At 45.4% G+C, this 60,949-nt stretch overlaps 2 protein-coding genes across 6 annotated transcripts; both read left to right on the top strand.

The window, feature by feature from the left end:
* Positions 1–15,568: 15,568 nt before the first annotated feature.
* nudt19 (nudix (nucleoside diphosphate linked moiety X)-type motif 19) lies at positions 15,569–18,188 on the top strand. The gene is made up of 3 exons (XM_079730060.1): positions 15,569–16,389; positions 16,906–17,113; positions 17,616–18,188. The coding sequence occupies exons 1-3, from the start codon at positions 15,655–15,657 to the stop codon at positions 17,858–17,860; spliced, it is 1,188 nt and encodes a 395-aa protein (XP_079586186.1). The 5' UTR covers positions 15,569–15,654; the 3' UTR covers positions 17,861–18,188.
* A 4,785-nt stretch (positions 18,189–22,973) lies between these two features.
* On the top strand, positions 22,974–56,969 carry map7d1a (MAP7 domain containing 1a). 5 transcript variants are annotated; one of them, XM_079734756.1, is made up of 19 exons: positions 22,974–23,294; positions 36,240–36,419; positions 38,522–38,590; positions 39,230–39,250; positions 40,583–40,746; positions 41,328–41,439; positions 42,621–42,725; positions 43,627–43,749; positions 44,119–44,258; positions 45,033–45,196; positions 45,775–46,118; positions 46,791–47,055; positions 47,411–47,591; positions 49,934–50,038; positions 51,414–51,455; positions 51,713–51,770; positions 52,740–52,818; positions 54,500–54,735; positions 56,025–56,969. In XM_079734756.1, exons 1-19 carry the CDS (start codon positions 23,225–23,227, stop codon positions 56,033–56,035), a joined length of 2,469 nt encoding a protein of 822 aa, XP_079590882.1. In that variant the 5' UTR covers positions 22,974–23,224; the 3' UTR covers positions 56,036–56,969. The 5 variants fall into 5 exon arrangements, with proteins under 5 accessions (XP_079590882.1, XP_079590881.1, XP_079590883.1 ...); XM_079734755.1 differs by having other exon boundaries at positions 51,710–51,770; XM_079734759.1 differs by lacking the exon at positions 22,974–23,294 and adding an exon at positions 24,969–25,054 and having other exon boundaries at positions 51,710–51,770.
* Positions 56,970–60,949: the final 3,980 nt, after the last annotated feature.

Below are 60,949 nucleotides of genomic sequence, written 5' to 3'. Positions count from 1 at the left end.
CAGAGTGAAAACACGCTGCGTGTGTGTGTCTGTGTGTAGTCGAGGTTGGGGTTTCTTTTGGCCAACCACCAGCGTCTCTTCCTTGGGTTGTATGAGACCAACCTCTTCACAGAACCTCCAAACGATTTAGGAGAGGCGAGGACCCTAAAACTAATCAGACCGGACTGGACCAACTGGAATCCGGATTACCTTTTCATTACCCGTTAATGTAGTATTTGTCTGCAGGCTGTACCGTTTGAAGGTGATTCCTTGCACATGTTTTCTATTTGACCGTAAACTACGACTCCTCTGGGTTCCTTTGGTTCTGATTGGTTAATTGACGTGTCCGTGGTCCAGTACTGCCTTTTAGCCCTGCAAACGAGGTCAAGTTATCACTGACGTCGGCCTGTTCATCAGCAGTGACACTTCTTTTTTTCTTAAATTGTCCAAGGGCACCCGCTCGTTCAATTTATTTCCTGCGATCAAATGTTTTATCCGGTCCAACGTTGAAAGCACTTTTTGCTATAATCTCATAATGAGAAACACGGCAGACTTTAAACAAGCGGATTTTGTGCCAAGTATTTCAGATTTAATATATTTAAAAAGGCTATGGTATGGATGGCCTTGAATACCCCACCCCCAGATGTAGAATCCATCTGTCTGCTGACTGTTGCAGCATGTTGCAGCTGGTCGCTCACAGGCTCCAGGCTGGGGAAGCCCGGGCGAGTTCAGAGCTTTCTAAAGGAGCTATGCATTGTTCTCGCGTCAATATCAGTAGTGTTCTTATTTTAAACATTTCGGAGACTCTTCGTTTATGTTCTTCAAAGTAACTGAAATATCTCAAACTTCTCATCAGAACCTCATGGCGGCTTTTGGGAATGCTTTCCAGTGTCGAACATGTGTTTCTAACTAATTCTGAACACTTCTTTTCTCTCTAGACCTCCAGATCTCCTTCCTGCTGGGTCTCCACCCTCCGTGTCTCCTCCACCCTCCTCCGCTGCATCCACTCCACCACAGACATGATCATCCGGCTGGGAAGACTGACACCTGGCTACTTCAGACTGCTCCAGGTACAGACCACCTCTGAACCCCCATAACTCCCTTGACTAGAACCACCCAGAACCAGAACACCTTTCTGGTACTCCAGGAGTCTGGTCTGATGACTTTGAGAACACCTTTCTTCTCCATCTGGACTCTGGTATGATCAGCAGGTCATTTAGGTTGTTGGTTCAATCGCTCAGCTCTTGTGTAGAAGTGCCTCTGAGCAACACAACCCAAATCCCAAATGATCTTCAGAGACCTGCTGGTTTCCCTGCAGGTTCTGGTTTACATGATATGTAAAACATGCTGACGGGAAATCTATGTGCATGCCTTCCATTAACCCTCACTCAACGTCATGCTTGAAAATGAATAGAAGTTTTGATTGAATAAAAAGCTCCTTGTAGTGCAGATGAACCAGAACAATGGGCTGTTAATATTTAATGTGATTGGAGCCTAATGGTTGGAACTGGCAGATGTCTTTTTAATATCCGCTGAGCCGCTCAACTTGAAGCGAATTGACCACTCAGCACTTATGTGAGATAATCTCCTATTATCTATGACTATTTTTCTTAAAACTTTAAACGCTTTTATCCATACCTGAACTTTATGTGATGAAAGATATTTCTGCATTTAAACTTCAATACATATTTAAACCAAATGTTAATCTGTAGACTCAATGCTTTGTTCAGAATTGGTTGTGGCCATGTTTTTAATTGAGGTACTGGTTTTGGCGCATTTTTAAAGTATTGATCTAAAAGAGAATGAAACCATAGATTTTACAATAACATTCCCTCTTCACAATGATTTTGCTAATTTGGTGTCCCCTACAGTGGGGTTTACATACATTTGGATTAGCATGGCATCAAATGAACTCCTCCTAAACAATGCCCCCCCCAGTCCCACTGTCCCTCAATCTGCTTTCATCACCCACCACTGACATGATCACCCTTGACGCTAATCTTGGGGCTATCCTTTCCCCTCCAACTCCTTTTGTTCGGACTCCTGCTGTGATAATCTGCCCTGTACGGCCAGTGGTCTGGGCTACGTCATGTCCATTGTGCAGAGCTATTGTTCCCATATCATCTAAAATTTTGCAAACCACTGTCGCCCGGATGTGTTCGTTAGTGTTGACTTGGGTATTCAGCAGACCATGTGGAAACGTGCTCTTATGTAAGTGCGCCACACATAACACGCTTCAATAACTTCATCATTCTTCTTCAACTGATAAGGGTCCAGGACAAATATCTTTCACCCGTTAATATATCTGAAATGCATGTTCGCTATAATACGCTTCCATCGATTTGCTTGGTTGGGGTTTTTATTTTATATTGAATGTGCTTCATGTTAACTCCCCCAATGGGTTACTACAATGCTGTTCTAAGTAAAAGTCCCTTACATAATGAGGCAGCAAGCCAGCCCAATAGTTGTAGATGAACAAGAATCCCTGGAGGCCATTTTGCTCATGCAGTTGACTCAAAATGGATGCCTTGTTTTGGAGGGGGGAGGGGGAGGGGTGGTCGAGCCCTTAAAATACCTCCTCTGTCCAAGGAAACATTGGGTTCCTCTCCATGCTAGATGCTCTAAATTTTAGATGAGTGAGTTTGGGGGGGTAACACAGCGGCCCATTGAAAGCCTTTCTGCTTCCTGACATCAATATGCAAATGTTTGCTCGCTTTCCTGATGGTGCCGTCAGCCTTTATATTCTTAAGGGGTCTTTGTTGACATGATGGAATATCTGGAATGGTCTGTTGTCTCTGGTGAATGACCCTTGACCCCTTCTCCTCTTTGTGTCTCTGCTTCGATTGACCACAGAGGCAAGTGGCCGGAGAGGTCCAGACCAAGCCTCACGACCGGGCCGTGAACCAGATTGCCATGATGCTGGCCATCATGGGCCTGGGCCTGTCCTACTACAGTGCCAAGCAGATGACCGAGACGGCCCAGGACCAGCCGCCGCCCTGATCCGAGCCCCGCACCAGCCTGAAATATTCTGAAGCCATCCATACGACTACAAGATGAAGACGATTCAACCGGGTGGGCTTTCCCCATCCATCACCCTCTCCTGCTCTCACCAAGGATAATGTTGAGAGGGCTCTAGTCCTGCTGTAAGGACCTGTTGTGTTTTAGTTAGTCCTGCTGGATGTTGTTCATCATGACCTTTTTGGAGAAGCAGAATTGGAGGTCTATATTTGGGATGGGGGGGCGGTGTTCAGCTATAGTTGTTACTGAGGTTCAGATAATGCTGTTCTAAACTGTGAACCTTTCTGATGGTATAGCGAGGAGGAAGGCGGGTGGAATGATGTGAGAGTGTGAAGTCTGCTGAAGGGATGCGTGCTGCCTGTAATCATTTCCTCAAAAGTGGAGCTCTGGGCAGACAGATTGCTCTCTTCAGTGTTTTCTATATATTCTTTTTTTTTTTCAATCACTCTCCACTTTAGGAAATCCCTGTTGCGCAACCAGAATCTAAGCAGGGCCTTCTCTCTCGGTCCATATTCATGCTCGTTGGGTATCTGTAACAGTATTTGCACAGTATACGAGTGAAACGTTTTAGGAAGGACTTGGACCTTGTATTCATCACTACTTGTATATTACCCCTGTTTTGTCTGTCTAAATCTCAGCCCTGTGCTGCACACCAGGACTGTCATTGAAACGTCTTTCTTCATTGAACTGTGCATGTGTGCTCCCTAATTTTAACCTAGAATCTTCTAATATTGTGTTTTTATTGATGAATGTATATGACTTTGTTTATGAACTGATTTAATAAAGCTGTGACACTTTAATTGAAAGATTTCTATTCGATAATTTCAAGTATTGATGGTAATCCAGACAATGCTTGAGTAGTTTAACCACAAGCTGACAAAGTTCAAAACCCAGGCCTTAGATGTTACTTCTCTCTGTGACAACACTTCCTGTGGCATTTAGCAATGTCGTGCGAGTGGCATTTAGCAATGTCGTGCGAGTGATTCACCATCTGGCATAATCTACGGAGTGTCGTCGGCTGGGGCAGATATGTTAAACAAGTGTTTTTTTAACTCTAGTGTTTATTTAATTTACCAGAACGTTGCTCTGGTGGCTATCGGTATTTTGTTGGAGCCCTTTTTTGGCTCCTGGTGTTTGGCTTTTAAAAAATGGCGGCTAGTCTACAATGGTCTGGTTCTGTTGGCTTAGTTAAAAGAGTTTGGTTTTACCAACATAATGTTCTGGTGCACTTATAGACAAGCTGTTCAAGAGCTCTGTCATGTGTTGGTTGGGAGTCTGAGTGCATGTGTAACATGGCAATGACGAGCGCTATCAAATTTCTCACACTTCTAGGGAACGCTTTAATAGTGCTTTACGACTGGGAGCGAACGCTTGATGAGAGCGTTATCAGCGTTTAACATGTGCACGCATCACGTTTTGTAAACCTCTATATACAGAAGTTGTTTGCTTTGAAGAAGGGAACGTGTGTCTGCACGTTCAGACTGTGGGGTCGGTGGGCAGATGTGATGTCATGTGACAGGCTCTGACCTCGTTGGGCGCCACGTGTCGCCCCTCCGGCCGTAAGCCCCGCCCTTCGCCTTGTGCATCACTGGGCAGAAATAAAGCCCTTAACCACTGTTCATTGGCTGAGCAGTGGAGTGTCATGGCCCGACCCCACTTGGGAAAGGAGGATGGGCTGCTAGCGGTTGGGTCTTGTTGTTATCCTTTTAAAATGGTGGATATCGTCCAGACTCCCTGGCCTTAGATTCTTGGTATGATTCCTAACCTCCTGAGTCTACCTGTAAGCACTTTGCCAAAAAACATAACCCAACCTGCTCTTTAATAACCTGTCTCTGAATGCACTTGTCTAACCCCTAACATAAATATCATCATCTTTACAACCCTTATGCCTTGACTGGAACATTGAGGTCTTTATAAGGTTGAAGACCCTACGTATACTAATAATACATAGAATGTATTATATGAAATGAGTAAAGACCAGTTGGAGTATGTAGCCTTATAAATTGTGCTCTGAGATGTTTCCCGTGGATCAAAATTTTTGTTTTAACTTTTCCTTCCTTGAAGAAATGTTTTTGTTTCTATGTATTTTGTGCAATAAAGTCAAACCTCCAAAATAAAATGCCTTTTAACCAACAACTGCGGTCTGATGTGATCCATGTTGGTATATAAGCATACACGTCGTCCATCGCGTGATCCTGGTTGCTGGGATGGGTGACTGTCTTCATTGGGGGAAAGCTGCTTATCCCTGGACCAAACAGCTGTGTTGTTTTAGATGAGGGGATGAAAAGATTAGTTCTCCTCTGGTCATCATTCTGTTGAACATGAAGGAGAGAGCTGTAGTACTGTCAGACAACTATCCGTAGTCATATATGTAGCCATATATTTGTTGAGGATTGTATTAATTATTAGACAAATGGTTTCGCCTCATGCTGTTTTCCCCCTCCCTGCCAGAGCCTTGTCTCTGACCCACACTGTTAGTTGAAGACAGCGTTTCCCACATTTTTACCCCCAGTGTTTTTACCCCCCTATGTTTCCGATCAACCTGTTCTCATCCTCCTCCCGGCCAGATGTCTGCCTCTAACACCCTTTAGTTCTTCAAGCATTTGATCACCGGAGCAACTGAGGGGTTGGTGTTAGCATCAAATGACCCTTCCCTTATCTCACAGCCCAACAACAGATCCCCCAGAGACCAACAGGCCTGGCCCCCCCCCCACACTTTTAGTTGATGGCACCTACTCCCTGTCCTCACACCACTCCCTGCCAGCCCCCACCTCTGTCCCACACTTTTAGTTCATTTATATCTTCACCTGTTCTTCTCCTGTTCTCATCCTCTCCCCTGCCAGTTGTCTGTCTCCAACATCAAATGGCCCTTCTTTTGTCTTAACAGATCCCTGTCTCTGACCCCCACTTTGAGTTGAATTAATTACCCCCCCCCCCCCCCCCCCCCAAATCTTTAGCATAGAGATGGTGTAGTAGGTGATTGGTGATTGGCTGGATTTGAATGACAGTAACTCAACAGGATTCGGTGAGATACACCTTTTTGTATAACAACCTAAAGCATGGAACGATAATGGAAGAATAAGCAGAGAAGTTGTGTAACCACGGAAGCACTGTGGTATTTTTGGGGGGTATCTTGCGTGAGCCCAGGAATAAAGTGTTGACTCTGCAGACTTTTTGGAAGCTTCCGACTTGGAAACATGCCCTTTGATTTTGAAGGAACTTCTTCATAATCAACTGGAATCTGAAGTCCTATAGTCAAATGTACTTCTCTAGGGGCTGTAGTTAGTTAGACATCAGAGGCTTTTATTCAAAACAACTTGCAGAGAACTGAGATTCACATCATTTAGGAGAAGATAAGGGTTAGGCCAATCGGCTCTTAGATGCCTACATGTTGACCGTGGAAATGCTGGTTTGACTGCATTGGCTAGAGTGGTTTGTAATCAGCACAAGACTATCCTGTATCCCCTTATAATTGTACCATTGTTGGCAAGATTTGAACCTGCACTGGGGAGACCACAATGGGATTTTATATCATAGTTCATACCATGGAGCTGTGGTGGGACTGGTGCTGGGGTCCCCTGCCCGCAGCTCTGGTGTTTCTGGAGTCTGGGGTCTTGCCAGCAGCTCTAGTGTTACAGTACATAAAAACACCAGCTGAGGACCTGAAGGTGGGGTCTGCTGCTGGACAGAAAAAGGGGGCTTGACATCGGCTAAGAATCATTGATCCAAAGCTTCTGCACTTCAGGCCGGGAGGCCAACAACCTTACCATATATATATATATATACATAATATTATTATATTGTATTGATGCCAAAAGAGAAACAGGGAAAGTCTGCTTGCGTTTGGTTCATAAAGAAGGTGCGCTTGCTTCAGATCTGTGGAGGCCTGTGAAGGTGGTGAAGTCTGGCCGGAGTCCCATATCTGAACAGACCCCTCATTGTATCTGCTGACAAAGTTCTGCCCTTGAGAGATTCCATGTTCACCTACACTCCTTTAAGTAGCATTTTAAAGTATGTTCTCAACATGGCACAGTACTGTTGCCAAAATGTTGCCAAGTTAGCAAAACATTACCTGAGCCGTGGAACCCAATATTCTGCTGGAAATTCCATTCTCACTCCTCCATCTGGTTTCCTGTTGTCTCTTATCCCTTCATTTCCTCAGATGATCCCTTATATCTGCTTTCCTTTCTCACAGCACACACACCCTTCTCCCCCCCTCTCTCTGCTTAATACTTTAACAGCGCTTTTATTTTGAAAAGAGGCTGTGGCGCAATGACGCTGGAAAAAGGTTGAGGTAGAGTACCTTTCGTTCCTGATAGGCCATCTGTCGTTGTGAACTCTTTGACTTCTGTAACTGAAATATTTACAACCTGACCTAAGGGGCCTCACAGTTAGCACATTCGTCGGCCCCCACCCCCACCTGTAACCTTAGACCATGTCATTCCCCTGGCCTACAGAGCCTTGTTTTTCCACCATTGTTAGGAGTGGGAGGCTATGACACAGTGACCCTAGCATGATGACTCCTGCAAACTCTCAATGCTTGTATTGTGTTGGTGGTGTGGTCGTGACAGTGTGTTTGGGGATGGGTTGTTTGTGGTGTTTTTGGTAGTGTGTTTGGGTTCGTGTTTGTTGTTGGTGTGTTGAGGTGACCACCAAATATCACCCACACACCTCTAAACACCCCAAAGACCCGTATTTGACCCCAAACAAATGATCTATTGGGTTCTAAGAGCTCAAACATATCGTTACTTGTGGTACTATTGGTTATTGGACAAATATTTCTTATTAATCCACATAGGGAATATAATAATCTGCATCCAACCCAGTCTATCTATGCTAGGTGCTGGGAGCAGTGAGCAGCCTGCCTGGCAGGGCGGTGCCGGATAACCAACTCCAGGTGCCCTTCCCTTTGTTTTGGGCAGGGCAGGAGTGCTCATCGAGTTTTGGTGGTGTGGGAGGAACCGGAGCACCCTGGAACGAACCCGTGGAGCACACACATCCACCTCCACTCTTTAAATATGGCACAGAGAGAGAGAGAGAGAGAGAGAGAGAGAGAGAGAGAGAGAGAGACCTGCTTTAAACACACTTTTCCTGTCCTGCTGTGTGTTTAGAATGTATTTAGTGCCCAAATTGATACTTTCGTGTGTGTGTGTGTGTGTGTGTGTGTAAGTTAAGACCTATAAATGGTTAAGAAAGTTCATCATAAGACATTGACTTCTTAATAAAGTTTTTTTTGTTTTTAAAGCCTGAGCTGTAAAGTTTCTGACTGACAACTTACACTAGAACAAGCTAAAAAATAACAACAATAAATAACAAATAAAGACTAACGAAACAAATAGATTAATACATTAAAATAGATAAACAAACAAACAAACAAAAGCAATCCCTTTAATCCAACCAAAAACATGACCTTTGCTGTTCCTACTGGCGGATAGAATATCAGACATGCATATCTTTCACATACACACTGATGTAGTTAAGGGTATACATCTGTAACAGTGCCATGTAGGAAAGCATTAACTAAAGTTTAGCACACCGTGTGCGTTAAAGTATATATACTGGCATTTATACATTGAGTTCCAACATCTGTGCACGTGCCAGCCTGCCTGTACATTTGGAAGTGACTTTATTTGTGTACCTGGGTGAGCATATTTCCTAGCAGATATACAGCTAGTAAGTTAGCTGTGTCAGCCAGTTTAACAACTCTTCTCGTTAGGTTAGGTAGTTGTATGCTTGCTACTTAGCTGGTTGTATCTTTGCTAGTTAGCTAGCTGTGTTTCTGTAGAAGTTATAAAATCCTCCAACCAGCTTAAACAGCACACACAGCACACATACACACACACACAAACACGCACACATGCTATGGAAACCTGGAGCAGCCAGTTCGATACTCTGCAGCTCAACCTCCAGCAGAGACGCACGCACGCGCACACACAAGCGCGCGCACACACACACACACAACATAAGAAAACGGTTTGTGTGATCACTTTGATCTTCTCAGAAAATAACTTTTCTGAGAAGAGTTTTTAAATAGGCCTACCTCAGAAATATGACGACGTCATTGTTCACGTTGAGAAGATAATAAAGGGGAAAGACAACAATTAGTTCAAAACACATTTAGGGCTACTTTTTTTTAGATCTTGTAACCTTGTTGAAACGTTCCAGAGTGAAACGACATATGTTTGCTGGTCGACTGACGATTAGAGGGAGCGGCATTTACTACTTCACTTATCAGGTCTGATTAACTATAAGACAATAGGCAATTATTAGAATAATGACACGTTTTTTGCTACTTCTCTCATGAGAAACGCTGTGGCAGTTTCAAGCACAACAATGTCTTCCCATAATGACAAATAATTTCACGGTTATGCTGTTATGCTTCCAGAATGGAGGCAAGCATTGCGCTGTGACATCATGATGCACAACAGGACCATCGTAAAATGAGACATCACATTCGCGTGTGGGGGCTCACGTTGAGAATGCTGCCCATACTAATCAGACCGTAGGCTACCATCCATCTGATAAGAAGTGGCTGGACAACGTGATTCTTTTTAAATCTGGAATTATTTTTCTTAAAAAAAAAAAAAGGGAATACAAATTATGTTTTTATTATTTTATAATAATAAAATCGATCTTGACTTTATGAATTATGCATTATAAATTATTTATTTAGCAATAAGGAATAATTCCAGCAAGTGTATCTCGATGTGGAACACAAGTTGCGTGAGTGGCTTATTAGGCGTATTTGTGTTGGTGACAGCTTTACGAGTGCCCCAGAGTTTTAGGAGTTCCCTTTCTGGGGCGGGTGCAGCCGTTTCCTCTGCCACCTACCAGAACAAAGACAGACGTATCCAGAATACATACCTCATAATACTGCAGAATAGCACAGAACCGCAGAATACAGACTGCATCCATATCCACTCACATGATTGGATGGTATAAAAATACATGCTAGGGTTAGCCCTAACCGAGATGGGCGTTATCCAACTGCAGGCGTTAAACGAGGAAACACGTTATGATATATTCATAACGTGACATTCATCTTTATAAATATACAAGACTGATCCCAAGCAGCTTGCAGGAGTGGCCGTGTACAACATTGCTTTTGATTTGATTTAAGTTCTATTGTGATTGTCTTGGTGGTTAGCTTTGAGCAATAAACAAAACGACCCCTGCCCTCTGACCCACTACAGAAGCCTCGTTTGAATAGTTTGTTTTGGGGGTTATGAGGTGTTGGCTTTTGGCTGTGTGACTTTAAGAGGGGAGTCTATTAATGTCTGTCCAAGCACAAACAGGAACAGGGGTATATCAGATATTCTGCGACACTGTTTTCTTTTTGCAAAAACCTTTATCTCAAGTGTCTTGACAGTGATTCATCTTAGATGCATGTCATTAAAGGTTCAGTTCAGCTTTCTTTTCCAAAAAAGGCCTTTTCTTTGTCATTCATCCACATAGATAGTATACGGCTGAACAAAATGTCGTTCTGCATACCAAGGTTTGAACACAGGCAAAACAGTAACGAAACACCATAATAACCGGAAAGCTTACATTTACCAAACAAGAACAGAACTATAAAGGCAGGCCTGTGGTTAAAGGGGGTGTGCACACTGTTATGTTAACTTAGTGACCAGTGTAACCAGCTAGCCATGATTGGCAGAATAACGTAGTAGATAATAATGTAGTAGATAGTGGCATGGCAGCCGGTTGTTTGAAAAGTCAACTTGGGGGAAGAAGCTGAACCTTGAGAGCTGGTTCTGATGCTAGGAAACCTTCTGCCTGCTGGCCGAGGGGCAACCCTACCATCCCTGTGTGAGGGAAGGGGGTGTCCTTTAGGATGGAAGCAGGTCTGTGTGCACAATGCCTCTGAAAGACGTCCTGGATGGAGGGTAGAGAAACCCCTCCGATCTTCTCAGCTGTCCTCTCTATGCATCGCAGTGTCTTGTGTTGCGATGCTTTGCTCTTCTTAAACCCCTTCAGGTGGCTCTCCTCAGTGCCTCTGTAGAAGGTGGGAAGGACAGGTGGTAGACTGGCTCTCTACAGTCTCCACAGAAATGGTAGGGGTACTGTTCCTTTTGTCTGCAGAATTGGTGGTGAGATCATCGGAAAAGTGCAGACCAAGAAACGTTGGGCTCCTGACCCTCTCCCCTGTTGTGCCACTGATGAACAGTGCAGATCGGTATGTGTAATAAACTATGTTCCAATTGGGCCAGTCCAAAAAGCAAGCTCTTTACAAGCAGTTACTCCATCACAACTTTGTACTTTTGCACTTATGCAAGTTCAAGTCGAGCCTCCCAAACGAGCTTGGTAAGGCACAGATACTCTACATGTATACACCTGTTGCCATACGCTGACATAAGCCAGAATTGCACCACCAGGGTCCAGTGGCTCTGGCCGATGTTGCACCAAACCAGCTGCGGAGCCATTTCTTCATCACTCTTGATACGTTGCATTCCGAGCTGGATAAGTTCCTTCTCTGTAAATATGGGTTTGACCAAAAAAGGGTTTTGGTGAATAACAAACCAGACAACAAACACAGACAAATGCAAAATTGCTATCCTGCCAGCTTTTCGTCGAAGGTTGAACCAGTTGTGTTGTTACTGTGGGAACCTGTATCATTGCACACAGCCAGGAAGGACAACAAAAAAAATAGTAGTGTAGTAACTGTAAAAACATATACACACGTAAATAGAAGGTGTAATAAGAGAAGTGCAACTGGGCCCCAGGGAGTTTACTTCAGCGGGTACCTGTGAGCAGGACCGGCGCAGGCCGTTTCGGTGCCCTAGGCGACTCAACATTAAATTGAGCCCTGGACAGGACTTCCGGGGGGGCTGAGTGCTGGCCTTGAGTAATTGTATAACCCCTGGGTTATACAATTAAGAAAAAACAACGGTGGGCCTCTTCATAACTCATTTATATATTTTTGTAATTCAATAATGTAATATATATTTTTTTTTTTAGAAACCTTAACTTTGGTGCCCCCCCCAGGTACTTTACAAATGACAAATGCGATAAGGTAAAGGAGTCCACCACAAAAGTACAGTTCCGCCTAAACAATGGTATGTTTAAAGGACTATGTATCAGTGTTTCTTCAGGTAAATTACATTCTGACTATTTGGTGATGTAGGGTAGACACCTGGTTCATACCTCAGCAGTTCTGATGGAGATAAGAGTGGGCATTCTCATGTTATAGGCTTTTTTGTCAACTTTGTCCTATTCGGATTAGCCTTTTTCAGAGATTGGGGTAGGTCTAAAGAATAGCTCAAAACCACATTTTTCCCCCAAAAGAAAACTTCGCAACACTCCATTTCATTAATGGGGGACCCTAAAGATAAGAAAAAAGATGGCTGCGTTTAGTTCTAAGTCGGGTGGGGGTATCTCAAAACCTGAGGGCTTCTGCTGCTAGACCACTTGGCACCCTACGCACTCTGCGTACTCTGCGTATAGGGAGCGGCGGGCCTGCCTGTGAGATCACTGAACCAATATGGTTCAGCGATCCTCTGTATGGTTCAACAAAGGCAGACAAGGCCAAAGTGTGTTGCGGTGACTGCGACTGGATGCCTGGACTCTCCTCATGGTTAACCAGCCAGCACTGCATCATCAATTTGGTATGATTTTCATGTATTGTACCTGTATGTCAATTATGGCATCCATTGCACTCCTGACCATCCCTGGAAGGAGGAATCCCCCTACTATGCGTTTCTTCTCAAGATTTCTTCCTTGCTGATTAAAGGGAAAATTTTCTTGCCCTTGTGGGGACTTGGGTAAAGGGGGTGTCATAAATATTTGTCATGTTAAGCCCTTTGAGACTGTAATGGTGATTAAGGGCTATATCAATAAAATTGAACTTAATTGAATTGAAATCCTGAACCAACTCTATAAGCAACAGGTAGGGGTTGGGCACCATTGTCTAGGATGCCTTTAAGTACATTGGGGATGGAACCCAGAACCTTTCAGCTCGGAGTCTGACCCCTTCATTTGAACAATATCCAGAATGATCAGATATGCAGTGTATGTTAGAAGCCAGTAGAGCCCAGAAGTTATCAAGGAGCAACCAGTAGAGATCAAAATCTGTCAACAATAGGCATGGAGCTGAGACTAGGCGAAGCTCTTTAAAACGAATTACCATTATGCATTGGGGCAGATCATTGAGCAATGAATGCACTGGTGAAGATGTAGGTCCCTAGTGAGTTATAGCGTTACTCTGGTTCCAAGGGATGTCTATTTAAAGGAACATCAGATGGTCCACGGTCAGAGATACATCAGGTGACGGCGAAAGAAGCCGCTTCGTGGTCCAACACACAGCAGGGTGTTGGAGAGACGATAGGACGATTAAATGATCAGACAGAAATAGGTAGGAGGAGGTGGTGAGGGATTAGAGAGATAGAGTCGGGGGGACATCATAATACATGGTCATTCATATTGAAGCCTGCTAGGTCCCGGGGGATCCTTGGTTGTTGGGCAAATGTCAAAGAGCTGTGGTGTTGATCACCTTACCTAAAAGGACTCTGGTCCAGAATTACTCCTCAGGGGTCTGCTGGGTTCAGAGGTCAGGAAGGGTGGTCAACTGTGGGGTCAACCTCTGAAAACCACCATTTTGCTACTCCTATATTCTACACACCAGCTCCTCCGCTGGATGCAGTGTGCCAACGCATGTTTGTTTTATTATTACAGTGACTGTAGGGACAGGTCATTAAAGGGTATACTAAACACAAGAATTTCTTTCTGTAAAATAAGAAATCTGGAAGTTTTTTCCAGTCATGTTTTTCCATTGGCTGTACATTTTTGCATGTGACATGAGGTTTGACATGATTTGATGACGCCTAATGCACCTCCCCCCCACGAAACCAAATGTGTTAATTTTTTCTTTTATTCTTCCCATAATATTTTGAAACATAATATTTCCGTTTTGCTAAACCGGGGGTGAAGCAAAGTCCCATGGCACCTATGGGGCTGCCACACTCCACCTAGGTGACTACAGTTTGATGTATATTATACATGGCCTGGTCACATAATACATGTGGTCATCTAGGAGAACTCCCCGAGTGTGTGTGGCGATTGCTTGTTTGACCTGTGCTCACTGATTACTCAATGTGCACCAGGTGTGCAGCCTCACCCAGCCCCAGAGTCCAATCAGACGCGGCCAGGTGAGGCTGCTTAAACCAGCCATCATCCACACACACACTCCAACAGGGGGTTTACACATCGCTTAAGTAGCAGGTAGGGGTTGGACAGTGAATACAGAGAAATGTCATTAATGAACGGGTAGGGGTTAGAGAGTTAATGCCAGTACCTTAATAAAGGAGCAGGTAGGGGTAAAGGCATCTTAATCAGTAATGCCTATTAGACTGTGGACATTGGGGATCGTACCCTTGAGCTGGGAGTCCTATAACCTAGCCACCACACTGACAGAGCCTCCACTCTGTGTGTGTGTGTGTGTGTGTGTGTGTGTGAGAGAGAGCTCAATGGTGGCACCTACAGCTGTATGGCCATAGAACAGAGGACTGCAGAGAGTGCATGTATACGCACATGTGTGTGTTATCTCTAGCCCTGTGTGGTAACAGGAGGAGGAACTGGGGTGGGCAGCACATCATGTTCTGTACATTTTGTTCTAATCCTCTACCCTGGAGGACGATCCCCCTCCCCCTAGTGGCAAAAAATCAGAACCATGTCTTAGAATCATGAACCTAGAGAGGATTGCCTCGGCCTTTGTCTTCAGGGCTGTGGATTTTTAATGGCTGAATGTGTGGATGAAAGAGTTTATTTGTAAGACAGACCTCCCATACCTGTTAGTCAAATAAAAGTAAAGCTGTCAGTATGCCACAGGTCTCCAAGTCACCGGCGTAGAACACAGAGGCCGCCATCGTAGGTTTGTGTAGTACAGTTCTACACTGACAGAACACAAATTAAAACAACTGGTACCTTAATTCACACTTTATTATGATTGGCTGAACTAGATTGGGAGGGGAGGGCGCCCTCTAGTGGTGATGAGGCATTTAAACCTCTAGTATAGGTCAAAGGTTAACAAAGAAGCGGGTACACAGTTCACCTTATCAAATAAACAGAATTAAACACAAATTATGCTTAATTAACGTCTATAATTGGCCTCTATACTGTATTGTAGACTACAAGTGAAGCCTATTGCATAAATTGACTGTAGTGTTCCGAATGTCATTTTAAACACACTAAATTATGCGGAAGTAGAAAGAGCTTTTTACTTGATCTGAAATCATATTCTTATTTTGTACATTTTCTCTGCTTTGTGTTTCGCTCACGTTACATGCATCTGACTGATCATAACAGATACCTCTGTCATAGTATGGGCGTCAGGTAGATAATCGTAGCCTGATCACACGTCTCGTCATAGATCTCCGTCATTTGTTGATTAATTCCTCTGCCCTTCAACTGTGTGTCGAGTAATAGCCAGTTTATAAACTACATGATTAATCAATTTTATATTCATTTGTATTTTTTATTTTAGTTCGGTCTGCTGATATGTCAAGAGAATGCGTCATTGCGCGACTTGTGACGCGTTATCATTGCGTCCAGAACGCACAGGTCCTCTATGTATGGTACGAGTTGACAGCTGACTGCAAACAACAACAAACAACTTGTAACTGCAACAAAATCCTCCAGCCTCCACCCAATGCTCCAAACACCATGAACACCGTGCATAAACACTGGAAGGAGGCGGCGACCCTTATCCTCGCTGCCGGGACAAAGGGCTCCTCCAGCCCGAGTAGGTCATGGGGGGCTGCCTGGAACCACAAGGTTTTGCTACTTAAACGGAGCACCCAGAGCCGCTTTATGCCCGAAGCCTACGTGTTCCCGGGAGGGATGGCCGATCCGTCAGACTTCTGCAGCGAGTGGCTCGGTGTCTTCCACGCCTTCAGACACAAGCCCAACCTGGGGCTGGGGGTCGTGAAGCAGCCGGTGGAGACCAGACCCCCCATGTTCGCCATGGACCGGCGGGAGCTGGGCTCCCCTATCCCGGGGGACGTCGCCTTCCGGATCTGCGCCTTGAGGGAGACCTTCGAGGAGTGCGGGGTCCTCCTTGTCGTTCCCAAACGGGAGGAGATGAACGTGTTAAGGTCCGCGGAACACATAGGTGACCATCCGCCCGGTTTACCCGCAGGTCTGACGCAAGTAACCGACATCTGCGACCGGACTATTCTGACCCGATGGAGGGCTCTGGTGAATGAAAACCCCTCAAACTTTATTAAGATGTGTCAGGAACTGGAGCTGATGCCCAACATCTGGGCTCTGCATGAGTGGGGTAACTGGCTGACGCCTACGGCAAGGTCCGCCAATCGATACGACACCGCCTTCTACATCTGCTGTTTGTCGGATGTTCCGTTCACCGTTCAAGATGATAAGGAGATCGTACACATTAAGGTGATATTTATAGTTACTTTGCACCGTTGTTGGCGCAACAATGCAAATGAAAAAAATGGATATTAAAATACTAATAGCTAAAGAAATGATAGTAACTAACAATATATATGATCCTCAGCAGACGTTACACGTATACATATACTATAAATAAACTATACAAAGTAATTTAAGCTTTGAACATTAAAAGCATGCAATAATCATTTGAGCAGCTTAAATAATCCTTATGTAGCCGGCCTTTACATGAGCCAAGTTTCTAAATGCAATCAAAAACTGGATGGTGCAGACTAGCTCTAGGAATGAGAAATGTAAGGTTCTCGAGTGGTAGTGCATAACCTACTTGTAACTTAATTACATTGGAGATAAATCTCACTTCAGTTTGTGAGGTAGGTATTTATTCAATACAGGCCGAATTTCAGAAATAACTCATTATTGCATTGCTTTCATTGTTTTCAACTTATTGGTCACCTCAGCTAAAGTCTACGTTTATGAAGTCAATGATTGCTCTTGGTGTTTCAGTGGGCGACGCCCCCAGAGGTGCTCCACAGCTACAGGGCCAAGGAGTTGTGGATCGCCCCGCCGCAGTTCTACGAGCTGAGCCGCCTGTGTCACTACCCATCGCTGAGCGAGCTGCACACATTCGCCAGCCAGCGCTCTCAGGAGGGCTGTGAACACTGGCTCCCTGTAGTACTAAAGACAGACACAGAGCTACTCAGCCTGCTACCAGGTAGCTAATACTCATGCACCCCTATACTGCTCCTAAATAACCTGTCTATTTAGTCACTGTCTGACCCCTACCTGCTCCTTAATGACCTGTTCTTTATTCACTGTCTAACCCCTACCTGCTTCTTTATGACCTGTCTCTGTATTCACTGTTTAACCCCTACCTGCCTTCATGATTGGTCTCTGTATTCATTGTCTTACCCCTATCTCCGTCTTTATGACCTATATCTGTACTTGCTGTCGGTGCATGGTCAGACATTTTGTATATTTTTGTAGACATTATGTTGCCAATTAGTTAATCCATAAAGGGATCTTGAGTTTTGCGTGAGAATTGCGTCAAGTGACATGTTATGTATGTATGCACGGTACAAACTCAACTAAACAAATGATAGAGTAGAATGCCCGGTAGACTGGGGACGTCAAAAGAAGTGCCAATGAACTGGATGATGTGAGAGATCCAATTGTGGCCTACTTCATTGTTTATCTGATCTGTCCCTTGTGCTCAGGAGACAAGCTGTATCCAGAGACAGGGTTCTCCACACAGACCCTGGACTCCACAATACTGACAGACCCTGGGCTTGGGGGTGATGGGGTGTTGGAGACAGGCCTCCATCGCTTAGTCTTACAGGATGCCTACAGCACTTCGGTCCAGATCTCCATCACCCCCAAATACAAACACCTTCCTCCCCTCTCTGTTTCAGCCCCCCAGGACCCTAGTGAACTCAAAGACAACATCACGAGTAACCTTTAACCTGTGATCAATTTTATTTAATCTCTGGCTATATTATTTGAATTCTGATTAATGACCTCCATCACAATAAAGAACAGAGATCCTTTTTGTTTAAGTTCCAGATGCGTGACTGGATAACACTTTTGATGATCAGCTTTCTAATCAACAGATCAGTTGAAAAACGAGGCCTCAAATGCTATGAAGCTAAGCCAAACTAGCAGATCATTTTCTGCTTCTACTCCTGAATATTTATTTTACTCTGTTCTTAGTCTGTTTGAGGGACTGGAGTTTGAGTTGTTTTTAAATGTTCTAATCATGTTCATCAAAATAGTAAGGTATATATTTTTGTGTGTGTATATATATATATTTATATATATAGGCCTATATATATTGTATATGATTATATTTAATGTCATCGGGGTGGATGATTGTAAAATTATTGTTATAAAAAATATTAACATATATATATATATATATATATATATATATATATATATATATATATATATATATAGCACACCATTTACATGGTGTGCTGTAGCACTATCTGCTGGTCAGATATTATCAGTGCAGCTTGCGGACCGGCATTTGCACTGACGATAACCGACCAGCAGATAGTGCTGGACGCAGCAGTTTGCAGTATTCCAAACGCACACTTTTTTTGGAGATTGCATTAGTATTGGGTGTTTAACAAAATAGAAAAATGATTAATCATGTACTTCTGCAATGGCAAAAAAAAACCTCTCTCTCTATGGCTCTGCTCAAGTCTATTTGTATTGGTTGATTGATTCCAGCCTAACGAGATTAAAAGTAGCCCATTTGGGCGGGAAACCGCCCAATCTGGCAACGCTTTCCTGACGCACTTTCCAGACTCCTCGTAACGTTAGTCAATGAGACCAACTGAAAACATACGAAGCCGGTATGAAATTAAACTGTTCAACTGTGATTCTGAAAAAAGTATAAATTATATAAATTGATCAAGCTTATCTGAACATTTTAAAATTGTGGAAGGTGAAAAGAAAGAAAGAAAAAAGGAATGAAATAAATAAATAAAGAGGAAAACCTTAGAAGCTTAGGTGCAGCACTCACCTAATACTAGACTTGTAGTCAAGACCGCCTAAACTGAGACCAAGACCAGAGGGTATCAAGACCGAGACCAAGACGAGACCAAGGCCAAGACAGACTGAGTCAAGACCAAGACAAAGTCGAGACGAGCCCGAGACGAGACCAAGACCGAGACCAAAGAAACCAACAAAAAAAACAGCTAGTGAGCTAGTGTTACACCATAACTTCCCAGTTTAAATTCAATTTAAGAAGGTATTATTTCAACTACAGACAGAACAATGCAGAGACAGAACTTGTCATGAATATGTGTGATTGTGAGCTCACTCACTGTAAATGTTTTCGTAGACTGGGTGAGATAAACTATGCATAGCAATTGCATGACAGCTGTTACTGCACTATTAGAGGATTGAGACTCCTTTGTCTGCTGTTGAGGACTGATATTACTGACTGACTGGTACTAACTGGTCCAAAAGTCATCTGATAAAACAGCTAACACCTCCAACAGCTATGGGAAATATGTAACTAATTACAATTATACTTAATTTGTAGATGAAATTGAAGATACACAATTATAACCTTGCCAGAAATAGATTAAGCCTGTGAAGTCAAAACAATGTGATATGCAGATGTTATTTAAATGTCAATGGTCACATTTATTTAGTTAAACAACTCCATTTTAAATAAAATACAGTAAACAACAATGACATGCGCACGTCACATGAATCAAATGCAAACTACAAATTCTACATACCAATACAAACTGCACATCAAATGGTGCATTAACAGGAATAGAGACAAGATGCTGACATCTTGATGTCTGCAATAGCATGTGATTACAACACACTGCCAATAATATAAAGCCTGTTCTTCAGTAAGACAAGAACAACAGCTCACTGACACGGTTTTGATATACAGTATTTCTACTCAATGAATTCGCCAAAATATCTAACGTTGGTGAAAACTGTTAATGTTTAAGTAGCCGACAGACACTGATAAGTAAAATACCTGTACTTAGCATGTAGTTACACTCTTAGCCAAAAATGTTTCAGTAAGTCTTCAAAGAACTGAAGCTTGCAAAAAAATATCCGTCCCCTAAATAATTTATACCGCTAGCTTACCTCTCCGGGTGTCTCCGCTCCAGGTGTCTGGTGAACGTTGATGTCGTCCCGGCTGTTTCGGTTAGAGAGACTTCGCAAAACTTGCATTTTGCAGAATGCTTCTTTGTTGCCCCTGGACTGCAAATTTCTTTGTGTTCGGTGAATGCAAATTTAATGATGGCAGAATTCGCTGACATTATTATTACTACTGTAGGTCTGACTGAGACTGACAGCTACGACGTAAACCTAACGTTTCGCGCTGGCTACACTTGCGTCTTTTGATTGGATGAGCGCCAGTTTCTTAATCACAACAAAAATACATGTATGTCATTGATTGGTTGCATTTGAAAGGTTGCATTTGAAGGGCGTGAAAGGCGAAATAATTTAATGTTGCATTATCGAATATTATGTTTTGTATCATGGACATTATTTTTTGCAAATCTCCCGACCACTATGTCGACCTGAGACCGCAAGACCAAGACAATGAGAGCAAGACAAGACCGAGGGATCCGAGACTGTGACAAGACCAAGACCAAAGACGGTCGAAACTGTGACAAGACCGAGACCACGTAAAAGTGGTCTCGAGACCGGTCTCGAGACATCCAACTCTACCTAATACAACTTAAAAAGATAGTTGAGCACTACATGCAGCACTCACCTAATTACCCCTGATATATTTACCTGTCATTCTGATATTGTTGATAAAAAACAAGTACATATTGGGTCCACAGTGCGTCATTCAGGCAGCTGATCTTGAGCAGTAGTTCCCCCACCTTAACCCTCCCCCCTCTCATCTAAATTCTGGGATAATGCCTTCCGAAGAGAGATCTCAGAATCAGAAATCTTGTATTACTTTCCCTTCATCCTCAGAGTGAGAGAACTGCCTATGAATGAGAATAAATAAATAAAATACATGAAACTTGCAGCAACTTACAAATCGACTTTTGTCTCGTTTTAGTATTTAAGGGCGATTTTCGTGGGATTAATGGATATTTAAACTCTTGTGGTGAGCAGCTGTTGAAAGCCACAGGTAAGTGCTAGTGTGCTGAAACTAGATAAGCTTAAAGAAAACTTTTAGTTTGATGCTGTCACTGTTTTTTTTGTTAAGAGAAGCTTTCTTTGTTCAAAATGTTAATCTTTTTGATCATTTCCTCCCTCATCGCATCCTGTCATCGACTAGATTACATCACATCCTTTGTGTTGGTGATTAAGCAATTAGAGTTTGAACAGTCGGTGTGTGTGTGTGTTTGTGTGTGTGCGGAAACTTTTGCTGTTTCTAGAAACACAGAAAATCAAGCACGTCTACCACTTGTGAACAGTCAGTGTATGTGTGTGTGTGTGTGTGTGTGTGTGTGTGTGTGTGTGTGTGTGTGTGTGTGTGTGTGTGTTTGTGTGTGTGCGGAAACTTTTGCTGTTTCTAGAAACACAGAAAATCAGGCACGTCTACCACTTGCACACATATATTGTAAAGGTACAGAGTTGGCACAGTGCCTTGAAGGAAAACCTTAACTAAATTCGAGTGAGTGTGTGTATGTGTGTGCGTGCGAGAGCGAGAAGGAGAGTGTATTTGAGAATGGGAAAGGGGGGTGTCCTCTCTTTCTCTGTGCATCCAGGGTTTAAACATCTGTCCTCTACTCTCTCAACATGCACACGCACACACACAAACACACACTCATGCTCTCTCTCTCACACACACACACACAAACACACACACGCACACACAAACTCTCTTTCACACACACACACACACACACACACACACACACACACACACACACACACACAGTGACAGGTGGTTCGCAGCAGATCCACAGCTGCACAAAAGATCCACACTGAGGCCTTTCAGGAGGTGTGTGTGTGGGGGGGTGCTCCTCTCATTAAGCCGACCCCTGACCCCCAGGCCCCAACCGACCCCCGACGGCCCCCACTGGTCCACCACCCTAGCAGATGCTTTTGGATCCACAGGTGGGGAGGCAAGTGCTCCACATCTAGGTCAATGCATAGCAAGCTACATATAATAAAACAACGTTTCCATTGGCACGCACGCACACTTTAAATTATGGCTGTAATCCGCCATTGATTAAATATGTTTTGAACAGTTGTATTTCTTCTGTTGAGTGCCCCAACACATTCAGAAGATGCTCTTGAAAGACCTGAAAGTGAAAGAACTGGCGATACGACTCGTTCTGATTGGGGGATGTCCCGGATTCTGCTGATCCATATTCAGAAGACAGAATTTATTTCGGCTTCTGGTTTAAATTCTCAAACACACTTTAGTCAACACTTAACACTTAACTATTGAATCTTATATATGAATATATGAATCTTGTTTAAATATCTTCCAGCTCTCCACTGAGAGCTGGAATTTGCTTTTATTTATATTCATTTTAACGTTTGATAAATATATACCTGTATATATATATACCTGTATATATATATATATATATATATATACCTGTATATATATATATATATATATATATATATATATATATATATATATATATATATATATATATATATATATATATATATATATATATATATATATATATATATATTTCAATTAATATATTGTCTGGACTGGACGTATTTTGTGGACTGTAAAAAACACTTCCCATATCATACTTGCCAATATATATATATTTTTGGCTTTCCTGAACTATTATTTAATATTATTTAATATTCTGATGCAGAGCAGACCATTCCTTTGCTGGGGGTGGGGGGGTTTCGTAATTTATTTACTATAAGCTTATTTGTACAAAATTGCCGATAGATCACAACAAAGAGGGAAAATAATATAAATACGATTCATATTATTACAAAACTCTATCCAACGGGTGAGTGTAAACCGGTCGGGTCGCTGCACCATAAGCCACACCCCTCCCCGGTGGTTGGGTGGTCCCCTACGGAGCCCAGCGACACACCGTTCTCTGTAAGCCGCAGATCGACAGCTGGGTCCGGGAGTGGAACATCCGCACTCTCCCCTAGTATCTCACCCCAACTCCCCTTAACAACAAACCCCAGCCCTCCGCTTACTCTCAGCGGTAAACTAACTGCTTCTGGACGGGTTTGGGGAAAATCTGTGTGAAGGTGTTTTAGACCGCCTTGTGTGCCCCTGCAGTAGGGGAGGTCTGATCTGGTCCACAAGCAGGCAGGACTCAACAACTTTCCTCTCCTCTGATTCCCGAGGAATGTTCGGGGTGAAAAGACGCATGTTTGAATGAACACAATGGACAGCAACAAGGATATAGAGGTTGACATGGAAGGAAACGGGTTTCCACCTGCGACATGTGAGTGTTTGACCCTATTTCTTAATATTCCCAATAACATCCCTTCTTACGAATGTTATGCCATTTATTCAGACCCAATAGCGCAGTATCAAGTGTTGCCAAGTGCTTCAGGAAGACAATATCATGCACTTTGACGTAGAGAGACAGGCTCGAAAAGGCGCATAAAACATCTGGCGCAGATATGGTTATTTTAAATTATGGAATATGGATGTGTTGCACAACAAAGCAACATACAGATCACGAATAGACGTGCAACGCATGATAACAAAATCCCACCTTTTATTTAACACCTCGTCACGTCCCTAATACACTCTTTGGTTGTATATATTTTTGTTATTGTAAAGGATGATTACAGAAAGTTGTGTGTCCTGTAGCCTACTGGGTGCGGTGTGGTTGGCATACTAATGACGGGGCTTATTCCAGATACGAATTCAAACCATAATAGAATCACGTGGATACTCTGAATGATGTCATTCACATGCATGATGTCCCCTCCCCCCTCTCAACACACGTCCCGGTATCGAACCTGTGTCGGGTACAGGCTTATATAACCCACAGGTGCCCGAGGGGCTGTTGAAACGCTGCAGAGATGCGCAAAGTGAACCACACACACACACACACACACGCACACGCACATACACACTATCACACACACACACACACACACACACACACACACACACACACACACACACACACACTATCACACACATAGTCACACACACACATACGTATTCTGTGTGTGTGTGTGTGAGTGTGTGTTTATGACGTAAGTTTGTGTGTGACTAATGAAGTTGAAGACCTCGACTGTTAAGTGATTCGTAGCAGAAACATTTGCATTTGGAAAGAGGAAAGCCACCATGCATTGGGCTATGTCTAGGACTTCTCTGCCATTGCCAAATGTGTGTCTGTGTGGTATAGCCTGTGTGAATGGAACTAGACACCCATTGTCACCTCTTCCCGGGGACCATAGGAAGTGTTCCTCTGGACAGGGGCTTCAGGGGAGGGTTTGGTGAGGCTTGGCTCGGTACCAGATAGCTCCCCCCGGCCGTGGGAACGACCCACACTGTAGCCAAATATGATCTTTACAGAACATGATCTGTTCTCATGGCTAGGCTGTGTCAAGGTAAACTCCTAGAACTAGAAGCACTGTCAATGCGTATCTTGTGTTACTGTTCCAGAATATTCCAAATCCCGGTGTAAATAATTCCAATTCAGGTAATTAAAGGAGACCTGTGTGAATCAGAGTGAATAAAGATACACATCAAGGAGCAGGTAGGGCGTAGGGCATCTTGCTCAAGGATGCCCTACAGCTACATGACTTATGACAAGGGCTTTGAACCAAGAACCTTTCAGCTGGGAGGGGAACCCTCTAACTATCTCACTATCCTGTCCTCTTGTAGGATGTCAAACTCAGTGTTGTGATTATGTACAACCAGGACTACCTCCTCATCAACATTAACTGAGCCCAAAACACACAACTCTACAAAACAACCGGCCGAGCGCAGATCAGATAACGGCTGATGTTGAGCTTTCGTCATGGGATCGCCCCCGGTGTGTCGGGCTCCACCCCAATGATGATGATGATGAAGATTAGAGGTGTTTCCTGGGTCTGAGTCATGGTGCCGACCAGACGTTGTCCAAACACGCCGGGCAACCTTCCTTTGTCCCAGCGTGAGGCGAGAGAGAGAGGCGTGGTTGACTGGGTGAGGCTGAACCCAAACCACAGACTGGATGAGTCTGCCGCACAAGGACCAACGGTTTGGTTGCCGCTAGCGACGTCAATGTTCTGAATGTTACTTTGAACATGTGGATTCCATGATCTGTAACCTTTACTCAGTAGTGAATACTTGTTTGTTAAGAAGGTCATGACACGTTTATACCTGTTCATCAGGTAATCAGGGTAGTGTCGAAAAGTAGTTTATCTTTCATGTTGATGATTCATATCTGCTGTCAGTTGGATTCCTGTATGGAATGTGTCCATTAAAAGCCAGAAGAGTTCTGGTATCGATCAGATGTCTGTAAAGTATCGGGTCTAGACGAAGCATTGAGCCCTCAACTAATGGCTTGACTCTCTGCGGTCCGCATTATTCCCTGAAGTCCTTTAATGTGGAACAGGGTACAGAGTTTGGACCTGAAAGCCTGCTGCTTCAGTATTGTTAAGTTCTACTTTGTCAGGACTCTTAGTCAAACATCGTCTAATCCTTGAGGGAGTTTCCGATGCTTCTCGGAATTCTTTCTGCGTCTTTGTCCCTCGCGCTCCTGTTAGCTGAGACGCAGGTCTGAGAATGCTGTGTGTTGGTTTCCGTGTAGAGTTTCCTCTTGTAGCTCATGTGATTCAATCCAAGAGCGGTAGCTGCTTTTGTGTTTGAAGTGTTGGCAGTTGGCAAGTGTTTGTGTTCTGAATACCAGGACCAGATTGATTATTGGTAATGTGACAGGTAGTAAATTATATTACCAGGTGTAGATGATATTAATATGATTTAGATGCGTCACTGCCATGTTGCACAATGATTGCTTCTGGGTAAACCGCTCTGTGGCACCACTGCTTCACATTACTGTAAAAACAGGTTACCTGTTGATATTCACCCACATGTTCAGTGTAGCTGGCCATCTTTATTTTAAATGTTATTAAGAACAGGGCAGGCATAGGATGATAATCTAACCAAGATCAACCTTAGTCAGTATCTTTCCGAGAGCAGCCTGTTAAAGGAATAGATTTCTCTGTGTTCTCTCTCTCCTCCTGTTTAACTACTGAACACGTTTAATCCAGTTTATATTTACTCAGAGACAAGAACAAGTTATTGTTTGGCAACATCCCACCTAATCCACTTTTACATGGTTTATCACTCCAACCTAAGTTGATATTGTGTCCCCTGAGGTCTTTAATCCATTTAACTCTATATCTATAACTGTGGAATAGTGCACTCATTAATCAGGACCCAATAGGATCAGTCCAACCCTTCAGAATGTTCTTACAACCAGAATAAGGAGCAGTAGACGGTCAACAGTATTTGCTCATTAATTTGAGCAACTTCTGCGTGATGAATTTTCTGCTGGATTTCACAATTTGTTCTAAACCGTCTTCTCTTCCCTGATTGGCTCTTATGAGCTCGCTCTCTTCTTCTCTCATCTTGGCTCTGACTGTCTTGAGTTGTGACTGAGTTGCAGCTAGAACTGGGTAGTGTTAGTTATTAGTTGTGGTTACTGGTGGATAGAGATGGCTTTCTTAGGATGGGTTGTGGTAGTTTGTGCCCTTATTGGTTGGTTCGTGTTTTTGGTAGGGCTGGCACCACGAGGAGAGGGTGAAAGGCGTCCTAGGTCTCGCAAGCCTTGTGGAATGCAGTGGAGTGTATTCTTTATATAATCAGACAGTATAAACTGCTGCTCCTGCTGAGCCGGGGCCCTGCTGCTAACAAAGGCCCTGCAAGGGCCCGTCCCCCCACCATTGTTGTCGAGAGGCCCCTCATTGTGTGTGTGTGTGTGTGTGTGTGTGTGTGTGTATGTGTGTGTGTGTGTGTGTGTGTGTGTGTGTGTTTGTGTGTGCGCGCAGGAAGATGGCACATGTGCAGAAGCTAGGCCAGGCTATCATGCAACATGTTGAGACCCTGAAAGCCTTGACGTGATGCTGCCTTGGAGGTGCATGCGCTTTCCTGCATGGTTGCTGCGTGTCGGCATTTAACATTAACATTATAGGTGAGGAAAACAGGAACAAGGAAGCACCACTCAACACTTTCCTTTAAAATCAGGCGGTGCAGGTGCTGCGTCAAATCTCAGTATGCTTTGATTGTTCTCAGCCTCCCTTGCAAGTGCCTTTGATAAAAGTCTGCTCAATGACCACAAGTTAATATGTAAACCATCAGACAGTCTTGAAGCACTATTCTATGTTCTGTGAGTGGCCACACAAACAGGTTCTTGGAGTGGAAGGATCAATCGTGGTTCTCTCATCTTTGTTCTCATTCTTTGGGAGATGAAGCAAGGCTTAGTGGGTAGGATAGCCTAGTGGTTAGGGGGTTTGACCTGGAAACCAGAAGGCTCCGGGATAACCCCGATCTCAGTTTATCCGCAGGCTTCCTAGAGCAGGATGACGGCTAACCCCTTCATATGCTCAATGATGTATAGGAATTTACTGTTAGTCGGCTGAACGGTATTAAACTAAATAGAAGCAGTAGGAAGATCATTGAGAGCAACTGTGATGCCTGACCTCCTGTTCATCTGAACTCTGACTCACTGTAAACATGACCAAGAGGACACGGTGGTCTGTGATGTTGTTTCCTCAGCCTGATAGTTCCCAGCTGGTTCCACTGACATCATGTCACCTGGTCTGGAGTGCGAGGGTGCGCCGTTAGGTACCATAAGGCCACAGTTCTGGTCCCCGGCCAGCATTCCTCCGAAGCCTGGAGAAAAATGTTGTAATGTTCCCCCATTCCACCTCCCTGCTCCGTCATATCAGTACATCTGTAACCAGAGCAAACGTTTTCTCAGCTCCATGCTGTTATCACTGCTGGTTTCCATAAAGTTGAATCTAGGACTTTTTGAAAATAGATGTTTTTCAAACTGCCACTGAAGTGTTTGTTTATTTTAACGGTGCCTTTTTGTCCCTACTTATGAGCTTTGCTTTCATCAGAGGGGACTGTCTAGTCGTCACTTCTTCAAACCCTTTGTGGTTTCTGTGATGTTCAGTCTTTGCTTGTTCATGCCAAATCTACAACCTGATACTGAAATTATGACTCACTCTCGACTGACAAGGACCTGGCAGCTCAGATGAAGCCGTCTGATACCCAGGTCTTTAGGAACATCTCCCCGGCTAACGTATGATCTTATGTGATACTAGATGAATCCAGACCTTCTGGGGAGCACTTTGTTTTGATCTGAAGCTGGAAGTGGCAGAGGAAAAGTGAAATTGAGGCAGTGGGTTCACTCTGCTTTTGGTTTGCCTGCTTCTCGCCTCTGGTGCTTACACCCATGATGCATTGCTTACCCCCAGATCCTTTGTTAGCGTGTCCAAAACCAAATCGATAGATGGTTAGGTAAAGGTTAACCCAACCATCTGGGGGTTAACCCTGACCAACTTAAGAGAGCCATATTTACTCGTATTTCCATCCTAAATTATCCCTAATGCATCCAGATAAATAGCCACCGGAAAAGTGCATGTAGTGGCCCCTCCTGCTACTGTTCCTCCAGCGACTCCATCCCCACCTCCTCCTCCACGTCTGAAAATAACCAGGTCTGTAAAGCACAGTCACCGGACCAGAGCTATTATTAGAGCTGGTTATGTTCCGCTAAAGGCCACTGCACATTACTCCTTAGCACGTGGGTTGACATCGGCCTTACAAGGACTCGTCATCCTCTCCTTCTTCATCGATCTGTAAATCTGTCGCTGCAGGTGCAGCTCCTGAGCACTGGCAGCCTCATATGCTCCAGACCCCACGCCTTCTCCTCTTTCCCGCTCCCTCCCTTCCTCATCATTGACCTGTAAAGCAGAGGCCATGGCAGGCCATGCTGCAGCGGACTAAAGGTTCTGGGTTCGAGTCCCCGTTGTCTATAGTAGAGCACCTTATCCGACGTGGATGTAGTCCCTACGGATCAAAGTGTCTGCTTACTGACTCAATGTAAACCTTGAGACTGTAGCTGTCAGAGAAGAGGCTTCTGAGTGTAAAACTCAGTACAGTTTCTACTAGGGCATAGCAAATGTATTGGTGTGTTTTGGTTCTCTGCGAAGCTGTATTTAAGCCTCATGTCTGAAGAGCATCGCGGGACCCGATCCTGATGCCAGAAGGAAAGCAGCGTTTAATTGTATGTTGGGAGATGGAAGGATTACTGCTAGAATCTGTCTGCATGACTGGAACGCCTTGGAAAATGAGTGTGTTGGGCAGAATGAGGAACGCCGTGTTATGAGACGGACACCGTTTTTCAGAACACAGACAGTGGAAGGAGAGAGCAACGCACTGCAGCTTTAAGATGGAAAAGTAATATAGTTGGTGTTTATTGTGTTTAATTAACTGTGTTTATTGTGTTTAATCGTAGGTGTTCCATGTGTTTAACAGTCAATGTTCTAATGTGTTCAATAATCGGTGTTTAAAATGTTCAGTGCTCTGTGTTCATCGTATTTAATAGTCTGTATTTAACATTTGTAATAGTCCGGGTTTATCTTGATTATTCACGGGCTTTGAGGTCTTGTACATAGAGGTAGGCCGTTATTTGAGATGTGTGTGTAGGCCTGGATATTCTTTAAACTCTGTTTCATTAGTTGCTGTAGACAATTCTTCCAGGACCGACTCCGTTCCTCAGAGATATTTTGAACAATAGAATCAATAGAACCCATTGCAGTGATACATCTGCACCATGAACTAACTCTGCCAATCAACAAACATTGACCAGAATTATTAATAATATAGTGTTTGGAGAGATGAGAGATGAGGGAGACTAAATGGACTAATGGCCCTTTGGGGGAACAGTTGGTAGCTGCGTCAACATGCTTCTGATATGTTCTTATAGTGTGTACAGTTATAAACTGTATGTCCCCATTGAGCCTAACATAAATGACAGCCAGCGTGATGGATTAGGTGTCTTGATGTCTTGCTCAAAGACTTCTAAACACACTTGCCAGGATTGTCCTGCGACCTCTTGACAAACGATCTGCTTTATCTTCTTGTCTGCCTGAACAGACGTCACTAAGTATTGGTTATATATTGGTTATGGTATTGGTTAGTATCTCATGCTGAATGTCAGATTCCCATCACAGGGATTATCATCTAGAGCAGATTAGGGCTCTTCCCCACCCCCTTTATGGGATGTAGAGCAGGTTGCCGCGGAAACGGAGAACCCCCAGATGAAAGGGGCCCGATGTGGCCCAGATATTCTGATATCCCGCGTGTTTGTGTCTGTGTGTGTGTGTGTGTGTGTGTGTGTGTGTGTGTGTGTGAGTGTGTGTGTTGTGGGGACATGGACATTCAGAGCAGCATGTGTCCTAACAAATGTTCTATCTGTAATTTCAACACATACACACACGCACGCACGCACACAAACACACACACACACACACACACACACACACACACACACACACACACACACAGAGACACTCAGGAAGGTGGGGGTGGTGATTATTTGCTCTGTGTGACTGGGCCCATGTAGTTTCTTACCTCATCACCGCTCACCCCATCGACCCCACCCGGAGCAAGTGGAGAGTGTTTGGCGGCAGGGGGGTGGGGGTGGATTGTGTGTGTTTGGGGGGACACTGAATGAGGTAATTGGTGTTTTCTCGGTCCAAATGAGATGCAGCACAGCCATTCATGCTGCCCCCTCCCCCCCCCCCCCCCCCCCCCCGCTTCCTCTTCCTCTTCTTTAATTCCCCGCCTTCTGTTTACCCCCTCGTTCCCTCCAAAACCGCCTCTGTTCTGAACCCGCTCTGTTCTGACCCTGAACCGTTTAGACACTGGATGTGCACTTAACATTGTTTATTTTGGTTTATTTTCGGTTCAAAGTCCCGGAATCACTTCACCAGAGTACCTCCCGTCATACACACCAACACACTGCAGCGTTTTCTTCCCGCTTTGCCAGGGGTGGTGCCATGTCCATGGGCCTGCGCGGCTCCACCTTATGTGTTATTGCATGTCCCAATCTAGACTCACGAGTCCGCCTCTAAACGCTTCCCCCACCTAGGGACCGAGGACAATCACCCAGGTTTTGTTGCTGAAACTGGTTCGAAACCGATGAAGGGGTAATAAATCAAAAGTCTTCAGGGCGGCCCTTAATATTTGGGCGGGAAATTTAGAAGTTGTGTATGCTTATAAACACTGTCGTACCAACTTGTCCTGGGTTAAAAATATGTATACAGGAGTCACTGGAGTGGCAATCCTTTATTGCACCATTTTTTTTAAAAAATATTTTTAAAAGCTCTCCCTGTTGCCAAGGGATTCAGGGAGCCAATCAGCACCCTGCATTGCCTGGTGGTTTACTTTACAGACAGGCTTCAAGTCTGGTATTTTCAAATACCTTTTTACTGCTTCCTCAACCACAACCTGCCTGAGATCGATTGGAGTTCATCTGGTGCTGGAGTGTTTGCTCCAACATGTTGTCTGTGTGGTTCCTACCAGGGGTGTCGTGTCCCATACAGTAGCTCGGACATCAGGTTAAAGGTTAAGGTCTGGTGGCCTACTCCTGTAGCATCTCCTTCAGTACATGTAGGTAGTCATGGCAACAACAGCTCATCAGGAGTTAGTTGTTGTATTGCTTAACCCCTGAGTACACCTTTTATAGGGGGGCGGGGCATCGAACCAGCGACCTTACGGTTCCTCCACTGTAATCTGATGACCTACTGGTTTCAAGGCTGTCATACTGTCTCCCCGCTGTGCTCACGTGCACGTGCTCATGCATGCGTGTGCACATTGGGTCCTGCGTTTGCCTTCTTGCAGAAAGCCCCTGGTCGTTTGTTTGATGTGAAATCCATATCAAATACCATTTCCTAAAAAGTGTTTATTGGAGTTATTATTATGGTAAAGTGACAATCAATCTGAAACACAAACCTGGTCAATTTTGTGGCTGAGGAAAATTATAATATGCTGATGTATTATCAACCTAATCTTGGAGAATTTTACATGATCTTTGGACAATGGCATGATTTAGCCTAAACCGTTCTAAACCACTCAAGGGCTCTACTGGATGTTTATAGCACATAGTGTTCTCTATGTCGTCTTGAGCTCTGGTTGACCATTAAGCTGTGGCGGGGATGCCTGTAAACAGAAGCAGGACTTGGTACAAACAAAGCTTAAAAAATAAAAGCCCCTTGTTTGGGAGAGCAACCAGGAGTCCAAATATATTTTAAATCCAGATGAAAGGTTGTTCTACATGGTTGGCTTGTTAATGCATCATTGTGTATTTATAAATCCAAATATTTTGGATTAAATGAATGCATTCTAACATAATGTTGTCTATATTGTCATAAATAAAAGTCCACGTTGGAGATTTCTGTAGCCAAGATAGATTTTGCAATATTCTTATGATTTTGATACTGTTGTGGTTTGGATTGAACCAATACATTTTTTGCATTATGTCATTTTAATGAAAGACATTTCCCTGTATTAAGTATTAATGTGCTACATGGATCTCCAATAATTAACTTCTAGTCGCTTGCTTGAGGACAGTTCTGAAATTGTGTTTGCTCTGCTAGATATTGAAATATCACTAAACAAACTGTTTGTGTGTGTGTGTGTGTGTGTGTGTGTGTGTGTGTGGAGGTTCTTTCAGGTCAAAGGACATTAGGCTGATGATGGGGCCCTGGCTGCTTGCTATGTCTTGCTTCATAAGTTCCTTTTGAACCAATGCGATGACTTTGCACTAAAGTTTAGGAAACTCATTTGTATTCTGCTCCATCTCTCGGGGTTAAATGCTTTTACAGCAGAGGCTGTCAGAGACCTAAACGATATCTGTCCTCTCCACTCCTCTCGTCCTCTCTCCTCTCCTCTCAGCATTACGATTTTATCTTCTCCCCTCCTCTGAACACTTCTTTTTTATCCTCCTCCGCTCAACACTCTGATTTTATCCTCTCCTCCTCTCTTCTCCTCTCCCCTCAACACTCAGATTGTATCTTCTCCTCCTCTCCTCTCCTCTCAATACTTGCATGTTATCTTCTCCTATTCTCCTATCCAGCTATTCCATTCTGGTCCGGCTATTCCATTCATTGGTGGCTCAGTCTGCAGACAAGCCTCCCTCTCTATCTGCATCATGGATGTGATAGACCCATTGATCGTCTCGGCACCCGTTTGCTCACCTTAACACACACACACACACACACATGCACACACACACACACACACACACGCACATACACACACACACATGTACATACACACACTCACAAAGTTGAATATTATAACCTGAAGACAAACACAATCTTGTATCGCATGATTAGCAATGGCCACTCTGGGCCACCCCCATCCAGACTGTAAGTCACCCCACCTTGTACGGTTAGCCACACCCCCTCGGTCAGTGCGCCCGGCTGACCGACCTATCCGTCTGTTTGTACTCCTGATGTGTTCATAGTCCCGATGACGGGAAGTGTAGAGTAAATACAGTGGGATCTGATAGTGTACTCTTTTCACTCCAGACCACTTGTAGTCCTACAAATCACGCATCAGATTTCTTTATTGAATATCAGGATTCACAGACAACTGACTTTGCACCACCCCAGTAGAAAATAAGACACACAACTGATTGTTTTGTTGGTTATATCGATGTCAGTGCGAATGAAGGAGTTTTAATTATATAATTATAAGGGCACAGGTTTTTAATACAGCGACCTGGGCTATTTTCAGGGCAGCATCAACACCTGTTTTAAGTACATTGAGGCCTTTAGTCTTAGCTCTCAGGGTCATGGTTCCTCCCTGGACATGGTCAGGGTCTTTGTTTTGCATGATTCGGCTCTTGGTCTTGGTTCTGCAGGGTCTTAATTCTGCATGATCCTAATCTTGGTTCTGCAGGGTCATGGCTCTGCATGGACCTGGTCACGGTCCTGGTCTTGGTTATGCATGGACCTGGTCTTGATTCTGCAGGCTCTTGGCTCTGCATATTCCTGGTCTCGGTCATGGCCCTGGTCCTGGTCTTGGCTCTGCATGGCCCTGGTCCTGGTCTTGGCTCTACTTGGCCCTGGTCACGGTCCTGGTCTTGGTTATGCATGGACCTGGTCTTGATTCTGCAGGCTCTTGGCTCTGCATATTCCTGGTCTCGGTCATGGTCCTGGTCCTGGTCTTGGCTCTGCATGGCCCTGGACCTGGTCTTGGCTCTACTTGGCCCTGGTCACGGTCCTGGTCTTGGCTCTGCATGGCCCTGGTCCTGGTCTTGGTTCTGCATGGCCCTGGTCCTGGTCTTGGTTCTGCGGGGTCTTGGCTCAGCATGGTCCTGGACTCGGTCCTGGTCCTGGTCCTGGACTCGGTCCTGGTCCTGGTCTTGGTTCTGCAGGGTCTTGGCTGTCCTCCAGAGAGCAGAGACCTCCACAATAGCTGTCGTCTCTCACAGCAACACCAGAGGAATGCTGATCCAACCACAGACAGACCCTCTGTGTGTCGGAGCTGAGCTACCGAAAACAACTAGGCACATGCAGTCGTGCCTGTCTGGCTACCCTGGCTGTCTGTTCGTCTGTCTGTCTGTCTGTCTGTCTGTCTGTCTGTCTGTCTGTCTGTCTGTCTGTCTGTCTGTCTGTCTGTTCCCTTGTCTCAGAGACGACGATGCTAGCGTCTCTTGTCCCGGACGATGACTTGCGTTTGGGTGAGCAGAGCTGAAGTCAGCCACTTCTCTCTGGATGTAAACTATGAACCATAAAACACAGGGAGCAGCTTGATGATCTATACATCATCACGGTTGATCGATCAAGGACAGCCACTCAGCCAGCGTCCTCAAAGGTTCTTCTGATGCTGACGCCTCCAAAGGCCCTTTAACATTGTTTGTCGTCTGGCTTGAGGCTTATAACAGAGGTACAATGGTGGTTATTCCCATGATGCACTGCTTTCATCAATGTCTATACCTGAATCCAATGACTTAAAATAATGTTCTTATTGAATATCTATTTGTACCATTTCCCTAACCTAATACCTAAACTTAACCACCTATAACAACATCCGTAAACTTAATAATCTGTATATAACCAACTCTAGCCTTATACCTACGTTTAACCATCTCTAACCTAAAGATTTCCATCACTGGCCTCATACCAAAACTTTACTACCTATAACCTAGCTAATTGTAATAATATGTAACTGATTTAACCTAACCAACTCTAACAGGGGAACCTAATAGCTCCGCCTAATAGCTGAACTAAACTATCTCTAACCTAATCCTATCCCTAAACCCATCGGCCTCCACGGTCTAGGTACTGCATCTCCGGTGGTCTAACGCTCTTTCAGTAGCAGGGCTCCTGTGGAGCCCAGGACGTTGGTCGTAAATATTCACACCCCAGCCTCTGGGTTTCCGCCAAGCTTTCATAGAGTTTGAATAATTTAAAGTGCAAAGCAAGACGTTCCCAATATAACTCTTTATCTACAAGAAGCTCTGAGTTCTGTTAAGGAGGAGGTTCTTAATGTGGTTATGGGGTCATTTTGCTCCTTAGAACACCCGCCTGTTTGTCGGTCTCTTCCCCGTCATCTCTCTACCTCTACCTCTCTACCTCTCTAGCTCTAACATCTGTCTCAGGTCTGTCTGGAAGCATCTGTCAGAGAATGGTTTGAGGGCTTCAGCATGGATAAAAGAGGACTCAAGACTGTTATCTAGTATACAACATCAGAGTGTGGAATTAGATTTGTCACGGTACATAATGTGGCTAAAGAGCTGCATAAACCATGATCCTGCAGAACAATGACTGATTGTCCTGGGTCTTGATCAGCTATCGGGCTGTTGTTCTGGAATTACAGCTTTGGCTTCGTTTAGCCTCCAAGCCCGTGGGTCTTAGGTTTAGTAGTACCCAGTACCTCTGGTTGTGTTTAGTAGTACCCAGTACCTCTGGTTGTATTCGGTAGAACCCAGTACCTCTGGTTCTCTCTGTCTCTACAGCCTCTGCTTCCTTTGGCTCTGAGTGGTGGAGCCCAGTGTTTACATGTTCTGTTGTTGCAAGTTCTCACATATGACTGTTTCTCCTCCAGAAACCCCACCTGCTCATCTCCTCTGTGTGTCTCTGCGAAACAGCGGTGCCTGTGTTTTGTTCGCCCAACACCTTTTAGCCGGTGGCAAACATGAGAGACTGCCTGTCACATACATGGAAAAAAGCTATGCATGACGAAGAGTAAAGCACACAGAAACTCGTGTGTCGTCATGTCGTCTCGGAGGAGCCACTCAAGGCCCCCAGCTGGAATGAAGATGGACCAGATCGGTCGAGTCGCAGCTGCACATCGACAACTCTCTGCTGATACCTTCATCTCACACCCCCCTCTCTCTCTCTCTCTTTCTCTGAACCAGCACCTGTAGTGAACCTCGTTCGCCCCGATCCCGAGGGAGAGAGCTGCCCCGCCAAGTCCGAGACCCCGTCCCGGAGACGAGGGCCGTCCTCCAAGATGGAGGCGCTCCGGCGCTCGGGGACCCCGACCCCCAAGGCTGACCTCACCTCCCCCGCCTCCCCCCTCCCCCGGTCCAAGAGAGGTGAGGGCTGCTCTCCACGTTCACCTGGTGGCTTGCTGCGGTCCGTTGGATAGGGCAGTATCACCCAGCCCGGGAAACGATCCGCAAGCTCATGTTTGTGTGCTCTGGCAGATGTGTCGGGGCCCCCTCCTGGTCAGGCTGCTTTCCAGCAGACCTGGGCCCCCGGGTTGGGCCAATCACAACAGTTTATCTTATATGGGGCAGATTTTATGTTGTACAGAGGAGTGCCTTTGAGGCATTTTCATAAACACAGAAGATGACTTATATGCATTCATGAATTACTCATTGGCATTGTTAGGCTTAATAATAGTAAATGGTGTATTTTTAACAATGAAACTTAAGTGAATGACATTAACCCGGCTATGGTTATTGATATATTGTTACTGGTTACACCACTATAGTTATAGTAATTAATTGTGGTTTAATTAGACTTTATTCGTTTTTTACTTTACAAATGTAAGAATCGGCCTGCACAATCTAAAATAATGATTAACAAAGGTTTTGTGAGTGTGAATAGTACCAGACCAGACCTGTTTGGCACAGCCCACATTTTCATAGATTTAGATAAATGCAGCATGTTCAGCATCACAGGTTACGTTAAAGTTTGAGCTACGTGCAAGCCAACCAGAAATATCTTCCGTCAAATTCACCCTCGATGTTTCGCTATAGAGACAGGACCAACTCCAATCAGCTAGCAGCATTGCTCATAGTCACCAGCGTGGGGCCGCTCATGATGGGTCCCTCCAACAGAGCTCGTTCCCCCTCTCCTCCTCTCCTTGTCCCCTCCGCTTTTCCTCTCCTTGTCTTTAGTCTGCTTTTAAAAATGTCCCTCACTTCCGCTGGTCCTCTGGGCTTCCTGTTTAGCTGGCCTTTCCGAAGACTTCATGCAAGACTAGCATGAGGTAATGCTATGAGCCCCTCCCTCTCCCCTTCCCCCCTCTCTGCTGGGGGGCATCAGAAAGGGGGGGGTGAGGGGAGGGTGGGTTGCATGGCATTACCTCATCTGAGAAAGTTTGCAAAGCATTGAATAGGTTCAGGGTTTCGCGAGATAAAGTTGTGAAAAGACCAGCCTTGTCTGGTTCATGTTACTGTCCATCACTTAGTTCATATAGTAAACAATCTATCATCAATCCCTTATTTATCATCCATACATCCATCTAGCCAGCCTTCCTTGTATCACCTGCACATGTTTATCTATGGGTGGGTACGATTGTGAGTCAGTTTCAGGGATGTATTGGCGTAAGACCACACGCACACACATGTACACAGGCACACACACACACTACACAGGCACGCACACACACACACACACACACACACACGCACACACACACACTCATGTGGTCCTCTGCATGTGAGGTTGCCAGGGCTCTCTAGGTAGCACTGTGTGGTGCACGTGAGGTGTATTAATATCAAAGTGGGTCAGGCTTCTGCTATGAGTGCGAGGGGGTGATGTCTCGCCTCAGTAGACATAATGATGACTCCCTGTCTCTTCTGAAACATATGCTACGTAGGGGATGGATGTTGGCAGAGAGAGAGATGGAGGAGGGAGGGAGAGAAGGGAGGATGTAGTGATGTAATGCTCTCTAGGAACTGAACACACACGCACGCACGCACCGGCATGACGTCTGCCACATCACTAACCAGCCCTCTCCGTCGATCTGTTGGGAAAATGATGATTGAAGATTGAAGATGGGTCTACAATGGCTGAAACTAGACAGATGGTCATTTGAACACGCTTACAGGGTTGGGAAAGGTTGGGTTCAGCCATGGGTAAGAGGTGGTTAGGTACAGGTATTGGATACAGGACAGATACATGCAGGTGTCATTACCACCAAAGCATCAAAATCGGTGGATTTGAATATTACTCCGACCTGTCTTGTATTTGCGTGTAGCGTATTTGTGTGTACGCCTGAATGAACCACCCAACTGCAGATCATATTCTGAGGAGCTTTTTCTGTTTTTTACTGATGTATTGTTTAGTATCAGAAACCCCACACACCTGCTACTCCAAGCCTCCCCCCCCCCCACACACACTTCTCTCTCTCCTCTTTTAACTGATCTCTACGTCTCTGCTCTCCCTCCCCTGTCTCTCTCTCCAGATTTAGTAAAGTCTGATGAAAGGCAGTCGCTTGCCAGAGCGCGCCGGGAGGAGAAGGCCAAATATCTGGGTGAGTCAGAATGAAGGGACAGCTCCGCCTGGTGGTGGCTCGTGGAACAGGAGGAATTATTTCTCATGTGTACTCTATACGCAGGAGAACATTATAGGATATATGTCACTCTTATCAAACGCACAAATGCTCAACTGCTCACAAATACAGCTACTACTTGTTATAGCTACTGTAAAGGGTGTTGGCTCAGCCTCTAACGCCCTCCGCTCCCATCAGCTCTGTAAGGCTACCTCACTCACTGTTTAACCTGCATGACGGACGGGCCGCAAAACTTTATTGAAAACGTCCATCTTACTTTGTTAGTTGCGAACGAGGGCTTCACACAGTTTTACACTTGACACGTTTTTCTTAAGATATCCAGGTGGTTATTCCCATAATGCATTAAAAAAATGCGTATTATGTGTAGTTAAGTTTAAAGCTACAATTCTAAAATTTAAGTATTGAATTAAAGATTACATTTTGGTTTGAGGTTCAAGTTTAAGTTTGGCTATTGGGTATACCGGGTCAAATCAATGCATCATGGGAATAATGCAACACATCATGTTGATCTACACTGTGACTGGCACTGACCTGCCTGCTACACGCTGGCATGCTTTGCATGATTGACAGCTGCTCTTGTCTCCCCCCTCCCCCTTGCAGAAGAGCTGGGCCAGATACAAGGTAAGCCATGCCCACCTGTGTGCTTGTGGTGTCGGTGGAGGTATTGATGAATCATCAATCAATGATCAGCTTATATTATTCAGACCAGTTACGGTTCATCCAATGCAATCATCTGATCATTCTGTTGTCCCATCTTCATGTCGTGTTCATGCATGTAGTGTAGTCATGTTATTCATGCGTTGTGTTGTGGTCTTACTGGTGATCTACATTGTATTATTACAGCAGCAATAACATTTATTTTAGTTAGTTATTTACCACTCTATAGATTACTATCTGTTCATCTTCTAACACTTGGAATGCATCGATACAATACCATAATAATGTTGATATTGAGGTTGAAATCCTCAGAGGGAGAGTTGATATGTCAATATATTACCCATGTGGACACACACATTAACGTTCCATACGTTAAAGTGTAGTACTACGTGTCAAGGTGGTACGGTGCATCCCTCATTATAATTAATGCTGATCCATGTAGCTTTAGGTTCTCGGCCTCTCAACAAGAATCCAAACCAAACGGTTAGGGGATGTGGCCATGAGGCCACTAGGGTCAGACTTAGTAGTGAGTGTTTGACACAGGATTAGGGGTTAGCACCACTGAACTCTGTGCTGAGGGGGTTTTTAAGACACGCCTTCAATGGCTTAGTAAATCGTGTTATGGTTAGGCACCACAGTAAAACCCAGACTGTGTTTATGTTATGAAGGTAAGGGTGATTAAGCTAAGTGTCACAGTAATGCTGTGGTCTTCCGAAAAGTCCAGTAATTGAATTTGTTTGTTTTTCCCTGCAGAGGAAATGGTAGAGGAGATGGAATACAGCTATTAAACACAAACATCCCCTTTGGATAAAAGCATCTGTTAGAGACTATATGTAATACAGCAGAAAGCAAACCGTTTGCTCACAAGTTTGGAACCTTTCACAAACAATTTCATATCGTTTTTTAAAGTAATGATTCATTGTTCTAAACAAAACCAGCAAGTTAAAGGTTGTTCCATTAGAGGTTAGAGGTGGAGCTTCTGGGGTTAGCGGTTAGAAGTGGAGGTTCTGGGTTAGAGGTTAGAGGTGGAGGTTCTGGGTTAGAGGTTAGAGGTGGAGGTTCTGGGTTAGAGGTTAGAGGTGGAGGTTCTGGGTTAGAGGTTAGATGTGGAGGATAGAGGTTAGAGGTGGAGGTTCTGGGTTAGAGGTTAGAGGTGGAGGTTCTGGGTTAGAGGCTAGATGTGGAGGTAGTGGGGTTAGAGGCTAGATGTGGAAGCTCCGGGGTTAGAGGTCCATAGGGGTAAAGTGTTATGAAGCGTGTACTTCCTGACCTGGTGCTCCTCTGGTGCCTCCCCAGCGGTGAAGCAGAGCCACTGGCAGGAGAAGGAGGAGCGGGCCCGCCAGCTGAGGGACCAGCAGCTGGAGGAGAGGAGGAGGAGGCTGGAGGAGCAGCGGCTCCTGGCAGAGAAGAGGCGCTGTGCGCTGGAGGAGAGGCAGCAGCTGAAGCTGGAGAAGAACAAGGTACTGTGACTGCATAGCTACGACCTGTGGTGTCCTAACTGGGTACTGTGGTGTCATAGCCAGGTACGGCCAAGTCATAGCTATGTACTGCGACCTCATAATAAGGTACTGCGATGACATAGCCAGGTACTGTGGTGTCGTAGCTGTCCACTGCAACATCCTTACTTGGTAGAGTGATGTTATAGCCAGGTACTACGATGTCATAACCAGGTAAAGTGATGTCCTAGCTATGTACTGCGATGTCATAATTAGGTACTGTGATGTCATAACGAGGTGTAGTGACGTCATAGTTACGTACTGCGATGTAAAACTAGGTACTGGTGTGCCATAACTAGGCACAGGGACGTCAGAACACAGATTGTGAGGTCACAACACAACACACGACTGTGGCGTCATAGCACTGACTCAGGGTTCAATAATTATTGACGTCATCGCAACGTTTTAGCGGTTGTTTCTGTGACCTGTGACGGGCTGAGCCATTTGAAGTAATGATGTCATAACACAAGAGCCTTTCTTATGAGATGGCTGTGGGGGATTTTAAACAACGGCATTATGACACGCTGCACGCTCTGTTGCTGCAGGAGCGCTACGAGGCGGCCGTCCAGCGCTCGGTGAAGAAGAGCTGGGCAGAGATCCGGCAGCAGAGATGGTCGTGGGCTGGAGGACTGGGCCAGAACCCGGGCCACAAGGACAGTGAGTGGAACCCACAGCACACGGCACCATGCCGGCCTCAGTAGTATATGTACCTACAGCCACAGCATAGAGGGGTCACACAGATTAGCTGTTGTACTAATGTCATAGAGCCTTCACATGTGTGTCATGCATGCATCATACTTGGGCGTTATGAGCACAATGGGATGAAGTCATGTGTGCGGCTTACATAAGTATGTCATGCGTAGGTCATACGTGATACATGCCCTGTCATTCTTAATAGATACACGTCACACACGCGTTGCATAACATCAGTACAGACGGATGCACTTCCACTCTCACACCCCAGTTTTCGAGGTTGCAGGTAGCTGCCTGTTTAAAATGATTAATCTGTGTGTTTTGTATTTAATACCTTCACCGTAACTCCCCTCTAGCAGCAGGGTTTTCGATTTGATTAAACCGCTCTTGGAAATGAATTTCTAAGGATATTCTTTTACAATTGGAGACATTTTTGCATTGGAGACATGTTTGTGTTTGCTGTACCAGCTGGAAGAAGGGCTGATCTATCAACCAGTCATTTGGGTGGACACTTCTACTTGTTATACCACTATAGGGACGGATTTTAAATGGCTTGTAATGTGAGTTTGCACGAGAGCCAGGAACTTGCACTTGATAGAGGGTCCTAGAGCTTAGCAGATCCAGGTATGAAAGTAGCTCTTTCAGAGACCATCAATGTTGCTGGCTCTGACATTCAACATTTTACTATTTATTACAACTTTTAAAGGTCTTGAACATCAGGGGCTGGTGAAGCAAGCAGTGGCTTTTATCCTTCTTAAATGATTGATACAGTATTATTATTGTACGATAATACAGTCAGTTTTAAATCTCTTTCAATGTTTCTCCCTGTTTGTTTGTAATAAATGATTTGGAATGGTATTTGCTTTTCGAAGGGGCTGAGTTTCCTTTAATTTCACAAAATAAAAAAAACACGCTTGAGCTCCCATGGATACCCTGGCAGTTAAAAGACAAGCTGTGTGTGTGCGCGTGTGTTTGGGTGTGCTTATATACATCATGTGTGAGTATTGTGTACCATCCCAGCGTGTGAGTGTGTTCATTCATCATGAGGGTCAATGTATGCGGGGGGGGGGGAAGGGTTAAGCCGTGACACTACAGGAAGTGTCCCGGTGTGACCCCGTGTGTGCGGCGCTCTCTCGGTTCCCCAGGCGGGTGCTCGGTGTCGGCAGTCAACCTGACCAATCACGCGGACTCTGTCCTCACCAAGCGTCTGTCCAAGTCCTCCGCCACCCTCTGGACCTCCCCCAACAGAAGTAAGACCGTGTCCTTGTGAGGAGACCCCATGTCGGCCGATCAACTGCCGGCACCTCTCCCTGTCAACCAATCACCCGCCCGCGCCTCCATCGCTTCCTGTGATTTATTGTTTCAGTTCCGTTGCGTTGATTCGCTCCCCTGGATGTTCCTACCTGCTCCTTGATCACCCAATCACGATCCTGCCTGATGTTTGATCAGCCAATCCACCTCCCTGTTTGATTTTTTGATCCTTCTCCAAACCTACCATCCCATCCGTCCCCCAATTTGGTTTACTGGGTTTCTGTTGTTGGTGTGGGGAATTTTATGTAACTTTTTTTTTGTGTCCTCCCCAAACTTGTATCATGATTTGAATGTTCCGTCTTATGGTTTATTTTATTTGTGTCGTTTTGGTGTTTTGGTGTTTGACATTTCATACCTGCTCTGGATCTGCCACTGGAATGGGCCCCTGATTCCATTTCCATTCCAACCACACAACTGTTCCTTGCATGACAGATACAGAGTGTTAAGATACTGTTGAAAGCTGAATGTTCTTGTAATTAAGTCATGTTTTTATGGTCTACCCCAACCAAACATAGAAAGAAAACTACACAACTGTCATGCTATGTTGGACTGAATCTCTCTGGTCAAGTGTTAGAAACATCTATTGTCTGGCCAGAGATATATTCTTCTCTCCTATTCTTTATTATCTTCTGTTTTTTACTTCCGGTGTCTTCTAAACAATCAGAATCAATGTGATGATTGGGTCATTTCAATCTGGTGTTTTTATCAACGATAGACAATGATAAACAGAGATCAAACTATCTTTAAAGCTGATATATGGTCAGTGGTATTCTACGAACAGAAGCTAACGATACCAATAGTCTGCCGGTCTAACGTGAGGCTGTTTGTCCTCTGCTGCAGACCGTAGTCTGGCGTTGAGTCCCTGGGAGAGCAGCGTGGTGGACCGCCTGATGACCCCGACCCTCGCCTTCCTTGCCCGCAGTCGCAGCGCCGCCAGCGTCCTGGCCAATGGGAAGGACTCGCGTGAGTCACCTGACCAACGCAGAAGAATAAATAAAACTAACATTCAGGGTTTTATTTTGGGAAACTTCAAACATGGACGACTTGAGGAAGAAACACTAATTTAAGGCTTTATTTTGGAGAACTACAAATTTGGATGACTTGAAGAATAAATACTACCTTCAGTCAAAATAACTACTAATACGTTCGACTTGAACCATTAATACTAACCTCACTAAACTACTACAACTACTACTAATCATAACCACTGCTAGCACCACCACAACTACTAACAACGAATACTTCTGCTAGTTACACATTCCTACAACTCATACTCCTGCAACTACGCTACGACGCTTGACTGACTCTGTCGTCCGTCTCCATCCTACCCAGAATCCCCTCTGTGTCCGCGCTCGGCGTCGGCCAGCCCGCTGGCACCCTGTTTCCACCGGCAGCTCCACCGGTGCTCCCAGCGGTGGGGCGTGACGGCCAGCTCACCGGACATCGCCGCGCGGAGACACAGCTCCACGCCGGTACGCGACACGGCCCGGGGCCACGCCCACTAAGTCCTACACAGATAGTGTAGGAATGGACCCGGGGCTAGTCTTTGGTGCAGCTCTCAGAACAACTGACCAAGAATCTATAATTGAAAGCCGAAAGGATGAATATATTAATTTAACTTTTTTTGAGCTGTGCAATTAATCGAATTTTGATACAGATTTCGACGATCAAAATGTGATCTCCAAACTAATATAATTGAGTTGAAAATATATGTTTTTTAGCAGCTGGATACATATTTGTACATTCATTTCTGTTTGAACATTTTCTATTTGAACATTTTGTGTCTTTTTTTATGGGAAAATTGAAAAGTTGACAGTTAAAAGGGTCTTTTTTGGAGAGAAATTCTGAATAAATCAATCATGTTTCTAAACTCAAAAATAATCTTTTGAATATTCATGATTTCAATATTGGCCAAATTAATCATGATTATAATTTTTCCATAATCTAGCAGCCATAATAGAACTGTAAATACGGTTGGTGTAATGTTTGCATTGTAATATGCATTATTCAAACGAAAGGCGGCAGGACAGTGTAGAGGTAGGAAAGGAAAACGTTCTATATTTTGTACTGCCGAATCATTTAGTGTCACTTAGATTTTGTATCACATGTTTTCTATTCAATGTTTTGTTCACTGAACAGAGCAATATTGACAGAAACTCCCTCTGAATGAACGCAGAGGTCTGAATGAGATTCCTCTGAACGATCTTTTTCTGATGAAGGCTGTGGGCTTGCTTCTCTTCCGCCAGATGGACAAAAACAAGAAGGAGAAGAGAGACAAGGAGCGAGAGAACGAGAAGGAGAAGAGAGACAAGGAACGAGAAAACGAGAAAGAGAAGAGCTCTCTGGCCAAAGAGAAGGTGGTGAAGAAGAGACAATCTATGCCCAGCATGCGGATCAGACCAGACCCCAGGTAGACCAAGTCTCTGTCTCACTCTCACCCACTTACCAACCCCCCCATAGCCCCCCAAGGGCTAAGACATAGGACAACTAAGTGACTGAATGACCCAACAAGGCCACTCTCCCGTTGATGGATCTCTCTTGTTCTTTCTTTCTGTCTCTCCGTGTCTCTCTCTCACGGACGTCTTCGTTCTTCCCTTCAGAGTGCTGTAAAGCATCCGCGATGCTCTCTGAGAGATGAGGTCATATAGTTGTGATTTTTTGTCAGCTGTGCGGTCATTTTCCCCTGGAGCAATGATGTCATTGCTTTATTACTTGTTGCATAACCAGCCATGTGCTGGGCTAAAGAGGCACGTTATGCCGTTGTGCTTATATTGGTGCATTGTGATTCCATAGCTGGCCTCAATTGGCCAAAACTTAAGCCAAATTAGTGCCAATTGGCTACAATCCTTAAACTTAACCTAACCTGAGTACAAGATACTGAGTGCACACTCCTGAAAAACCATGAATCTTCTTTTATTAATGTCAGCCTAAATGTTCACCTCTTCATCCAGCTGTTAATAAAGCTATATGTGTTGTTGTTTTCGGCAGCCCCAGTCCGTTGTCAAGACAACGCCCTGACTCCCCTGCCGGTACCCCCAAGGGGAGACCCTCCTCCCCCGCATCTGCCAGGACCTCCTCCCCCCGGCCCTCCTCCCCCAGGCCCTCCTCGCCCAGGCCCTCCTCCCCCAGACCCACCCCCGGTCGGGCCAGCGCCGGCCGGACCCCTCCCGGTCGAGCCTCCATCCCCGGCAGGACCAGCCCCTCCACCCCCAAGCACAGACCCAGGCGGGCCATGACCCCCGTACGCATCGAGCACCGCACCTCCTCCCCCTCCCCAGCGCCCCTGGGGCGGACCCGGGACCGGCGGCCCATCACCCCCGAACCAAGGAGGGGTGAGTGGACACTCTCACTCTCTGTCTACGTCTCTCCCTCTGTCTCACTCTCACTCTCTCACTCTCTGTCTACGTCTCTCCCTCTGTCTCACTCGCACTCTCTGTCTACGTCCCTCCCTCTGTCTCACTCGCACTCTCTGTCTACGTCCCTCCCTCTGTCTCACTCTCACTCTCTCACTCTCTGTCAACGTCACTCCCTCGGTCTCACTCTCACTCTCTGTCTACGTCTCTCCCTCTGTCTCACTCTCACTCTCTGTCTACGTCTCTCCCTCTGTCTCACTCTCACTCTCTCACTCTCTGTCTACGTCTCTCCCTCTGTCTCACTCGCACTCTCTGTCTACGTCTCTCCCTCTGTCTCACTCTCACTCTCTTACTCTCTGTCTACATCTCTCCCTCTGTCTCACTCTCTCACTCTCACTCTCTGTCTATGTCTCTCCCTCTGTCTCACTCTCACTCTCTCACTCTCTGCTTATGTCTTTCCCTCTGTCTCTGTCTTTCTCACCCTTTCTCTCTCTCCGTTTGTCATTCTCACTCTCATCTCTCTCCCTCTGTCTGTGTCTCTCTCTCTATTACTGTCTCTCTCTCCCTCTGTCTGTCTCTCTCTCTGTCTCCCATCACTGTCCCTCCCTCCTCCCTGCGTGACTAAAACTGTGTTCCTGTCTTTGTAAACAGGCTCCCCTGTCGTTCCCACCCTTACGGTTAGCCACGCCCCCACGGCCCAATCTAGTGCTCCAATCCCCAGCCCGGCCTCCCTGCACAGCCAATCAGCTGCGAGGTCGCCCGGGGGCGACATGGCGACGTCACCGGCCGGTAGGGCGACCGGGGGGACCACGGACCGCGAGGAGGCGGGGCGTCTGCTGACGGAGCGACGGCGTCAGGCCCGGGAGCGGAGGGAGAAGGAGGAGGAGGAGCGCCGGCAGCAGGAAGAAAGCGACAGGTCAGACCTCAACACACACACTGAATAATACACACATGCACACACACACACAGGCCACAAAGATGCACACATCCAACACATAAGACACACACGCGGGTGCTACACACAGACATACACGCGGGTGCCACACACACACACACACACACACACACACACACAAAAACACAACACATGCACACACAAACTGCAAGTAGTGTATTTATTTCCACTTTCTGTTCAATTCAATAAATAACAGTTTGAGTCCAAACTTTTATTTGATAGACATAAGAATAGTTGCATGATGGAACTGACATTAACTTAACATGGATATTACACGTATCTGACCTGACACTGCTCCTTCTTTTCCTCCTGCCAGGGTGCTGAATGAGGAGAGACTCGTCAGGGAGGAGGAGGAGAGGAAGAGGCGTGAGGAGGAGGCCAGGGTTGAGGCAGAGGAGCAGGGTAGGAGGGAGGAGACGCAGCGGCTGCAGGATGAGCAGGAGGCCCAGGAGAGAGCTAAGGTGGAGCAGGAGGAGCAGGAGCTCCTTCTTAGACAGGTAAACACGCCTTACACACAGCTCACCTGGACAGGTAAACACACCTTACACACAGCTCACCTGGACAGGTAAACACACCTTACACACAGCTCACCTGGACAGGTAAACACACCTTACACACAGCTTACCTGGACAAGTAAACACACCTTACACACAGCTCACCTGGACAGGTAAACACACCTTACACACAGCTTACCTGGACAGGTAAACACACCTTACACACAGCTCACCTGGACAGGTAAACACACCTTACACACAGCTCACCTGGACAGGTAAACACACCTTACACACAGCTCACCTGGACAGGTAAACACAGCTTACACACAGCTTACCTAGACAGGTAAACACACCTTACACACAGCTTACCTGGACAGGTAAACACACCTTACACACAGCTTACCTGGACAGGTAAACACATCTTGCACACAGCTCACCTCGACAGGTAAACCAACTTACCTTCATAGATAAACACACCTTACACAGCTCAACTGGACAGGTAAACCAACTTACCTGTATAGGTAAACACACATTACACAGCTCACATGGACAGGTAAACCTAACTTACTTGAGTAGGTAAATACATCTTACACGCAGCTCACCTGGACAGGTAAACCATTTTACCTGTGTAGGTAAACACACCTTATGCACAGCTCACCTGGACAGGTAAACCAACTTACCTGCATAGGTAAACACACCTTATACACAGTTTACATGGATAATTATGCCTAACTTACCTGTGTAGGTATTCACACCTTACACAGCTCACATGGACAGGTAAACCCTGCTTACCTGTATAGGTTAAGACAACTTGCTCATACCTCACCTGCACAGGTAAACTAAGCTTACCAAAAGAGCTTACTAACTTAACTGGAGAAGAACCCCTTTCACACTAAATGACTGGGATAACATTGCAGGCACCGTTACTGAGTAATACTATTCACACATGCAGCTATGTTCAGGACGATTCTGTCTTGTGTCTTTTAAAACATGATATAATAACGCTGGAATATGGACCAGGAGACCAGTAGATGGTGGTGATGCAACACTGAGAGTAGCTCCCTTATTTTGGAACATGTCCCGTTTCTAGAAATTATTAAACAAAAGGGCAGTTTAGCTTTCTTCTTTGCAAACAAAAGAAGCTGTGTTGATATTGTTATCGGACCACTCAAAAGCACTGGCTCATTAAGATCAACAGTCGTGGATTCAGATCCGTCCTCAGCAGAGTGTTGAGATCGGCTCGCTCGCTCTACACTCAGTGGGGCCAGCGGCCTCAAACCTCACGGACTGAGAGGAGCTCCCTTATTTTGGCACCTGTAAAGAAAAAAAGGGGTTTGTTTGCAAACATGAGAAGCTGTACGAATAACAATAATGTAATAATGATAACACGTTCGGATTACGCCATAAGCAGTGGTGTGTTAAAATAAACATTTGCTGATTTCATACACGTCCTCCGTGGAGTCTTGTGATTGGTTGGCTCGCTCTATGTGAAAGAGACTAACGTCAGATGACGTAACCCTTTGTGTGCCTCTACCGGCCATGTGACTGCTTTCATTCACAACACAGCTGTAAAGGCAGTGATCCGGAAATGTCACTACGTCATGAGCAGACAAATTGCTTGTGCAGATTTCCAGGAATATCCCTGTTCCCATTCACACATGACCCCGTACAGGAAATCATCAAGACCTTTGCAGGGAAAAACTGCATGCGTCAAAGGGGCCTAGGTAAATAGAGCTTACACACACCTCACCTATAGGTAAACAGACCTTACACACACCTCAACTGAACAGGTACCCCTAGCTTACTCCTATAGGTAAACACACTTCCACATACCCCTCCTGCACAGGTAAACCTAGCTTACCTGTATAGGCAAACAAAGCTAAGACAAACCTCAACTGCAAAGGCAAACCAAGCATACCTGGAGTTGAAAAACACTGTACCTGTTTACTTTCCATGAAGAACTGTAAACTAGGCACAACCCAGTGAGACAAGGCATGGGATGAGACCAGTCATGCAGGATCATGACAGCAGACGGCCTTATCATCATCTGTGTAACTGGTTGATGTTCGCATAGCTGAATTTGGACCCCATCTGGTGGACAGAGAGGGAATTGCAGCATGTGTTTGAATGTGGGTTGGCATAATAACAAGACTTTGGCCCGTAAATGCTGAAAATACACGTTTAAATATAGCCTGAGAAGTAACACTTTGGATAGAGTAAACAATAATTGCAGAACAGCCCCTCCCTCAATAAGAGGTCTTGTTACTTCAGTTTCTCCACAATAATGGTGTGTGTGTGTGTGTGTGTGTGTGTGTGTGTGTGTGTGTGTGTGTGTGTGTGTGTAGAAGGAGGAGGTGGAGGCAAAGGCAAGGGAGGAGGCGGAGAAGCAGCGCCTGGAGAGGGAGAAACACTTCCAGAAGGAGGAGCAGGAAAGACTGGAGCGGAAGAAGGTAGGAGCCTTCCTCATCTTTACTACACAACCTGTACTCTCCAACGCAACCTCAATGCTACACAACCTAGACACTGCAACACAACCTGAACACTACATCACAACCTCAAAACTACACAGCCTGTACACTACAACACAACCTGAACACTATAACACAACCTCAAAACTACACAGCCTAGACACTGCAACACAACATCAATACAACCACAGCAAAAGCCTGACAACACAACCTTAATGCAACTACAGCAAACCCTGACAACACATCCTCAGTACCTAAAGACAACTGTAAACCTGTGGTCCACCATAACAGAGTGTTCTTTGATGGTGTGAATCTTCGGTCCAATAAACTCCTCATCTATCTGTCTTTACGAGGGACAGCTGGATTCAGGACCAACAAGAGACTTCAGCGTTGCGTCCTTAAACACGCACACTATGCTATTTTTATTAATCTGGCCTTTCCCACATACTGGCTTACAAGCCCTCCCCCTCCCCTCCTCTCTGTTTTTCCTCTCAGTCCCAACTCTCTCATTATCAATTTCAAATAAACAATAATTGTTTGGCATGAAAGTAACTTGAACGATATGTCCAAAGCAACAACATTAAATAAACAGAAGCAATAAAAATCGCTCTCTCGCTCTCTCCTTCTTTCTTTCTTTGTTTCTTTCTCCGCCCCCCAATGGTCCACACATGCTAGATGATGCTGGATGCTAGGCCTGAAACAGCCAAGCGTTGAATTAATAACAGCTTTGGCTGTAAAACACTGATCAATACAGGAACAACTAGCACACACTGTCATACAATGTCCTAATATGAACTCTTTTTTGTTGAATCTATCATGAAACAAAAAAACAGACTAGGTAAATAAAATAAAAGGTACTAATAGCTGCTGGAATCATCATCATCATCATCATCTTCAAACCTTTATTTATATACTCACGAGACACAAGGAGCTGTTTGTTAGCGTGAGACCGGGGGGTTCCAGCGATTCAAGGCGGAGAATCCTGCTTCAGGCCGAAGCATGAGTCACGCTCTCTAATTGGAAACAGTCGTGCCAAGAGTCGTGCCGAGACCTTTAGTATTTAGCATTATCGTTATATTGAGGTGGAATCAACGTTCACAATGGTAGAAGATGAGGCCTACTATATCTGGTGTTAAAGTGATATTTTATATTTGGTCTTTACCTGATATTAGATGTTTCATAAAGTCCTTGTAAGTCTGCTGTGGTTTAAACAACCGTGCCTTTAAAAGAGGATGGTAGCTTGAAACACAGCACACAGTTCTGGTCTCTTCAGGCCTGTGCCTCAGGGTTCACTGAGAGCTGCCTGCCAGTTTGCTGATTCACATTATATCTTTTGCTTTTTGTTTTCTTCTGTTAGCGTCTGGAGGAGATCATGAAGAGAACACGCAAGACTGACCCGGTAAACACTCTCTCACGGTCCCAGCAAATTGTTTCTAAATATATATATTTTCAGAAGGAAAACCATCAGGATCCTCACATTATTAGATTACCATTCTTAAGAAAACCATTTAAGCCGTCAAGAAATATTTTTAATTGCGCCACAATTTCATATAACAAAGTTGACTTCGGTTTTGTTTTTAACCTTCGGAATTTCCTCTAACGGTGACCGCAGATCCGCCCGGATTAAAATTGTTGTGCGTCTTATTTCCCCAGAAGGAGAGCAAGCCCTTACTGAAGCCAGACGACCAGATGAAAGCAGTGGACAGCAACAAAGGTGAGAAACATATCCATTTGAAGAACATCTTCCTCTGGTCTGGCTCCGCATGCCCCTAGGGCTGCTGGGAAGTCTGTCTGTCCTGTGCCAGCTGGGACTAGACGTGTCTTTAGGCTTAACCGGTATGTGAGCCGCTGGGCTCTTTAGCACTGTTGAAACCAACAAAGCCACTGGATAAATAATAGGCCTGCTAGTGTTTGACATTCCAACAAAATGGTTGTGGGTGCGATCCCGCAAGTTTTCTTTCCAACCTGTAGTCGTCCTAGACACGTTGCCCCTAACCCCCCTAACTAGTCTTTAATGACACGGATTGGACAAAAGTTCACTAAAACTCAATTTAGTTGAAAGCGTATGCTAAATGACTAAATAGTAAACAGATCAAATGTAACTTTAAATGGATGAATGACATATTGTTTGCCCTGTGGACAAAGCGATACCACATGTGGTGGAGAGTCTGTGTCCTGTATTCTGTGTGCTGGGTCAGAATGTTCTCGAACACCATCTGAGTCCCATTCATTTTTATTTCACAACGTTCGATTCGTTCTTCACCTTATATCCACAGCAGCTGCTACTGCAAACACATCCTCAGGGCACGGTGCGTGCGTGTGCGTCGATATGAGAGCGTGTGTGTGTATGTGTGTGAGTGGGGAGAGAAGAAGTGTATACAAGAGTCATTGAGCTGCTCTATGAAGACGAGGTGGGTGTGTTCTGACTCCATCAAAGTCATGCTGGATCAGTAGTTTGATGAGGAGGAGGAGGAGGATGAAGATGTCAACCACAAGACTGAGTTGAGACCACATCCCTCCTCCTCATCTTCTTCCACCCAGCCCCCGCCTCGCACATGCTCAGTTTAGCCTGACTCATCTCTAGGGTGGTCCTGCATGTGTGTGTGTGTGTGTGTGTGTGTGTGTGTGTAACTGTGTGTGTAACTGTGTGTAATAGAACTGTGTTGCATCTGCGTTTTTACAGCGTGCGCTGACTATCAGCCCCGATCTGAGATTCTTCTGACCAATCACAAGACAGAGAATGGCCAGAATGGGCGGGACAGGTAAGACCTCCTTCCTGTTTTTCCTTAATACGACCAGCGATTTGAAACCAGATAGACTTAGTGGCTAACCATGATAGCTCAGGAAGCTAAGTAAAACGCTACCACTAATGAGCTAAACAGGACCGATAGCAGGAAGCTACTGCAAGCGAATCATCCCATATGTTTTACAACTGCTATACTAGCAGGCTAATCAGGCTGATGGCGTTTTAAGTCCACCATGGCGACTCTGTGTCTAACCCTGCTAGCTAATCAGGACTGATTAGCCTGAAATGCTCCTGCTAGTTAGCTTATCAGGATTGCTAACATACCCCTAATGCTATGGCTGGCAAGTTAATCAGTGTACTGCTACCCAAAGATAAGTCAACCGATAGCTAACCATAAGCATACTCAGGGTGCGATTTGTGAAAAAACCAGAGGGGGGGATAATTATGAGAAACATTTTAAAATGTTTCAAAATGAAGACGGACCCTGTATATTTTGGTTGTTAATTATTACGATGTAATGGTGAAAATACTTTGGGTGGGGGGGATAATTTTTATCCCCACCGAGGATAAAAATAATTCAGCAGAGGGTAGGACGTGTAAACCAGAGGGGGGGATAATCCCCACCATCCCCACCGGCAAATCGCACCCTGAGCATACTTCTAGCAAGCTAATCTAGACAGCTAACAGCACACGGGGTCATCCCTATGTTCCTCAGGTCCTATGTTCCCCGGGTGCAAAGGGTTAGGGTTAGGGTGAGGGTTAACCCTAAACCTAACCCTAACCATAACCAGTCTGAGGAGAGAAATTCTAACTAATCACAGGCGAATCAGCGGCGAAAAAGGCGGTACTTGCCCCTACCATCCTACGAAAAAAAGATTTGCTCACAGGGTCCTATGTTCCCCGGTCACATACAAAGCGGGGAACATAGGAGCCGGGGAACATAGGACCCGGGGAACATAGATACGCTCCCCAGCACACTAGTGAGCTTATCAGGGTTGCTTTCGAGCATTACCTACTCTATTTAGGGTATATGGGGAATTCAAAGTCTTCCGTACCATCTGTATTGGAGGTATCCGATGACAAACAGCTATGCCTCATGAGACATGATGTCGAAATAAGTGTGCATCAGTTTTAAGCTTCTTTTACACTACCAATGCAAGATGGTGACACCCTAAGGTGCTATATAGGTCATAAGTGGACCAAGTAAAACTGAGCCTTGGCATCTTACTCTGCTAGCTCCTCATGACTGATAGCATAACTGCTACAGAACCATGAATTGAACACCCTAATATCCCATCTGGGACTAAAAGTGCTATTTAATATTTTCTCATCTTAGCTTGCCAATGCTAGCAGGCCAGTGACTAACCATTACCATACTGCAACCGCTAAGAGGCATTCAAGCCTTTATGTGAGCTAGAATTTTCTGGATCTCTTCTCACCCTGGAAACACTCGCCACCAGGGTCTTTAAGTTCTCCAACGATAACAAACAGAAAATTCTGTTTGTTATCACTATTTCAGGGACGTATAAATTGCCTTGCTTTAATGTTAGACTAATGTTGAAGTTAAAAACGTTACTTTATTAATACAATTCACTGTCTGTGGCCCAATGGTTGGTGGCCCTTTTCAGATGTTTGGGATTATTGATTGTTATTGATTATGATATTATTTATTATAAGTGTGCTGTGTCTCTCTGCAGTGGGCCGGGTGGTGACATGGTGAATGGCCTGACAAACCGTCAGGAGAACGGTGTGTCCGCGAAGGAGGCTCCGCCCCTCTTTGAAGAGATCATCCAACTGACCAATCATGGCAATAGCACCAACGGGGGGCGGGACAAGCCTCAGAGTGATGCACTCGCAGAGCCAATCCTGGCCTTCGAGAGCGAGGAGCCGTTCATGAAGAAAGCTAGTCCGATGAAGCCCCAACATGTAGCAGGTAGGAGGGTGATACCTTTAGCAGGAGGGTGATACCTGTAGCAGGTAGGATGGTGATACCTTTAGCAGGAGGAGGGTGACACCTGTAGGAGGCAGGAGGGGGATACCTGTAGCAGGTGGGATAGTTACTCCTGTAGCAACTTCACCTGCACTAAAGTATGAATAGTTTAGTAGTTGACTGAAGAACTGAACTGAAGGTGCACTTGGTTGTGGGAGGGTTGGATGGTCTGGGTTGGAGGAGGGAGGCGGGGGGGGGGGGGGGTAATGCGAGGCTTGCCTGGTTATCTTTATCCTGGTGACAGCTTGAATTCTGTGGGTGCGGGGGGCCAGGGTTTTGGATCCAGGCCACATGCTGGCTGACTGACTGGCTGACTGTGGTGAATCTCAGCCAAAGTAAACAGGGTCTCGCACGTCTCCTGTCACCTGTTGCACTCTCTCTCTCTCCAGTCCCCACATAACACACCTGCCCCCGAGGGCCTTACATGGTAGCCAGAATCTATCCACTCAACGATGTACATCGTAAAAATTTGCAGACAAATAAGAATTGTCTGTGTGTTTGTGCGTGTGTTTTAGTGCCATTATGGTCATTCTCTCTACTCTAATGTAATCGAGGATGCCCAGAAAGTTAGTGTAGCCTGGCTAGCATAGCATGGCCTGTCTAGAATTGCCTGGCCAGCATGTGTTGATGTCAGTCAAGAGACTCTGTTGACATCCATCTCTCACTAACTTTTGCCACATCAATCTCCTGCATTCTGAAGGGCATTCACACGCACACACACATTCAACCATTCATACACACATATTCAGTGAAACTCACCGATACTCTCACACAAACACACACACATACAACCCCCCCCCCCACACACACACACACATACACACACACACACACACACAAACACACAGCTCCTAGCATCAGTTAGACTCCCTGCAGGTCCTTAGTGTCGGGTTAACGAGTCAGAATCCTAAACACCTGTTTTACAACCAGTTCAGAGGTTAAAGGTCACCAGGCTAAGAGCTCAACGTAGAACGACTCCAGGTCCCGGCACTCTGAGTGCTGGCGGGTTTTCACTCCCACCCTGGACTGATCCAGCCATTCACTGATTAGTAATCATCTAAACTCAATATTTATAGATATGTAAGTTCAGTATATGTGGTGTTGACGCTTAACACTGAGGTAGCCTAGGTTGTGAAATCTAGAAGTCAAGGCGCTGCTAAAGAGTATAGGGGTTAGTATTGTGGTTTCATGGACGCTATGACTCTGACCCCTTTATGTTCTGTGTTCCCCAGAGGTGCTGTAAGAGTTTTCCGGGCCCTCAAGACACCACGAAGCCTCCATACGGAGAGACTCATCTCAGGGGCCTCCGGGGGCCCAAACCATCCACTGACTGCTCTCCTTACCCCGGACCCAGACGGCAACACGAGACTCTCTGGAGGTCCTAGAACTGCGAGAGGAGACGCACGCCCTAAAGAACACAAGCTGCACCACCGCCTCGCCCCGCTGCTGTATAAAATGCACCGTTTGCTCCGATGCTAGCACTAAAGCTAGTGATAGCAAGCGCTGTCTTTAACCCTCTACTGTGCAGACCAAACTCTTCATCCGCTGCAAGCAGACATGTCACAACGCACTGGAGATAGGCGGGATTGTGTTTTTATGTTTTTAGTTATTTAACTCTCAAGAAAAGTTAACAGTGGGGGGTGCGTTTGTTTTGTGAATAATTTAAATGATGTAAAGTATGTGTTCGAAGGAGGAGTCTGTAGTGTGCGCTATGGTGTTTACTTTAACCTGATGGCCACCTTGTTATGGCATGTACGCTACTTTAGGCACTCGTAATTCTCCACGGATACATTCTCATGTGTACACGGCTTAACTTCGTAATCGGGACCTCAAAACGGGTCTGAAGATACATACTGTATGTAAATATATATTTTCACATTCAAGATGCTCAAATCGTGATGGATTGTACGTGGAGGCGGACGGCTGCAGACGCCACGGTTTCGGAGGCCCGGGAACAGCGTGTGGTTTTGGGAGATGCAAAAAAGGACAACTTCAGCCTCATTGTAGACGACCCTCACACTATCATCGTTATCAGGACTAAACAAACAGCATGTATATGTTCCTGTCACTGGCTTCCACCAACCTCCTGCTGTATGTACCCCTCAATTCAAGTGTGCGTCCATGCTGTGTGAACATTAAATGCAGGTGTGTGTGATCTGTGGATAAATTGTATTTTACTGTGCGTTAAAGGGACAGCAGGAACTGCCCGGTCTCATTAAAGACTCACCGTTCCTGCTACATATTGTTTGCTGTTGTTGATCTGTTTAGAAGGACAAGAGCTATAAGCATTTAGAACTGGGTTAAAGCCAGTCCTTATAGTACACATGCTAGGATTTGGTTCCACAGTTCTGTATGGAGATTGTTTCAAGATCCGTATGGCGTTTGTTCCAGAGTTTTGTAAACAGCTGGTTCCAGAGGTATGTACAGAACTGGTTCCAGAGGTCTAGTAGGAGCTGGTTCCAGAGTTATTTTAAGAGCATATTCAAGAGTTATGTTAGTGGTTGGATCCAGAGTTCTGTTCAAAGAACTGGTTCGAGATGTCTATTTGGTTGCAGAGGTCTGTACGGAGCTGGATCCACAGTTCTGTAAGGAGCTGGTTCTAGAGGTTTGTAAGGAGCTGGTTCCATAGTTCTGTACGACGCTGGTGCGTGCTAGTGATCTGCACAGAGCAGGTTCCAGAATGCAGATTGGATATGCCGTTTTTATTAGATAGGGTATCGTGTTTCTAATAACTCCAGCAGGGGGTCGCGTCGCGGAGTTTAGGATGAGCCAGCTTTGGTGACCACCAAGGGAGTCACACTCCGCCTCGGACTGCGCCGATGATTTATTGCGTCTCACCAAGCGTCCCACCGGACCCTGCTCGACAGACGTTACGATTACGGAGACTATATACAAAGGAAGTTAGTAGTTACCAAGGTCCAGCCACGGAATCAGGTAGTTAGTTAGTCACCATGGTAGCAGTAGTAGTAGTTAGTGACAAGACTGGAGGAACTATCCAACAAAAATGATATCATACTTTCAACCCCATGGTAAATAGCTTCATCTTTAGTTATAGATATATATATATATTGGTATGTGTGTCTGCCTGTCTGTCTGTCTGTGTGTCTGTCGCGGCTATTCGCTTCCCCTCCACAAGGGGGAAGCACTGCAGCAGCCAGGCCTCAAAATATACAATTACCCTTCAGTGGCGCCTCCAAAAGTGGAAAAAAAAGACACAAAGGACTCACAGATAGAACTCCCACACATGGATCCTGATGTCTTAAGAGAGTTTGTTATCACCATTCAAATTCCAGCTCTGTCTATGACCTGCTTGTACTGCTGACCAACGCGCCTGCGTTTGTTACTTCCCTTGAGATTGCAGGATTAGGGGGAGTCTATATTAAGGGAAGTGTGTGTGTGTGTGTGTGTGTGTGTGTGTGTGTGTGTGTGTGTGTGTGTGTGTGTGTGTGTGTGTGTGCGTGTGTGGGGGGGTGTGCAACAAGTGACCGGGTGTTGAGCTATGTTGAAGTCAAGTTACTGAATTAAAATCACAAAGCCCAGCATGCTGAGAAAGCAGTTGTCCGAGGGTCTTTGTTATCCGAGAGACAAGACGTGCCTCTGCCTGTCAGATAGCGGGGAGCCTCACAAGCCCACAACAACGGTCCTGTCAGTCAAGTCTGGTGTTTCCAAACCGACGCTCCTAGAATAGCCGGGGTGGCTGGCGCTTCACCCGCCATGTTCCGGCCGTTTGATGGATGTGTGTATTATCGCAGGCCTGGGGAAGGGGCTCGGGGTGGGGGGGGGGGGCACACTGATAGGCCCCTGATACCGCCAGATACCCCCCTTCACCCTCCCCCCACCTGGAGCCTATTCTTGTCCACCACACTTCCCGGCCTGGGACAGGGCAGATAACTGAGCCTAGCGGGTTTAAGACCAAAATAAAAAAAGAACAAAAGAGGGCCCGCTCCCGCACACTCTCTCCTCCTGTGACGCGGGGCCCCCCGCTGCGATAGCTCAGAGTTAACGTCCTGTGGTCCCAGTGTGAAATTCACGAGGCTGCTCTGGCCCTCAGGTCGAACGAGGGCCAGCGTGTGTCTTCGCCGCGGTCGGGTTGGGGGGGTCGTAAACCCCTGCACTCAGGGCCTCCCTGGAATCCGCTTGTTAGGAAAAGGGTGAGGGGTTGGTGGGGTGGGGTGCGCCCAGGTTTGATGAGGGGCGAGAGGGGTCAGACAGGGTGCCACAACATGAACCACCCACCATCAACCGCAATCGGCATCCTCATCAAAGGCTGCTAAAATACCCGCTGTTCGGTCCCACCGCAGCCCCTCTATCACCCCCCCCCCCCCCCCCCCCCCCCCCCGGCTCCTCTAGGGTCCGAGACCCCGACCACCTGCTGGTCGTTGGATGAGCGACAGACGAGCGCAGGAGCTGGGTAATGCCCCGTGCCTGGCCCCGGGCTGGTCCTTTGTTGTGCCTGAAGGAATAGGACTCATGATTGATATCTCTTTTTTGATATCTCAATTTACTACCAGGGTTCACCCGAATTAGCCGCATGCTGGTTTTCATTATTGGATTAATACAAAAATGTATATCCAATACAATATCATAAAATATCCTTCAGGACTCGAGCTGGCTCACTAGGATTCGTCTTGCATCAAGTCCGACAAGAATCTCTTAACCCAATATTCCAACTAAATATTCCTACCATATTCCTACCAAATATTCCAATCAAGTTTGGCTGTTGGGCCCTATTCTGGCAGTAGTCCGAGATACTCCCACGGTCACCAGTTGAACCAGGAATCATCAAATTTCTAATAGTTTGATAGTTGTCAAAAATTGGTCTTCTGGAATGTATTTCATTGTCAGTGTGAAGAGCAAGCATCCAAACAGCAGATTGCTTAGCATCCAACAAAACCGGCACAAACACAGCGTTCAACTTGGAGATCGGTCGTATCATTGGCTCTACATCCTGTCTCCATCTGGATGAGCATAAATCGCCCTCTCAGCAGCAGCGCTGGTCGTGACTCAGCCATCGCTGCGTGCAGTGTTCAGAAGAACAACCGCTGGTTCAGAGGAGCAACCGCTGGCAGGATGGTGCCCTTCCCAGAGCATTCCTGGGCTCTGAGGCGCTGCCTCCCCCCAGGGCCAGGGAAACAAGAATGCTGAAGGGGAAAATCAGATCTCAGTTAATAGAGAAGAAGGCATTCACTTTAATAGGGCATCTGCTCTAGTGTTGACTGCAGATACAATCCCCCTCTGTGTTGATTTCTGTTATCCACGACCAAGGGAACCCGCTGGCGAAACACCGAGTGCTTGAACTTGTTTGGACTCATCCTCGGCCACGCTGCAACTCTGATAGCCACATTTCCTTGATCTGTTGGGCGTACTAGTGTGGTTGTTGACTGTTACGACCACCCACGTCTCGTCTGCTGCGCTTGTGGCACTCTAATTGTTGGACTTTAATGGCTAGCACAAGTTAAAAGAGCATGTCCGAGGAAGAGGTTGAATGAAGGGTGGAGGAGAAACGGTCTATTCAAGGGAATAGAAGCTGGTACTCAAGAGGATGCAAACACGTCACATCGAGAGAATAGGTTTTCAATAGACCTTTATAATCTTGAACATCCAGAATAGTCTGAGTAGTCTGGTGGTGTTTCACTCTGAGGCCAAATGCTCCACTTTTGTAGACCAAAGTCCTCGGTGCACCTGTGAATTCATGCTCAAGATGACCCTCACCCTTATCTGCACCTCAATGACATGTATCTAAAGAAATAATGCTGAAGTCGTGTTTGGGTTAGAAGCACAGAGAGGGCCTCCGTCGTCCACCCGGGGGTCCGGCGATGTGTTTTATGGGGTCAACGCCCTGTCCAGGAGCACAGAGGCCTCCATTCAGCCTCCAGTTCAGCGTCCCTGAACGCTCACCAGATGCTCATCTCCCGTCAGAGAGGAGTTATACCCTCCATTATTAGTATAGTCATCTTACTATCTGCAAGTATACTATTGTGTTGTTTAATTAAATTATGTAACTATACTATTATCTTTCAATATTATTATGTACATCCACACAGACAGTGAGAAGATTGAAAGATATGATTATTTATCCCAGAGGGGGAAATGTGGGTGCAACAGCCAAAACTACTGCACTGTGATATCATTAAAAAAATGGGTGTACAAAAAATAA

The sequence above is a fragment of the Pollachius pollachius genome, assembly GCF_949987615.1.
Source record: "Pollachius pollachius genome assembly, chromosome: 1".
Lineage (NCBI taxonomy): Eukaryota > Metazoa > Chordata > Actinopteri > Gadiformes > Gadidae > Pollachius > Pollachius pollachius.
This window is presented reverse-complemented; position numbering and strand designations above follow the sequence as displayed.

Excerpts from the sequence above, each read along its gene's own strand:
- nudt19 (XM_079730060.1), top strand. The coding sequence starts at position 15,655 with ATGAACACCGTGCATAAACACTGGAAGGAGGCGGCGACCCTTATCCTC. Across the intron at positions 16,390-16,905 it reads AGGAGATCGTACACATTAAG|TGGGCGACGCCCCCAGAGGT; the intron begins GTGATATTTATA and ends TTGGTGTTTCAG. Across the intron at positions 17,114-17,615 it reads GCTACTCAGCCTGCTACCAG|GAGACAAGCTGTATCCAGAG; the intron begins GTAGCTAATACT and ends CCTTGTGCTCAG.
- map7d1a (XM_079734755.1), top strand. The coding sequence starts at position 23,225 with ATGAACACAATGGACAGCAACAAGGATATAGAGGTTGACATGGAAGGA. Across the intron at positions 43,750-44,118 it reads GGCCAATGGGAAGGACTCGC|AATCCCCTCTGTGTCCGCGC; the intron begins GTGAGTCACCTG and ends CATCCTACCCAG. Across the intron at positions 51,771-52,739 it reads AGCAGTGGACAGCAACAAAG|CGTGCGCTGACTATCAGCCC; the intron begins GTGAGAAACATA and ends GCGTTTTTACAG.